This window comes from Primulina huaijiensis, chromosome 11 (assembly GCF_012295235.1).
Source record: "Primulina huaijiensis isolate GDHJ02 chromosome 11, ASM1229523v2, whole genome shotgun sequence".
Classification (NCBI taxonomy): Eukaryota; Viridiplantae; Streptophyta; class Magnoliopsida; order Lamiales; family Gesneriaceae; genus Primulina; species Primulina huaijiensis.
In genome coordinates, this window is record NC_133316.1 from 12,767,374 (window position 1) to 12,839,462 (window position 72,089).

General features: G+C 36.5%; 3 protein-coding genes and 1 long non-coding RNA gene across 7 annotated transcripts; 1 reads left to right on the forward strand and 3 right to left on the reverse strand.

Moving 5' to 3' along the window:
• Positions 1-1,350: 1,350 nt before the first annotated feature.
• LOC140988895 (uncharacterized) lies at positions 1,351-2,628 on the reverse strand. Of its 2 annotated transcripts, none has more exons than XR_012177384.1 (2): positions 1,704-2,628; positions 1,351-1,568 (listed from the first exon to the last, which is right to left on the reverse strand). It is a non-coding gene; the product is annotated as an uncharacterized lncRNA (long non-coding RNA). The 2 variants fall into 2 exon arrangements; XR_012177383.1 differs by having other exon boundaries at positions 1,351-1,571.
• Positions 2,629-7,442: 4,814 nt separating this feature from the next.
• Positions 7,443-11,945, reverse strand: LOC140988053 (polyamine oxidase 2-like). Of its 2 annotated transcripts, none has more exons than XM_073456909.1 (10): positions 11,466-11,945; positions 10,292-10,407; positions 10,126-10,214; positions 9,911-10,024; positions 9,674-9,761; positions 9,421-9,506; positions 9,234-9,336; positions 8,977-9,074; positions 8,467-8,896; positions 7,443-7,957 (listed from the first exon to the last, which is right to left on the reverse strand). In XM_073456909.1, exons 1-10 carry the CDS (start codon positions 11,503-11,505, stop codon positions 7,649-7,651), a joined length of 1,473 nt encoding a protein of 490 aa, XP_073313010.1. In that variant the 5' UTR covers positions 11,506-11,945; the 3' UTR covers positions 7,443-7,648. The 2 variants fall into 2 exon arrangements, with proteins under 2 accessions (XP_073313010.1, XP_073313009.1); XM_073456908.1 differs by having other exon boundaries at positions 9,421-9,502; positions 9,670-9,761.
• Positions 11,946-13,636: 1,691 nt separating this feature from the next.
• LOC140988032 (polyamine oxidase 2-like) lies at positions 13,637-18,140 on the reverse strand. Of its 2 annotated transcripts, none has more exons than XM_073456880.1 (10): positions 17,660-18,140; positions 16,486-16,601; positions 16,320-16,408; positions 16,105-16,218; positions 15,868-15,955; positions 15,615-15,700; positions 15,428-15,530; positions 15,171-15,268; positions 14,661-15,090; positions 13,637-14,151 (listed from the first exon to the last, which is right to left on the reverse strand). In XM_073456880.1, exons 1-10 carry the CDS (start codon positions 17,697-17,699, stop codon positions 13,843-13,845), a joined length of 1,473 nt encoding a protein of 490 aa, XP_073312981.1. In that variant the 5' UTR covers positions 17,700-18,140; the 3' UTR covers positions 13,637-13,842. The 2 variants fall into 2 exon arrangements, with proteins under 2 accessions (XP_073312981.1, XP_073312980.1); XM_073456879.1 differs by having other exon boundaries at positions 15,615-15,696; positions 15,864-15,955.
• A 53,015-nt stretch (positions 18,141-71,155) lies between these two features.
• LOC140988394 (uncharacterized) lies at positions 71,156-71,818 on the forward strand. The gene has a single exon (XM_073457412.1). The coding sequence runs from the start codon at positions 71,156-71,158 to the stop codon at positions 71,816-71,818; it is 663 nt and encodes a 220-aa protein (XP_073313513.1).
• Positions 71,819-72,089: the final 271 nt, after the last annotated feature.

Below are 72,089 nucleotides of genomic sequence, written 5' to 3' on the forward strand. Positions count from 1 at the left end.
ATACCAGAATTTGAATAAACATAAGGCATGTACACAAATTAGCACTAACTCGGAATTCCAGACCAGTTTTAGTAAAAATTACATATCTCTCTCATTTCTTCATGGAATTGAGTGATTCAAGAACCAAATCGAAGCTAACTTCATGATCTACAAGTTTGATGAAGACCATAACATCAAAATCCAACTATAACCATCCCATATACCCGAAATACCGTAGGCATAAAAACTGATCTTCCACAAAAACAAGAAACCATGCTCATATCCATTTTAAATTCAAACCAACTTAATTTCAACATCTTCAACATCTTAATATCTCAAATATCAACTCAAATATTAATTCTAAACTTCAATTTATTTCCAAACTTGAACAAAAATGGGAAATACTTACATCACCTTGAAGATCTTGAAGAGATGATAACAAATCTATCCTTATTTCATAATTTCCTTGAGAAAATCTCCCTTATTGAAGAAGAAATGTAAAGATGGAAGGAGATGGATGAGGATTTTCGTGGAGGAGAAAGGAAATGATTGAGAATGAGTGGTGGAAGTCAAAATGAGCTTAAAAAATCAATTTTCGCAACTGTTAGCGCCGCAGCGCCACTTTCTAGCGCCTCAGCGCCAAAATCCCGAACTTTTAGCGCCTAGGCGCCACTATGCTAGCGCCGCAGCGCTTGAATAGTGCCGATGAACAGTAAATTTTTTTTTTTCAAAATTTTTTTTTAATTCGGGTATTACATGAGGGATGTAAATTGAGTGTGACAAAGGATAAAGGATATGTGGGGGATCCGTTTTAAGAAGGAACAGTGAATTTACAATTTTATGAGAATGTCGTGAAGGAGAAGGTCCCAAAGGAAGCCCGTTTACGGGAAAAGGCCCAGAGGGAGCCCGACGATTGTATTACCATGAAAGTGCCTATTGCCCGTCCCCATGCACATGTGGAGCTAAAGACTGATCAGTCGACCAGAGGATAAAAAGCTAGTCACTTTAGAGGATCAAACTTCACACAAAATGATAAAAGATTGAAAGTTTTACGATTAAATGATTTACGATTTATGATTTATTTATGCTTAAAAGTTATTTTTAATAAAAGTATGATTTTTAATACTTGTGATTGTATATGCATTATTTGCTACTCATTTTAAAACGTGCTGAGTGTGAGGGCCCGCGCTCCTGATTAATTATTAATTGTCAAACAACCAGGATTTTATTAGCGTACACAGCGAAAACGATTAAAAATTTTCCATTTTGGACCTACAGAAACTTCGGCATAACCTCTCCGTAAATAGGACATACCAAAAATTTCAAAACAACACAACAAAACATTTATACTCGAAAATAGAGTCCAATAAAAACAAACAGAATACCAATTGCACACAGAGCCAACCAGGCTCGATCACACCAAATAATATCCAACGCTCAATAATACAACCATACAAATACACGAGGCATCTCCTCGGCAAATGACTCAATATATATAATATAAATATCTGGGGACTCGCAACTCAAACTGACTCACTGGGCTCCACTGGCAGACGCTCCGCCAGCTGCATCAGAACCACATGTATAACCTGCTATGGTATCACAAAACAAACCACAGCAGCCCCGAGGGACAGGGGTAAAACCCCAGTACGAAGATCAAATAAATTACAGCATAAATAAATGACATGTAATGAAATCAATGCAATGCAATGCATGTAGAGTACCAATAATCTCGGGTATCAATCTGGATCCAAAGAAACGATAGCAACAACTGTGGCCACGTGTGCCAAGGGTGTGACGTGTCAAATACGCCCTCGGCCCTGCACATCTGCGTCAGGGGTGTCAGTCTGCAGAACTACTTTGCCCTTCCGCTAGTCATCAGAGGTGTGACGCTTAATCGCCCTCGGCTCTGATGTCTAAATAACTCATCCAAGAGTAACAGAAATCTCGGGAACAACGGAGTCATGGCTCGATATGAATGCGTGCTCAACAATGCATATAAATCCACAGATTATTCTAATATATTTAAAAACTCACATTTATTTTAAAAATGAGGAATAATCTTAAAATACACCCAAACAGCACAAAGAGAACATAAACACATAATTCTCATAAAATCACATCAATTTAATTACACGTCGTCATAGACGCTGTAAAGAATTGATCAATCCGTACCTTAACCTTCCAATTAAATTACCACAATAGTTTATGAACTCCTCGGTGCTTCCTGGCTACTAAAACCTGTGGCAAATAATTTATTTCCATCAAATAAATATTCAACTCTTAGCCAAAAACAAGTTACTAATTCTAGCTTGTACCTAAGTTCGGTTTTAAGGTCATAACTCAACCAAAACTTAACCAAAACACACTTATCATACATGGCTTGACTCCTAACTCAAAATCCCATATTTCATCAGAAGACATCAGAAAGGAATTCAATCATCTCAACACTGAAAAACGCCCAAAACCAGAAACCATGAGATGCAAGGTCTGTGACAGATTTAGGTTCTACACTTACGAGTATAAAATTCATATCTAACTCATCATTGACTCAAATTGATATCCTAAAATTGGAGATGAAAGACAACTCAAATATCTAAGTTTTTCCAGAAGAAACCGTTTCCAGAATCTTAATAGATAAATCCCAGAATTATCCAGAATACGCCACTATCAATGCAATTCGCGGACAGCATTCTGTAAGTGAGCAGTTTCAGCAAAATGAGCATAACTGCCTCAATTCTTAATGGAATGTAACGAATCTTATATCAATACGAAGAAAACACATAGCTCTAAAACTCTTATTTGAATCATAATTCCAGAATCCAAGCGCATAAATGTCATAAACTCGTATTATAGTAGCTAATCTGCCCAGATCCAACACAGAATTCCATTTCGACACATTTGGGTAGAAAAATCATATCAAATCCGTTTTTAATTGGAATTCCGTTTCGTCAGCGGCTATAGAAAGCTAACACATAGATCTATAAGTTCTGTTTGAACCGCAATTCAATATGCTTAGTGCAATACACACAGAAACCCGAAAATCAGAAGACAAAACTTGCAGCTCGAAACAGAACTCAACATCTTTTACCATGAACAAAAATTAAAAACCTAGGCTTAGAGATTACGTTCAAAAGCTTTCTTTTAACTGAAATAAAGTTAGAATCGACCTCTTCACACTCTAAAGAACCAATAAAAATAGAATTCAAGAAGCTGGAAAGGAAACACTGAAACTTGGAAGAAACATGGTAACAAGAAACAAGCACCTTGATGTTGATTATGGCAAGGAGAGCTGAGGGACCTCTTGGGCTATCTTGGGTGAGCTATGGAGACCCGCTTCCTAGCAGCAAGAGGCGACGAGAAGCTGCTCACGATGGAGAAGAAATAGGATGCAAGAGAAGAGGCGAGAAGAAACGAGAAGATGGAGGAGGAAAGAATTTGGGCTTGGGGAAAAATGGGCTTCTAATTAACACACGCATATATATAAATGAATCCAAATATTAGCCCAAATGCAGGAATGTGACCCGATCCAAATATCTACAACCCCCTTGCGCTATAAAACTCCGATATATATTTTAATATCGTCTATAATTCTGATATTTTCTAATACATATTTTTAACACACAAGTATAATTATTTGGCTTAATTATTTTAATTTAGCACTTTAAAATAATTATTTCTAATTCTTGCCAAATACTGAATAATTAAATTCGGGTTCTCACACTGAGTCATTAGATTCACTAGGTTTGAATGTTGCAGGATTTGATGATGTGAGGGATGCTTGAGTGGATCGAGTCCGGCATTACACTCTCGAGGGACATTTATTTTCGGCATTAGCTTGATAGATAAAAGATTTAATAGATTATTGTTAAAGAATTTATTAGAGATTTTTATGCTTTATTTTGCTGTTAGTTGATCTTTTTAAATGTCGACGTAGGATTTTTTATTAGTTGGCGATTTAGGGATTTTTATGCACTTGAGATTTTAAATATTAAATTATTATGAATTATGGAAATGTTAAGTTATTTTAATTCGTACTTTTTCGAGTTTATGATATAAAAAAAATTAGTAGAGGACATTTCACTACAACAAGTTGATAAGAGCACTTTCTCTGATCGAAATATAGGTTGTTTATAGGACTATACTTTGTAATGGTCTGTACTGCAAAAACCTATCCTTCAGGCTAATGAGAAACCACTGCTTGTCAAAAGGAGAGTTTCGAGTACATAGATCTATACTTGGAGCAGGGGATTCAGATACCTCTAGCACAATTGCTAAGTAGGGATCATCATTATACGAGTCGGCCGGAGCAAAATAGAAGCTCCAGATCCTTATTTCATGCCTTCAAATCAGCCCTTCACCTCGGAGACTGAAGATGGATAGATCAACCTTAGACCTCAAATAGGCAAGGGAAAATATAAGGTTGATACTTATGAGTTTGTAGTTTATTCATTTTAGATATATATAAATAACTGAGAGTCTTTAAAAACTAAAATAGAAATTAACCAAGCTACAACTTCGATTGACATAGTAGGAAATTTTCCAAGTATATGGATTAAACCCAATGTCTATCCTAAGGAAGTTAAGACATGCTATGGGTTTGGGCCTCTGGCCTTAGTTTATACCACAACACTCATTTTTCCATAAATATTTGCACTGACAAAATGGATTCAGAAAGTTGTTCATGAAACATGTTCAAATACGATTATTTGTTCAAAGGAGACATTCTGGAGCTATGCTTCTTTTGTGCAGCACCAGAATCGTCTGAGAAAGACTCACACGAGTTTTTCATTTCATCAAGCTTAGAAGACAAGATATGAATATCCAAAAATTCATCAAAGATCATCCCGTAAATGAAACACCCATTGTGTCTTCACTTACTGAATATGACATATCTTCCAAAAGATCATGATGGATATTTGTTTGTCTCGTGGAGATAGAAAGTCAAGTTTTTATTTAGGTTTTCTAAAAATTCATTTAACGGATCTTTCCTGTTAAATATAATGACAGAAAAAACTACAAGATTTGCATAAGAAATATTTGAAAATAAAATAAAAAAATTTCTGTCGAACAGCAAGCTGGCAAGAAGTAAAAAAACCTACCATAAATTCTGCAATATGGCTCACGTTGGAAGATGTTCAGAAAAAATCTACCCGAAATGCTCCAACCAAAAAGAATCGGAATTCGATAAAGATTTTTAGCCAAGATTTGATCGAAAGCATAATTCAGAGTCAAGTCCAAGTGGTGAAGTCGGAGACCACTAACAAGTGAAAAATTCCCCAACAAAGTTAAACGAAGAAATGTGACACACCGCCCAAAAACAAAAAAAAAACGCCCACAAATTAATGGAATAAAGGATCACTAACTAGTGGAAAACCGATCCACCATTACAAGACGTTGTCGGTTCCAAGTTGCAATAAATAATGTATAAAGTTATCTAAAAGTATGAAGTCTAAAAACGTTTTTATAAATAATAAGTCAGAAGGAAATTGAAGATTCAATTTTCTCTCGAATAAATATTGTAATATTTTATGTGTATTATACTTCCAACTACTATAGGTAGGGGTGGGTGTTTGTTTTCGGGTATCGGGCACCCGATCCGACCCGATCGGGTAAAACCAAATCGGGTCGGGTATTTTTTAAAAAAAACGGGTTCGTCGGGTACCCGATACCCGAAAATAATTTTCTGGTTCGGATTCGGGTATTTTACCGATACGGGTACCCGAAATTTTTTTTAAAAAAATTATGAGTCTATCGGTCTATTCATTTAAAAATACATGTATTTTTTTGTGGCTAGACATAACCCGATATAATGACAAATCATAAAATGATATAATGACATGATATTTTGTGAAATGTGAAAAATACATGTTTTTTTTTAATTTACTACTCATAATATGATATAATGACTAGCAATAACTCGATATAATAACGTAATTTTTTGTGAAATGTGAAAACTACATGTGTTTTTTTAATTTACTACTCATAATATGATATAATGACTAGATATAACTCTATATAATTACGTAATTTTTAGTAAAATATGAAAAATATATATATTTTTTCAAAAAAAATAAAAAAAAGTTAAATTTTTTTTCCCGGGTACATGACTGTCGGGTACTTGAAAATACCCGATCATTTCGGGTACCCGACATGATCGGGTTGGTGTCAGGTAGTAAAATTTACTACCCAACTTGTCGGGTACCCGAAATTTCGGTTACCTGAAACTGCAAACCCGACCCGCGCCCACCCCTAACTATAAGTAGCTAAAAAATCCTTTACATGAGGTTACTATAGTAATAATATTTAGTATATCTGAATAAAATCACCAATTAAGTTTATTACTGTATATCTTGAGGTAAGAAACAGAATAAGGTTCTACTAAATGTTGCTGAAGGAATCTGTGTGTTGCTGAAGGAATCTGAGTCAGGAACCATAAGTTGCAACTGTGTTATTGAGCTGTGAGGAACAATTTGTAAAACCGGATAAACACAGCCCGATGATATTTTGGACAAAAATATATAAGATTTATTTTATATTACGAAAGCACGATGAGACATAAAGATTTATAATATAAGCTCAAAATCTTACGTAGCCTTATATATCTGGGCAAACATGATAGGTATAACAACGCTACCTACTAAGATCTAAAAAAATAAAATAAAAAAGTAAATAAAAAAATGGGTAAAATGAGAAATTGGACAAAATTGGGTTAAATGCATAAACGAAAGAGACTAAATTAAGACATTTTAAAAAAAAACTAAATTGAAAATTGCCTAATCATTAAAGATCAAATCGAGAATTACTCCAACATACATACATATAGAGAGAGAATAAATTGTCAATATCTACATATGTTTCCTTCAAGTACACATGCAGTGTACGAGTTTCTTTTTTAATGTACGTTTATAATTACTATTATATAGTAATAAAAAATTTCATAATAAAAAAATGAAATTCGTTTAGAATCCTCGAGTAGTGCGACAAGGCATTAAAAATTATTCGTTGAAGTCACTCCCAACGATTTTCACTAAAGATCAATGGTCTGTTTAAAATTATTCGTCGAAGTCACTCCCAACGATTTTCACAAAGGGTCAATGGTTTGTAATAGACGTGCATGGGAGTCTATAAATTTTATCATATTCAGTTCGATTTATCTCTAAACTTTTGTGGATAAGTAGAACAATTTGGCAGAACTTATTTCAAGGACGAGAGACTCAAACAAGCAAAATATTTGGGTGAAACTGAATTTATCTCAACAATACATATACTTATAAATCACAACCAAGAAACACTATTCCATATAAATTCTTCAAAAACACTAAAGTACAAGTGGGATATTTCAAGATATAAATCATCAGCATAAAGGAAATGCCTTCAACCGAAGAACACTTGGGCAAAGAGACATTCCAATATTCATCAAACCTTAGCAAGTGCAGTCCATCATTAATGTCTTTGCAAACATAGATAAGCACATATTGATTCTCTTATAGGAATATACGGACGTTCGTCATAATAAAACATTTAAGTACTTGTCAAATAACATGTATTTTACATTGTCTTCTAAACATGCAAATTAATGAAGCCGGGCACATGACCTGATGTCTAATGATTTATTGTGAGACATTTCGATTCTCACAACCTCTCTCATGGAGCATTGTGGTGAAATTTACATACGAGAGATCAAGAGTGGGACTGAAATGGGAACGTCCTCACCCATGACTGGCTGGAACAGGTCCAACTCTCCATATCGCTCCAAGACGCGCATTCTGCAGTCCTGAGCAGCCATTAAGCCAGTGGAGTATGCACCATGGACAGATCCAGGATAATCCATACTCGTAGCTTCCCCTGCAAAAAACAAGTTGTCGACAGGGATCCGTAGCATCTCATACAGTTCATGGGGTTTCCCGACTTTATCAAAGCTGTAGGATCCTAATGAATTTATGTCTGTGCCCCAGTGTGACACAAGGTACTGGATCTGCAAAGTTCACGGAAAACTGATTGAGTGCAACGAAATTTTTTATGCTTTATACATCTTTTCATGTCTAGCACTACAAACTTTCATTAATTATTCTATGCTTACAGTCTACTATTCTGCACCAATAATTTATGGAGCTCCAGATCAATAGATTAAAATACCCACCAAATTATATTGAAGAAAAGGAGTTCATGGTACTGTCAGCTCGAATAATAAAGCATACATCCACACTGGGTGGATATTCTAATATGGGGTATAATAGAATTATAGTTGTCACGTAGTCCAGTAATACTGCCGAACACCAACACCCCACACACCACCCAACAGATGAATCGCTCTTGGGAAGTTGGCTAGGAGGTTGTGTGCATTTGACTCTAGGATTTTGCTCGTACCAACTCCAGACCTGTCCTAACTCGTGTCTTATTCATATGTATATATTATCTATTATCATATAAATAACAGGGTAGCTCATAGCAGCATTAATAAAGAAATAGATATGGTGACATTACCGGCTCCGTAGCATTTGGAAGGATTCTTTTGAGTTGCATGAAAGCAAAATTAGCTGCTGACTCATCAGACATTTTCCCAATGTCATGGGCAAGTTGCCCTGCAGGCATATACACAAGAACTGAATGACCAGTAGCCTTGTGCAAATTAAGAAAATAGCTGCAGCTATATGAGGTCTCGGAAACAACTCCCAAAAACTCTACGTTTGGCCAAAAGACCTGCCCAAAATGCAAAGCTATCTTGTTCTCAATCCCAACTCCAAGTTCATTAATCGCTGCCTCCTTCCACTCGGGTAATCTTGGCTCAAATTTGATGCAATTTGATTTTAGAACACCAAGAGGAATAGCAACAACAGCAGCATCTGCTACAAATGTTCTTCCATTTTCTACAGTAACTTTCACTCCGCTATGTCGTCGAACTATTTTGGTCACTCTAAAAGTCATCAGGCAAGTAAGTTTAAACATGAGTTTTCATCAAAGAGGGCTAAATGAAAAGAATAATCATTCGCTTACCTGTGGCCCAAGCGGATGTCAAGATCTCTGGCAAGCGAATTAATCACAGGAAGATAACCCCGGACCATTAGCCCATGCCCACCAGGAAGCAACTCTTCCTACAAAGCAAAACATTACAGCATTTGAAATTCTGGAGCACTAGTAAAGTATTTGAATTGCCATATTCTTCAACTACAGGTTGTGACTATGACATGACAGGAAATTTTATTTTAATGTATAACCCGAAACACCGTTACTGAGATAAACGAGTGAATAACCTTGTCCCATCCTTTAACTGATATTGTATCAATATCAGCAGCAAACCAGCCTTCCATTCTGCATAGGTACCATTGCAACACCTTGTGACCAAGCCCCTCCAACCTGTAATATGGATCAACTCTTTAATGATTTTAGTGGGATAGAGGTAAAAGATGAATTTACGGAGAATTTTTACAAATGTAGTACCTTAAATCTGGTCTCCTATTGAAAACCATTGAGATGGCACGTTTCATAGATATATCCTTGCTGCATTCTCGCCTTACTAGATCTGTCTGCTAACAGTAAAAAAAGAAGATAAGAAATTTAACCAGTTAAACGAAGCTCAGAGAAAAGTCTATCTGAAACTGACCGTAAAATGATCAACATATTGAAGATCCACAAAAAAAAGTACGAATTTTCTGAGACTTTTGAAGTATGAGAAGGAGGAGAATATACATGCCTCTTTCAGAATGCTATCAAATATTTGGCCAACATTTGATACTAATTCTTGAGGTACTTGATTTCCGTCCATATCAAAAAGAGCATAACTGAAAATAGAAAGTCATTAGATACCAAGTTTATGATTTATTTTAATTTTAAAAAGTTTACATCATTTAGAACATCTTCCTTCTTTTTAACTAAAATAAGCGAAGGATCATCGTTGTTTCTTTCAAAGCACAAGAAGTCAAAGAAAAACCTTTCCAAATCATGGTCATACAAAACTGAGTTCTCCCCACTTGTACGGTAGAGTGGTAGTCCCAGTCTAGCAATAACAGATGCCAATGGGTTCTCTTTGCAAACACCATGTAACCTGAAAATGAAAATACAGAAGTTAAAAGGAGAATTGCGAGGAGCATCTAAATTGTTCAACAAAAAAGATAAGATGCGTCTCTCCAAAAGGAACTAAATTACCATGATGCACCCAAGTCAACAGGGAAACCAAATGAATAATCAGTGTGCACCCGACCACCAATTCTATCACGCGATTCCAGCAAGGTAACCTGGAAGCATAGTTTCATCAAGATCAAAATCCTGAATAATGTTTGTCGCACTTAAAATAGAAATATCTAGTAAAAACCTGAAATGAGGCATCATGAAGAGCTCGTGCAGCTGCAATGCCAGCAAAACCAGCACCTATGACGATAACAGATGGCGAGTTTGTAGTCCTCTTCTCGAAGGTTGAATAGCAAAGAGCTACAATCGTTTAATAGCTTAATCATATTCATACTCCAATTCAAAAAGGCTATACGGGTTTCTCATTTCAACAAAATACAAAAGACAGAATTGCAGAACAAGGCAAGGTGATCCCTGTGATATCATCCACCCAATCTTACCCCCTACTTCACAAATGAAATATAAGTCGCTACAACTCCCCTTTTCACTTCAATTTGACAAATTTCATGATTATCTCACGTATAGCGTTCTCACAAATATACGCCAACTTGTCTTCTACATTCCATGAAAAATTTCAAACACGTGAATTTCTCATAATATCTGATTCATTTTTGTTCTTTTTATGCAGTGAATGTGGAAATATGAAAACGAAAGTAATTTGTCTCTTTGAATGGCTTAAAGTTTACACCCCTGTGAACCATTTTAAAAGGTGAAAATGTGGCGACTTTCCGGGAACAGAGATGACATTTATTACCATGGAGTATATTAGAGGCAATCAATCAACTACAATTTTTCTGGAACAACTGTTTAAAAACTTTAAAATAATAGCAAAAACCGTCCTTAATTTGTTACACGTCTCATTTTATACGCACACATATCTTGTATAAAAATACATGCAATCAGTTCCAAAGTAAAACGTATTTAATGTACTGTAGCAGGTCAAGTCAAGAATTCAATTATCCATTAGATGCTGATTCTCTAATTCAAGTGGTCCTTTACAAAATACTCATACAATCTTATTGTTTGATTCTGACTTCCAAGAACACCTGATTCAATAATCTCAGGTTCAAAACAACAGAATAATTTAACATTTTATTTTTCCTTTTTTGCTATTATTGTTCTTATTTCCAACAGGCATCAACTATAACACAATTATAAGATGATGATGATCATAATAATAAAAACAATAATATACAAGAAATTCTCGTCCATAAGAGAATAATTAGATAGAAAAATAGAACTTGATGGCAGTAATCCAGCTCAAAGGAGAAGAAAACTCAAAAACCCCCGAATGAATCTATTAACACTAAAAGAGAATTAAAAAAATTACTTAACAGAAGTAAAGAAAAAAATATCACCTCTGTTCAACTGGCCAATACTCTGTTTCCGTGACTCCATGACTTAAACGAAGATCAGCGACGATCAGTTCAATAACGCAATCAATTGCTCAAATTAAACCCAATAAATCTCGATAACCGATTCGATAATAATCTTAATATCAGAATGAATAATAAAAAGGAATCGATTTTAACGTGACAGATAATGAAGATAGTGAAATTGTTGGAATTTGAAAAAACACCCAGCTTCAGCAACCCGCTCATACGTCTTCTGAACCCAAGCCAATTGATCGATCAACAACGAAAATATGATCGAAAAACTAAATTACGAAACCCAAATCGAAAGGATTTCAGGAATGCAGAAAGAACAATCACTGTTCTGAAGAAAAGAATAGTGGGCAGCGATCAGAATGGCAAACAAATAAAATTACCAAAGAGAGGGAGAGATCTTCCAGGTCTCTTTGGTTAGATATTGGAGCACTTTAGGTATTATTTATAGAGATAGAAAGACGGAAAATTGAAATTGGGGTTTAATATTTTTTATTCATTATTATTATTTTAATTATAATAATAATTTTTAAGAGGAAAACATTCAAAAGCACCGACGCTTTAGATTTTGAACACGTGCCTGAAATGTTGACAGGAGAATCGGGGTGTGTGTATATATATATATATATATATATATTTGGTTCAAGTACTTCTAACTACTAATATAAATAGTCCTATCATATCACTTGTTTTGTATAAGTATNAACGTGATTTTTTGTGAAATGTGAAAAATATATATATTTTTTCAAAAAAAATAAAAAAAAGTTAAATTTTTTTTCCCGGGTACATGACTGTCGGGTACTTGAAAATACCCGATCATTTCGGGTACCCGACATGATCGGGTTGGTGTCAGGTAGTAAAATTTACTACCCAACTTGTCGGGTACCCGAAATTTCGGTTACCTGAAACTGCAAACCCGACCCGCGCCCACCCCTAACTATAAGTAGCTAAAAAATCCTTTACATGAGGTTACTATAGTAATAATATTTAGTATATCTGAATAAAATCACCAATTAAGTTTATTACTGTATATCTTGAGGTAAGAAACAGAATAAGGTTCTACTAAATGTTGCTGAAGGAATCTGTGTGTTGCTGAAGGAATCTGAGTCAGGAACCATAAGTTGCAACTGTGTTATTGAGCTGTGAGGAACAATTTGTAAAACCGGATAAACACAGCCCGATGATATTTTGGACAAAAATATATAAGATTTATTTTATATTACGAAAGCACGATGAGACATAAAGATTTATAATATAAGCTCAAAATCTTACGTAGCCTTATATATCTGGGCAAACATGATAGGTATAACAACGCTACCTACTAAGATCTAAAAAAATAAAATAAAAAAGTAAATAAAAAAATGGGTAAAATGAGAAATTGGACAAAATTGGGTTAAATGCATAAACGAAAGAGACTAAATTAAGACATTTTAAAAAAAAACTAAATTGAAAATTGCCTAATCATTAAAGATCAAATCGAGAATTACTCCAACATACATACATATAGAGAGAGAATAAATTGTCAATATCTACATATGTTTCCTTCAAGTACACATGCAGTGTACGAGTTTCTTTTTTAATGTACGTTTATAATTACTATTATATAGTAATAAAAAATTTCATAATAAAAAAATGAAATTCGTTTAGAATCCTCGAGTAGTGCGACAAGGCATTAAAAATTATTCGTTGAAGTCACTCCCAACGATTTTCACTAAAGATCAATGGTCTGTTTAAAATTATTCGTCGAAGTCACTCCCAACGATTTTCACAAAGGGTCAATGGTTTGTAATAGACGTGCATGGGAGTCTATAAATTTTATCATATTCAGTTCGATTTATCTCTAAACTTTTGTGGATAAGTAGAACAATTTGGCAGAACTTATTTCAAGGACGAGAGACTCAAACAAGCAAAATATTTGGGTGAAACTGAATTTATCTCAACAATACATATACTTATAAATCACAACCAAGAAACACTATTCCATATAAATTCTTCAAAAACACTAAAGTACAAGTGGGATATTTCAAGATATAAATCATCAGCATAAAGGAAATGCCTTCAACCGAAGAACACTTGGGCAAAGAGACATTCCAATATTCATCAAACCTTAGCAAGTGCAGTCCATCATTAATGTCTTTGCAAACATAGATAAGCACATATTGATTCTCTTATAGGAATATACGGACGTTCGTCATAATAAAACATTTAAGTACTTGTCAAATAACATGTATTTTACATTGTCTTCTAAACATGCAAATTAATGAAGCCGGGCACATGACCTGATGTCTAATGATTTATTGTGAGACATTTCGATTCTCACAACCTCTCTCATGGAGCATTGTGGTGAAATTTACATACGAGAGATCAAGAGTGGGACTGAAATGGGAACGTCCTCACCCATGACTGGCTGGAACAGGTCCAACTCTCCATATCGCTCCAAGACGCGCATTCTGCAGTCCTGAGCAGCCATTAAGCCAGTGGAGTATGCACCATGGACAGATCCAGGATAATCCATACTCGTAGCTTCCCCTGCAAAAAACAAGTTGTCGACAGGGATCCGTAGCATCTCATACAGTTCATGGGGTTTCCCGACTTTATCAAAGCTGTAGGATCCTAATGAATTTATGTCTGTGCCCCAGTGTGACACAAGGTACTGGATCTGCAAAGTTCACGGAAAACTGATTGAGTGCAACGAAATTTTTTATGCTTTATACATCTTTTCATGTCTAGCACTACAAACTTTCATTAATTATTCTATGCTTACAGTCTACTATTCTGCACCAATAATTTATGGAGCTCCAGATCAATAGATTAAAATACCCACCAAATTATATTGAAGAAAAGGAGTTCATGGTACTGTCAGCTCGAATAATAAAGCATACATCCACACTGGGTGGATATTCTAATATGGGGTATAATAGAATTATAGTTGTCACGTAGTCCAGTAATACTGCCGAACACCAACACCCCACACACCACCCAACAGATGAATCGCTCTTGGGAAGTTGGCTAGGAGGTTGTGTGCATTTGACTCTAGGATTTTGCTCGTACCAACTCCAGACCTGTCCTAACTCGTGTCTTATTCATATGTATATATTATCTATTATCATATAAATAACAGGGTAGCTCATAGCAGCATTAATAAAGAAATAGATATGGTGACATTACCGGCTCCGTAGCATTTGGAAGGATTCTTTTGAGTTGCATGAAAGCAAAATTAGCTGCTGACTCATCAGACATTTTCCCAATGTCATGGGCAAGTTGCCCTGCAGGCATATACACAAGAACTGAATGACCAGTAGCCTTGTGCAAATTAAGAAAATAGCTGCAGCTATATGAGGTCTCGGAAACAACTCCCAAAAACTCTACGTTTGGCCAAAAGACCTGCCCAAAATGCAAAGCTATCTTGTTCTCAATCCCAACTCCAAGTTCATTAATCGCTGCCTCCTTCCACTCGGGTAATCTTGGCTCAAATTTGATGCAATTTGATTTTAGAACACCAAGAGGAATAGCAACAACAGCAGCATCTGCTACAAATGTTCTTCCATTTTCTACAGTAACTTTCACTCCGCTATGTCGTCGAACTATTTTGGTCACTCTAAAAGTCATCAGGCAAGTAAGTTTAAACATGAGTTTTCATCAAAGAGGGCTAAATGAAAAGAATAATCATTCGCTTACCTGTGGCCCAAGCGGATGTCAAGATCTCTGGCAAGCGAATTAATCACAGGAAGATAACCCCGGACCATTAGCCCATGCCCACCAGGAAGCAACTCTTCCTACAAAGCAAAACATTACAGCATTTGAAATTCTGGAGCACTAGTAAAGTATTTGAATTGCCATATTCTTCAACTACAGGTTGTGACTATGACATGACAGGAAATTTTATTTTAATGTATAACCCGAAACACCGTTACTGAGATAAACGAGTGAATAACCTTGTCCCATCCTTTAACTGATATTGTATCAATATCAGCAGCAAACCAGCCTTCCATTCTGCATAGGTACCATTGCAACACCTTGTGACCAAGCCCCTCCAACCTGTAATATGGATCAACTCTTTAATGATTTTAGTGGGATAGAGGTAAAAGATGAATTTACGGAGAATTTTTACAAATGTAGTACCTTAAATCTGGTCTCCTATTGAAAACCATTGAGATGGCACGTTTCATAGATATATCCTTGCTGCATTCTCGCCTTACTAGATCTGTCTGCTAACAGTAAAAAAAGAAGATAAGAAATTTAACCAGTTAAACGAAGCTCAGAGAAAAGTCTATCTGAAACTGACCGTAAAATGATCAACATATTGAAGATCCACAAAAAAAAGTACGAATTTTCTGAGACTTTTGAAGTATGAGAAGGAGGAGAATATACATGCCTCTTTCAGAATGCTATCAAATATTTGGCCAACATTTGATACTAATTCTTGAGGTACTTGATTTCCGTCCATATCAAAAAGAGCATAACTGAAAATAGAAAGTCATTAGATACCAAGTTTATGATTTATTTTAATTTTAAAAAGTTTACATCATTTAGAACATCTTCCTTCTTTTTAACTAAAATAAGCGAAGGATCATCGTTGTTTCTTTCAAAGCACAAGAAGTCAAAGAAAAACCTTTCCAAATCATGGTCATACAAAACTGAGTTCTCCCCACTTGTACGGTAGAGTGGTAGTCCCAGTCTAGCAATAACAGATGCCAATGGGTTCTCTTTGCAAACACCATGTAACCTGAAAATGAAAATACAGAAGTTAAAAGGAGAATTGCGAGGAGCATCTAAATTGTTCAACAAAAAAGATAAGATGCGTCTCTCCAAAAGGAACTAAATTACCATGATGCACCCAAGTCAACAGGGAAACCAAATGAATAATCAGTGTGCACCCGACCACCAATTCTATCACGCGATTCCAGCAAGGTAACCTGGAAGCATAGTTTCATCAAGATCAAAATCCTGAATAATGTTTGTCGCACTTAAAATAGAAATATCTAGTAAAAACCTGAAATGAGGCATCATGAAGAGCTCGTGCAGCTGCAATGCCAGCAAAACCAGCACCTATGACGATAACAGATGGCGAGTTTGTAGTCCTCTTCTCGAAGGTTGAATAGCAAAGAGCTACAATCGTTTAATAGCTTAATCATATTCATACTCCAATTCAAAAAGGCTATACGGGTTTCTCATTTCAACAAAATACAAAAGACAGAATTGCAGAACAAGGCAAGGTGATCCCTGTGATATCATCCACCCAATCTTACCCCCTACTTCACAAATGAAATATAAGTCGCTACAACTCCCCTTTTCACTTCAATTTGACAAATTTCATGATTATCTCACGTATAGCGTTCTCACAAATATACGCCAACTTGTCTTCTACATTCCATGAAAAATTTCAAACACGTGAATTTCTCATAATATCTGATTCATTTTTGTTCTTTTTATGCAGTGAATGTGGAAATATGAAAACGAAAGTAATTTGTCTCTTTGAATGGCTTAAAGTTTACACCCCTGTGAACCATTTTAAAAGGTGAAAATGTGGCGACTTTCCGGGAACAGAGATGACATTTATTACCATGGAGTATATTAGAGGCAATCAATCAACTACAATTTTTCTGGAACAACTGTTTAAAAACTTTAAAATAATAGCAAAAACCGTCCTTAATTTGTTACACGTCTCATTTTATACGCACACATATCTTGTATAAAAATACATGCAATCAGTTCCAAAGTAAAACGTATTTAATGTACTGTAGCAGGTCAAGTCAAGAATTCAATTATCCATTAGATGCTGATTCTCTAATTCAAGTGGTCCTTTACAAATTACTCATACAATCTTATTGTTTGATTCTGACTTCCAAGAACACCTGATTCAATAATCTCAGGTTCAAAACAACAGAATAATTTAACATTTTATTTTTCCTTTTTTGCTATTATTGTTCTTATTTCCAACAGGCATCAACTATAACACAATTATAAGATGATGATGATCATAATAATAAAAACAATAATATACAAGAAATTCTCGTCCATAAGAGAATAATTAGATAGAAAAATAGAACTTGATGGCAGTAATCCAGCTCAAAGGAGAAGAAAACTCAAAAACCCCCGAATGAATCTATTAACACTAAAAGAGAATTAAAAAAATTACTTAACAGAAGTAAAGAAAAAAATATCACCTCTGTTCAACTGGCCAATACTCTGTTTCCGTGACTCCATGACTTAAACGAAGATCAGCGACGATCAGTTCAATAACGCAATCAATTGCTCAAATTAAACCCAATAAATCTCGATAACCGATTCGATAATAATCTTAATATCAGAATGAATAATAAAAAGGAATCGATTTTAACGTGACAGATAATGAAGATAGTGAAATTGTTGGAATTTGAAAAAACACCCAGCTTCAGCAACCCGCTCATACGTCTTCTGAACCCAAGCCAATTGATCGATCAACAACGAAAATATGATCGAAAAACTAAATTACGAAACCCAAATCGAAAGGATTTCAGGAATGCAGAAAGAACAATCACTGTTCTGAAGAAAAGAATAGTGGGCAGCGATCAGAATGGCAAACAAATAAAATTACCAAAGAGAGGGAGAGATCTTCCAGGTCTCTTTGGTTAGATATTGGAGCACTTTAGGTATTATTTATAGAGATAGAAAGACGGAAAATTGAAATTGGGGTTTAATATTTTTTATTCATTATTATTATTTTAATTATAATAATAATTTTTAAGAGGAAAACATTCAAAAGCACCGACGCTTTAGATTTTGAACACGTGCCTGAAATGTTGACAGGAGAATCGGGGTGTGTGTATATATATATATATATATATATATTTGGTTCAAGTACTTCTAACTACTAATATAAATAGTCCTATCATATCACTTGTTTTGTATAAGTATTATTTATCTCGATCAATCAAATTATTAATTATTTATTTCACATCAATCAAATTCGTAATAATTTATCTCACATCAATCAAATCAATAATATAAAATTACGATATTACCCTTAATAAATAATATTATTAATATTCTATTAATATTTTCAACAAGGACAAAATGGTAATATCATATTATCTCAAATTTAATCAATCAAATCAATTAAATCAAACACTATAGTAACTATCATTTTCTATTTATTTTATTATTTATCCTCATACTATATATCTCATACCATGAACCAAACGGTATCATAGTGTCTATATTGTCATGCGTTTCAATCCAAAATTTTATAAATCCAAAATTTACCACTGATTTCTATTTTTATTTTCTATTTCCTTTTTCTTTTTTCTTCTATTTCATTATGTAAGGTCTAGATATTCGAATAACGTAACTTGACTGCATGCAAATATGAGGTTTTATTAAAATGTTTATTTAATTGTTCGAAATGCACCAACTACCTGATTATGGCATGATTATATGTTTTTATTTCATGACTTACTAGATTTCATTTATTTGGGCTTTTAGCAATATTTTACGCTCGAATGAGGAACGGAAACCGGGGACAGTTAAGAAAAATGCTTTATTAAATAATTGTTTTTATTTATTTAAAATATGATGTATTTAATATGAATTTTCGAAAATGAGCATTTTTCAGATATTTTTACGCGTAGAGCCATATTTTAAACTGGTAGATGCTTTTTAGCAAAGTATATGACTTTTTGAGAGTTCGAGTAATATTTTAAAAAATGTACCTAAACGAAATATTTTACGTACGTATCATTAGGCCTAATGGGTTTGTTTTAATGGGCTTTTGGACCTAGATCACTACACCTTAATATTTTAAAACATATGCCCAATAGTTACACATTTTAGTATTTTAAAAACACTCCAAACCCTAGCCCCTTCTCATACCCTCTCGGCCGCATCCCTGTCAAGAACAGCAGCAGCTTTTGTGCATTTTGCAAGGAAATTTCGGTAGGAGCTTTGTCTCGTCCCTCTGGTATTCGTCCATCGCTCCGTTAATTGAAATTTTCAAACATTTCAACACCAAGGCATACCCTATACCTCCTCTTTCTCATCGATCACATCATGCAATGTATATTGAACGGTTTTCATGATAATTAATAGATCTACCATTATGCATAGGATTTATATGGTTTTTACATGAAAAATACATTGTTCTTTGCCTTACTTCTCACGTTCTTGACATGGTTTAAGGGGCTGCCACGTTTCGGTGTATAAGGGACAATTTACAGAAGGTTTAGAGGAGTTCAAAGTGTGATACCATAGCTGGATCGAGGATGTGTAGGGGCTGATTGTGTTCTCTTGTTTTGGTGCTTATGATGGCTCGATCGGATGAAGGCTGTGGGCAGCGTGCATGGACTCGGTCTGGGCCATAGTTTATGAAACGTCTGCTCATTTTAAAATTTTACTGAACATTTTTTTTAAATGCTAACGCGGAAAATACACAAGCTCAACAATATTTAAATAAGTTGAACAAGCTTTTAAAAGGTAATCCAACCTCTGAATAAAAATAACCGCACTTAGTTAAATCGTAAAATGAAATCAACAACGTAAACCAAGATTCAAAACATTTAACCATATTTTTTAAAACCATGTCTTGTAAACATAATATGCGGAAGAACGCAAGGTCCTCGGGTTATCCAGTGCACCCCCAGCTCACCTACTCAACCTTCGACACCTCCAGTCTCCTCATGGATATGATCACCTGCATCATCCACATCTTGTGAGTCTAAAGACTCAACACACCTGTAACGTTAATAGCAAATACATATATATAGCACAGAGCGGTGAAAAATACTGTAATCAACATACCTTGCTTGAACTTAAAAGTATAACGTAAACGTGTCATATAAAATCATAACGTGTCAAAACATGTCTCAAAATATCATCATATACGTATACATTTTCTTTTAATTGAATTCAGTTCATTAGTTGTGACTTTTGTAACAGCTCTATCATATCAGTTCTATTCGATGGATCCATCTATAAACCGCGGTACCCGGCAGCGGGGACATCAGCGACAACATTACCCGTCCACTGAGCCTTGATCTCAGCTCATAATATTTCATATAATCGTGTTAGTCACAACCAACTCTCATCCTTCAAAACGTGTCATCATGTTCACCACTTAATAAAAATATGCATATACGTAATTTTTCCTTGAAACCAAGCATGCACTGTATTTTTCTTATTTACATAAAAATCATAATCATGATGCATAAACATTTAAAAGCATGATAAATTTGTGCTTGGGGCACTGCCAGGACTAAAATCTCACCCTGGGTACAAAATGACCATTTTGCCCTTGGAAACTCAAAATGATCATTTTACCCTTGGACCTCAAAATTTCTAACCAAATCTTACCAAACTCCTTAAAACATCCAAAAACATAATTAAAAGTATTTATTAGACGTAAATTCGACCCCGTTTCAAAACTTAATCGATTCGTTTTAAAACTTGGACCGGAGTCCCGGTGTTAACCCGAATCGAACCGAAACTTAACAAAATTTTTCCTAACTCGAACCATGACTCAAACCTCCATGCCCAGCCTCTAACCAACTTATTTCAGACCACTTAGAACCTAGAAACAAGAGCCAAAGGTTGCTGGAATTCTCCAGCATATGCACACAAATTTTCACAGCTTGAGCGACTTTACGATAAAAATCATATCTCCCTCGTTTCTTATCAGAAAATTTGCTATCGAATCAAAGATAACAGAGAGTGCTAAAATTCATATGTTGAACACATTTCCAGAAAACCTACTTATAAGTCGCATAATTTGAAATAACGGAGGGTGACAGGTTTTGTGACATGGAAATTTCACCCAAAGACTCAAGATATCGATCGGCCCTCTCCTAAAACCCACAAAGCTTCGACTCCAGCCTTTTGACACCATCATTTTCAAAGTGAACAGCCCCTTGATAACAAAACTCGGTAGCCCCCTTGCACAAAATCAAGAAACGTGAGTTTGTAACAAAAGGAAGCACTTTTCATGTCAAAACTTTGCACAAATGAAACTACATAATAGATTAAGGGATTCCTCAAGCAAGTACATATATATCAGAATATAATTGGTGTAAATGACGAGAAAAAGAGATACATGGCGTGTCTTGATGATTATATGCTCACAAACTAGAAGAAATACGCGTCGGGGAGGCATCAGAGGAGCGGGGAATTATATTTTCTTGAAGCTAAGGGGAAAACCGAGACTTGGATGCTGAAATGCTTTGAAAAGATGCTGCAAGGAGGGGGAGGGGATGGCTGCTGATGGTTAGGGGTGTTTAGGGTTTGTAAAACTAGGTTTAGGTTAATATAATAACACCTTAATGGGCCCTAATTAAAAATTAAGTGGTTTAAAAGAGTTTTGAGCCCATTAGGCATTAAAATCAATCCATCAAGCCCAAAAACACTACCGAAAATTATTTTGTTTTGGTAATTTTTTGAAAATATCACCCGAGCCCTCAAAAAGTTCACCGACTCGCTAAAATTCTCGTACCAGTTAAAAATATAACCCGACGAGTAAAAATACCCAACCAAGGCCCATAATCAAAAATCATACTTAAAAAACCTCATATTAAATAATTAAAAATAATTATTCAATAAAAATATTTTTCCTGAATATCACCGGTCTCCGTTCTTCGTTCGAGCGCGAAATGCAACTTAAAATCCTAATGCATGAAACTTTAAATAAACCATGAATTAAAGCACAAAATCATGAAATAAACATGAATTTAATGCATTAAAACAATTTAATAAAATACAAAAGAAATTTAATAACTTGCATGCATGTGATTTATGTGGACCTTCAAATTTTCGTGACGTTACAATCTATCCCCCTTAAATTGAATTTCGTCCCCGAAATTCGCTTATCCTCGATAACCAAAAGTTTAGAATCTTAATTCTAGTATCCCAATAGTCCACGCTTCTATTGCGATACTCTGATAAAATAAGTGTTAAGCTGTTCTTATGTCTCATCAATCCTAACTAAATTTCTTACCAAAATTCCTCTTCTGTGAATCGTAACTTAAAACGACTTAGGATGACTTAGTTCTATTCTGCTATGACCTCGAATTTCGAATTTTCTCACAATTCTCAATCCTAGTAATGGCAGTCCAAACTTCTCGCACTTTATTTTTCTTATACTATACCTAAGCTGTTCACAAACCTATTACATTATCATGTATGCATTTCGACTTAAGAGATCTTAGCACCAAATATTACTAATCGACTTCCATCCTCGGTAATACACTTAAAAGTTAAACTTTATCTCGACCCCATAATAATATTAGCCTATAATCCTTGAATCGAATCTTTACGGCACCAAATTAACGTAACTTAGCAATTTACAAGTTCATCTAAAATATCAAATTGTTTCAAATCTTAAATTCGAGTAGTGTTAATCCATAGAACCCAAAATATACAATATCGATTTTCTACCTATATTATTACACAATTATAGCACCAATTACATGCTTAAATTATTTTATTCCCAATTAAAGTATAGTTGAGGCTTAGGACCCTTGAACTTTCTTCCTTGAAACAAATATCGCATTCTTACGTATTCTTAATTTTAATTAATTCTAGCGTATAAAACTTAATAAGTTCTCCCCTGTTAATGATGGACTAACTCTAATAAATAAACTTCACTTATAACCCATAGAGTTCTAGAATCCCCATATCAAGATTTTAGCTTTCTTATTGATTAAAAATCTTAATATTCGTTCAATGGTAACCTATGTTGAATACAACTAACTCTTTTTTATTTTTATTTCACCCAAAATTTCCGTATAAACATTTATCTCATAAATTTGAAATTGAAGGTTGCTCAACCCAAGTAGTAATAGATAGTATAACTCCAACACACAAATCCGTTTAGTCTCAAGTTTCTTGATTACTTTCAAAAATTCCTCAAAATAAGGTTTCTACCTCAATTTTTACGTGCGTCTATCAAGGAACCTAACCATCAGTCATACCCAACCTTCTAGAAAAATTTTAACCCTAGCAAAGACACAATTTCAACTTTTAGGATCATGATTAAAACTTATGCTACATCAAACCTTAATCTCCCAAAAATAAGTTAACTTACTGTGTAATCTTATAACTTAACTAATTGATCAACTTTATCTTAAATTGTTATCACTCTAAATTCTTAATTTGCCACAGCATTATCTCACTAATACTTAAATTTTCAAGTCCAATATTGATTCATCCTACAATGCCCTTGATTATCATTCTTTATAACATTATAACTCAGATGTTTTGTAAGGTTCAAAATTAAGAAGACGTAATCCAACTGCATGCGAATCTAGGAAACATGAAAATGACCAATTAATTGATTTTAATTGCTAATCGATTATGTGACATACATGCTTATATGTTAAATAAGATTTTATTATCATCATGCATAAAACTGTATTTTAAGGATTATTCAAGTGACGATCGAGGAACGGGGACCGAGGGCTGAAAAACGTAAAATATTTTTATTAAATAATTGTTTTTAATTATTTAAAATATGAGTGTTGATTTTTCATATTTTTTAAAACATGGGGTTCTGCGGTGATTTTATACGTTAGAATGAAAATTTTATCGGTGTTGGTTTTTCAACAAAAATGCGAACCTTTTAGTAACCTGGCTATTAAATATTAAATTCGCAAACTTATTTTCTCAAAACCATTTTTATGATTTAATTAAATCCTAATTAAGACTAATGGGGCTAATTTGTTTGGCTTAATAGGCTTAAGCCTAGTTAGTAAGTTAATTAGTATTTATTTGTTAAAAAACCCTACACCATTCAACACTAACTCACGGCCACACACTCCACACTTTATCAAACTCTCCCCACCACCCCCTTACACGATACAACTTGCACACCACAAGTAGAAGGATTTTTGAGAGGCTCAAGGGGGTTCAAAGCCATGGTTCTTGCCCGTTCTTCGTCGTCAATGTTAATTCGTGCGTATAAAACGCAAAGGCACGCCATAATTCTTCATTTTCTCGTCTTTCACACCATAGTAAATATTTAAAATTGTTTTGCATGAATAAACAAGGAGCACTTGATCATATTTCGTTTTTCATGCATGTGTGATGTTAAAATATGATTTATGAGTCAAATAATTTGGTTAAGGGGCTGCCATGATGTAAGTTAAGATCAAGAGTGGTTCATACCTGTTTTAGAGCCACACACTCACGCCTAAACCACCTCAAAAACCGAAGGAAATAAGCTTTCTGGAATCAGTTTTTGTCAAGGGGTTAAGGGTTCGGGTTTCATGAATAAGGGGGAGGGCTGGCCTTGGCTTGGGTTCAGGGGTGGCTAGGGGCTTGGTTGAGTCTAGAGTAGAGTCCTAGCCAAGCTAGGTGTAACGTACTGTACTTTTTACTACTTAAAATTTGCGGAAAAATTAAAAATTTTCTTAATTAAATAATGAACCTTCAAAATTTGATAAAATAAACTGTACATCTCAAAATAATGTCTGCCAAAAGAATTTGTTTGAACCTCAAAATCGTAACATAAAACCAGAGTATTTCAACGTTTCAAATATCATTAAAACTTAGGCGGTCCTCGGGTCTAGCCTCCTGCTCAGTCCAAGCCTGCTCCTTGGTCCCCACCCCTAGTCCCCTCGAAAGCATCCTCACCTGCACCGCTCAAGTCTAGTGAGTCTAAAGATTCAACACGTATAAATTGGGAGTAACGAATAACACGTAATGAAACCACATGCAACTTCAAAATAGCGCATACATACTTGAAACTTGAACTTGTAATAAACTTGAACATACATACATAACATAGACGTGCCATAACATGAAATCTGTTCATAAACATGCTTGCATACTTGTACATACATAACTTCATCATTTTGCGTAGAGGCGTGGTTCAAAGCAAGTGACTCATACATAAATTTGCCTGATCAGACTAAACCACAGTACTGGGCTGACAGGGAAGATCCACTGCCATATACATGAGATCCCCGTTCATGCTTTACCGGGTGGATTGGTCCCCGTTCATGCTTTAACGCTTTCCAATCCTAATCTAAACCCGTTCATGATTTAACGGGGTGGATTGGTCTTTGGTCATACTTTACCGCTTTCCAATCCCATACATAAATTGGTCACAAGACATTTAGCATACCTCAAAAACTTAAAAATATTTTCTTTGTATGTCAACATACTTACTTGGCGTTGAGGGATTCGTTGGATCTCGCTTGGGGCCACTGCTGCGACATACTAACGTGAATTTCAACACTTAACTTGCATAACTTAGACATAGGTACTCGAGCTCACCACCGAAGTGCATAAATAGCTTATGACATTCTAGATCACTCGGGACTTGACCTCGTTTAATTGTACTAACCATGACATCAAACCCCAAAACAAAATCTAAGATGCCGTGTGAACATTTCCCAACCATAAAAGACATGAACTCACTATTTGAACTTGAAAAGAAGGGGAAGCCAAATATTCCGATAGAAGGAGTGGCGCTCGGGCGGTAAGAAATTACCGCTCGGGCGCCGAGTGTACTGAAACTCGCGATTTGCCTCTTAATACCCTTAACCAAAAATACGATTCATGAACCAATCCATCGAAACTCATCCTAGGACACTATGAAACTGACTCGACTCTATAAAATGTCCCAAACGATCCAAAAGAAACGAGCACCACACGCAACGCAATAAAACCTATAAACTCAAACTTTGACACCAAAATAGTTTTCACGACTACTCGTTCTCCCAAGTGCCTAACGACGCGAAACAAAACGTCAATGACCTTCCAAACATCATTAACCACATACCTAAGTGCAGCAGCGATCACCCGTCAATCCCCAATGAAGCCTGCAACCATAAAACTTCAAGAACACATCACTATCATATATTTTCAGAAAATGCAGTTTGAGCAGTCTCACGAAGAACGTCATAACTCACTCAATTTTTATCCAAATATTTTGAATTTGCTGTCAAATCGAAGGTATCAAAAAGTTCTAAAATTTTTATGTTGAAAGTTTTCTCAAAAGCACAACCGAAAAATCGCAGTTTTTGAAAAGGCAGTAAAAACGTGATTTATGATCCAAAAACCGTTTCAAAATTGATCCAAACATCGTTGCTCAAACTTCTACACATCACACATGTATTTTTATGCATAAATAACAACACAACACATAATATGACGAGATCGATGCATAAAAGAAAGAATATACGTGCCTTTGAATCTATAACGTTACCGAAACGACGACACCGAAGCGGAGATGGCGCGAGGATTGATCCGGGACGAACGTGGCACTATTTCCTTGAAGAAAAATGGACGAAAATCTGCTGGAAAAGTTCAGAGGGAGGGGCGGTTGCTGATGGCTTAAGAACCCTAAGCTTTTCTCTAAAAATAAAAATGAAAGTGCAAGGGAGATGGTGACTGTGTGTAGGCATGAATATGTGTGTGTGTTAGTGGGTGTGTGCTGAGTTTAGTTAGGAAATAAGGGAAAATTTTGCTTAATTACCTCATTAACAAAATAATTAAAGTATTATCTCCCTACTAACCTCTAATAAAAAATCTCTTGATTAAAATAACAATGTACAAGTGGAAACCTTTAAGAATTTCAAAAGAATCATAAATCCCCCTAATAATTAAATTAGGCTTTTAAAATACTAAAACTTAGCAAATCATTTAAAATGCCCCAATCTTGACTTAAAAATAAAATACTATGCTTAAAAATTGCCAATATCGTCACCAGTCTCTATTCCTCGATCCCGCCTCGAATAATCGCCTGAAGCATGAAACTCGAAAAACATTTTAACGTGCATCACATAAACATAAATAATTTAAAATAATGCATTTGAATAAATCATGCATCGCTAAAACTCATTTTAAACTTAAATAAATGATTTAACAATTAAATAAATTCATGGGTTATACGTTACTGATTTTGGGCTCTACACTAGGACTCGGGTTTGAGGGCTGGGAGGAGTCCTGATACACAAGGACTCCTACCCGAGATTCTCTCGCAGAATCGTGCAGGGGTGCGCGCTTGTGTAGAGGAATGTGGCTCTGTCTAGGGCTCACGGGCTGGGCTAGGGTGTCTCACTAGGGTCCTAAGATGGTTCACAACATGTTGGTTCAGGGGCTGGGGCACCGGCTAGGTTCACAAGTCCACAAACTAGAGTCCACACTATTGGTACCTCTCGGCCACTGCATGGTTCTAGTTAGGGGGTCACGTTTTGGGTTTTGGTGTGGGTTTTTAAGTGATCTAAGTGTTCAATAGGGTGCTCTAGTGTGTTGGTCAGGTTTTGGATCAACATGGTTTGGGGATGACTCGAGAAAATCGAAAGATGGCTCGGGGTCGAAGTTTATGTGTCATAATACGGTTTCTAAACTAAAATAAATTGAAAAAGGCTCACGGAGGTTGAGTCTTGGTTCATAAGGGCTAAAATAATATAAAAAGACTAAATTTTGAATTTAGGAATTTTATATCAAAGTTTGGGATTTTTCGGGATTAAAACACCGTCAAAACAATTGATTAAAGATAAATGAAAAATTTTAATATTTAAGCTAAATAAAATTATAGGAAAATTAATTTAGGCTTAAATAATTATTGGGACATGTTAGAGTCAATGAATTCAAGAAAAAGTCCAAACCGAGGAATTTTACGTCTAGGGATAAAACGGTCTTTTTACACTTAAAATTTAGTAAATGTCCTGGCAGTTCTCTAAATGTTGTTTTTATGATATTATGATTATTTTTAAATGTTTATGAAGTTTTCATGATTAAATTATGATTTTTAAATGTCTATTTGATTTTTACGGTTTAAGGAAGACATTTAAAAGACATGTTGCATGCTTGGTTTAAAAAAAAAAAATTATATGCATGATTTTTATAAAGTGATGAGAATGTAAACGTTGACGGAAGTGAAGTAATTGTGACTAATTCGATAATGTTGGAGATATCGTGAGGGTGACGGTCCCAGTGGGAGCCAAACGATCGTATTTTCATTATTACGAATATGAGGATATGAGGTAACGGTATGAGGTAATGGTAAGAATGAATATCGTGAGGGGAAAAGGCCCCAGAGGGTGCCCATTTATGAGAAAAGGCCCCAGAGAGACCCCCGACGATCGTATTTCTATTCGATGAGGATAGAGCAGGGCCCAGTTGACTGGTGAGAGTGTTTCTGGTGACCCCCGCCACCCAGTACTGCGGTTTCATGTAGATGGATCCATTGGCTTTTTGAGATTTGAGGAAAGTCATAATTAACGATCTGAATTCAACAAAAGAAAAGGAAAAGGAAAAAGGAAAAGGAAAAAATGTTATGATCATGATAAAAGGTTTTATTTTATGTTTTGAGGAAAAGAAAAATGTTAAAGTTTAAGTTATGCATGTCATGAAAATGTTTATGAAAATGTTCATGTTTAAAGTTTATGCATCTTCATGAAAATGTTATTTTTTACGTAAAAGTATTTTTCACTGTTACATGTGGTTTTATACGTATTATTTGATATCAAGATGATGGTGTGTTGAGTCTTTAGACTCACTCGGTGTGATGGATGCAGATAATGATGATGTTAATATTACTGGGGGTCTTGATGGTTGATTTTGCTGGATTGTCGGTGCACACAACCCGAGGACCAACGCTTCTACTTTTCCGCATTTACGATTTATGATTCATGATTTACGTTAAAAGATTTTAAGTGATTTATTTATGTTTTTGACAGGTTTAGTATGAGATATACATTTCAAACTTATTGCTTTTTAGGTTTGGTAAAACATTCGACGATTTCATTTTTATGGCTAGTTCACTTGATTTTTAAAATACTAGTTGGTTGATGTTTATTTAAAGGGGAAAATATTTTATAAAAATATTTTCATGTGGTATAAGTATAAGGCTAAAAATTGAGTGTACAAAAAATAAAAAATTCTAGTACCTTTTACGCAATAAAAAGGGCAGACGTTTCATTTCAAGGTTCTAAATATCCCTTCAAGCCTAAATCATCGAAAATTCCTATCCTTTAAACCATTCGATTCTCACTTACTGCTAAACTAGTTTCTCCAAATTTCTTAAAAATTAGAAAATTAATTCTTAATTTCTTCGAAAATTATCCATTTTGTCCTTAATTTCTAAAATTTCACAATTACCCATAAGTTCCTGGCGTTTCTAATTCCATTTTATAGGCTTCTCGTAACATAAAGTTCAATAATTTTAACCTTATCAGACCCAAAATCAATTCTCATAACATCGAAAAATTACTGATTGAACCCAAGTGTTCCTCAAAAGTTCGAAATTAATCCTCAAAAATTTTAGAATTTGCAATTTGGCCTTTAAAGTTCTTGAAAATTACATTTTTGGCCCTACAACTCTTTGAAATTTGCATTTTTGTCCCCATAAAATTTTCGATTTTAGCCTCATTAAACCTTAAAATTCTCGAAATCTAGAATTTAATCCTAAAAATTTGGTAAATTTGAAAATAGTCCCTTAGAATTTTATTTTTGCACTTAAGTCCTCAAATTAGTGGTTATTACAATTAGGTCCTTAAAATTCTCAATTCATGCAATTCAATCCTTAAATCCAACAAGATAGAGCATGCAACTAAAATAAATTATATATTTTTATACTTCCAAAGATCGTCGTAGTCTTCGAATCATTATTCCTTACATGGAATCCTAAAAAATTAATTAACTGTTCCATCAGTAATTTCTTAGAAAATCTACATGTTCCAAAAGCATTCATAATTTTCAAAATTAATTTGTTACCCCAAAAAGTAGAATATCAGTACTACTAACCTAAAAATCAATATAGTCAAATCAATTCTACCCTTTCCTAATGCTCAATAGCCGAATTCTTAATTATTTCCAATTCCACCACAAAGCCAGCATGCATGAAAATCATATAATTTCTCATTTCATGTCGTAACATGCATAAAAATCTTGAAGTATCTAATCTCGAAACATAACGACAGACAAACCTGTACTGTAAAATGTGTATCATGTAAACATGTAGGTGATATCATTAAAAACTTTTAAAACATTAAAACTTACAGACTTGAGGCTTGAAGACTGAGCTGCAGAAGCTGGCGGTGGCACAACCCTATACAGGAACCTTGCACTGATATCAACAGAAACGTCTGCCCATATTACAATTCTACTGAATTTTTTTTTTTAAATGCTAAGGCGGAAAATACAAACACTCAAAAATATTTAAATAAGTTGAACAAGCTTTTAAAAGCTCATCCAACCTCTTAATAAAAATAACTGCACTTTAACCATATTTCTTAAAACCATGTCTTGTAAACATAATATGCGGAAGAACGCAAGGTCCTCGGGTTATCCAGAACATCTCCAGCTCAACCTACTCAATCTTCGACGCCTCCAGTCTCCTCATCGATATGCTCACCTACATCATTCACACTTAGTGAGTCTAAAGACTCAACACACCTGTAACGTTAATAGCAAATACATATACATAGCACACAGTGGTGAAAAATACTGTAATCAACATACATTGCATGAACTTAAAAGCATAATGTAAACGTGTCGTATAAAATCATAACGTGTCAAAACATGTCTCGACATATCATCATATACGTATACATTTTCTTTTAATTGAATTCAATTCATTAGTTGTGACTTTCGTATCAGCTCTATCATATCAGTTCTATTCGATAGATCCATCTATAAACCGCGGTACCCGGCGGCGATGACATCAGTGACAACATTACCCGTCTACTGAGCCTTGGCCTTAGCTCATAATATCTCATATAATCGTGTTAGTTACTACCAACTCCCATCCTTCAAAACATGTCATCATGTTCACCACTTAATAAAAACATGCATATACGTAAATTTTCTTGAAACCAAGCATGCACCGTATTTTTCTTATTTACATAAAAATCATAATCATGATGCATAAAGATTTAAAAGCATGATAAATTTGTGCTCGGGGAGCTGCCAGGATTAAAATCTCACCCTGGGTACAAAATGACCATTTTGCCATTTGAAACCCGAAATGACCATTTTACCCATGTACCTCTAAATTTCCGCCCGAAGCTTACCAAACTCCTTAAAACGTCCCAAAACATAATTAAAAGTATTTATTAGACGTAAACTCGAGCCTGTTTAAACACTATCGATTCGTTGTAAAACTTAGACGGAGTCCCGGTTTTAACCCGAATCGAATCGAAACTTAACCAAGTTTTCCCTAACTCGAACCATGAATCAAACCCTCATGACCAGCCTCTAACCCACTTATCTCAGACCACTTAGGACCTAGAAACAAGCCACAAAGTTTGGTGGAATTCTCCAGCATATGCACACCAATTTTTACAGCTTGAGATACTTTACGATCAAAATCATATCTCCCTCGTTTCTTATCAAAAAATTACTAATTTGCCATCGAATCTAAGATAACAAAGAGTGCTACAAATCATATGTTGAACACATTTCAAGAAAACCAACCTATAAGTCGCATAATTTGAAATAACAGAGGGTGACGGGTTTTGTGACACTGAAATTTCACAGCTTGTGCAGGTTTACGATAAAAATCATATCTCCCTCGTTTCTTATCATACAATTACGAATTTGCTCTCGAATCAAAGATAACAGAGTGTTCTACAAATCATATGTTGAACACATTTCAAGAAAACCAACTTATAAGTCGCATAATTTGAAATAACGGACGGTGACGGGTTTTCTGACACAGAAATTTCACCCGAAGACTCAAGATATCGATTGGCCCTCTCCTAAAACCCACAAAGCTTAGACTCCAGCCTTATGACACCATCATTTTCAATGTGAACAGCCCTTGACAACAAAACTCGGTAGCCCCCTCACACCAAATCAAGAAACGTGAGTTTGTAACAAAAGGAATCACTTTTCATGTCAAAACTTTGCACAAATGAAACCACATGATAGATTAAGGGATTCCTCAAGCAAGTACATATATATCAACATTTAATTTGTGTAAATGACGAGAAAAGAGAAACATGGCGTGCCTTGATGATTATATGCTCACAAACTAGAAGAAATGTGCCTCGGGGAGAGCAGAGAATGATCTTTTCTTGAAGCTAAGGGGAAAAACGAGACTTGGCTGCTGAAATGCTTTGAAAATCTGCTGCAAGGAGGGGGAGGGGACGACTGCTGATGGTTAGGGGTGTTTAGGGTTTATAAAACAAGGTTTAGGTTAATATAATAACACCTTAATGGGTCCTAATTAAAACGTAAGTGTTTTAAAAGAGTTTTGAGCCCATTAGACATTAAAAACAATCCATCAAGCCCAAAAACACTCCCGCAAATTAATTTTTTTGGTACGTTTTTGAAAATATCACCCGAGCCCTCAAAAATTCCTTCGACTTGCTAAAATTCGTGTACTGGTTAAAAATATAACCCGACGAGTAAAAATACCCAACCAAGGCCCATAATCAAAAATCATACATAAAACACTTCATATTAAATAATTAAAAATAATTATTCAATAAAAATATTTTTCTTGAATATCCCCGGTCTCCGTTCCTCGTTCGAGCACGAAATGCAACTTAAAATCATAATGCATGAAACTTTATATAAACCATGAATTAAAACACAAATTCATGAAATAAAACGTGTATTTAATGCATTTAAACAATTTAATAAAATACAAAAGAAATTTAATAACTTGCATGCATGTGATTTACGTGGACTTTCAAATTTTCGAGAAGTTACAGTTTAGATCCTGGTGGGTCTGAGTCGAGGCTTGAGATGGTCCATGGGTCGCTGGTCGTAGGGATTGGCATCGATCGAGTTGTTGGGTTGAGATATGCCACGGGTGAGCGAGTTGGAAGGTCCGGCGTGCACGGGCTGTAGTCGTGGGTTAGGTCAGTCCAAGAGGGGGCTCTGGGTTCAGTCTTGGTCCCAGGATAGTCGGTTAGAGGATGCTCCGTTGGGTCTTGAGCTAGGATCGGATACTTGAAGCCAAAGGTGCACTAGGGTTTGATTATTCTTGTGTAGAATTTTAGAGCAGCTGGTCAGGGGCTTTCGAGGGTCTTAGGTGGTCTGAATTTGCTTTTTTAAGGGCTGGTCATGTGGGGTTAAGTCATGATTTAAGTTTAGGAAAGTTAGGTTGAGTTTCGGGTTAACTCGGATTAAAACCGGGACCTCGTTCAATGTTTTAAAACGAATTATAGAATTTAGTGCATGTGCTCTAGTTTACGTCTAAGAAATGACTAAAAATATGTTTTAAGGTGTTTTGATAAGTTTGGTAGGATTCAGATAGAAATTTTAAGATCGAGGGGTAAAATTGTCAATTAGAGTTTTTAGAGGCAAAATGGTCATTTTGGACCATTTTGCACACAAGTTATGTTAGCAGTCCTGACAGTGCCCTAATAACTAAAAATGTATATTTAAAATGTTTATGTTGGTTATGAATATGAACTTTTATGAATATGCTGAAAAATATATTTCATGCTTGGTTTTAAGAAAATGTATGCATATGCATGAATTTTACAAGTGATGAATACAATGACATTTTTTGAAGGAGGTGAGTTGGTTGTGAATAATACGAACACGGACACGAACATGTAAGGCCAAGGCTCAGTGGACGGGTAAAACTGTCGTTGATGTCCCCGTCGCCGGGTACCGCAGTTATACGTAGATGTATCCATCAACCTAGAGCTGATACGAAAGTTACAACTAAGGATCTGAATTCAACCTAGAGCTGATATTAAAGTTACAACTATACGATGACATGATGTGACATGATTTGACATGAATATGTTTATGTTTCTGTTCATGTTTTTGAATATCACGACACTTATTTTAATTACAGTACTTTTCACGTTGTATGATATGTATATGTACTTGTTATAACGGTTCAAGTGTGTTGAGTTTTTAGACTCACTAGGTGTGATTGATGCAGGTGATCATGTGGATGAGGAGATTGGGGGGCGCTGAAGACTGAGTAGGCTGGGCAAAAAGTGCACGTGGAAACCCGAGAACCTTGCGTTTCTTCCGCATAATATGATTTTTGAGACATGGGTTAATCAATATTTTAAAATGTTTATGAGTTCTTATTATCTGGCTGGTTTGACAGATTTTTGTAGTATGGTTAAGTTTCTTTTAAAAGAGTAGACTCATAGATTTATTGCGTGTGTAAGATTTGATAACTGAAATTATTTTATACAATCATTGGAGGGTTTTTACACAGGGTGAGTTTCGAATTTCCCATGCTTTCACTTGGTTATGGTTTAGGCATTCTTTTTTAAAAAAAAATATAATTTCAATAGTATTTTAATAGTAAATGTTTCAGTTGATATCAGAGCAAGAGTTCTTGTAGAGGGTCGTGCCACCGCCAGCTTCATAAGCTCAGTCGTCATGCCTCAAGTCTGTAAGTTTAAATGCTTTAAATGTTTTGAATGTTTTTAATGCTATCAGCTGTATGTTTACATGATTTATGTCTTACAGTACATGTCGATCTGCTTACACGTTTCGAGGTTAAATGTTTTAAAAGCTAGACCGAACTGCATGTTGGTTACGTTTAGAATTTGGACTGTATTCAGATATGTCTCCCAGAAGAGCTCCTAGCACAAACAGGCAGGATGGTTGTAAGATCTAGAAAATTCGAACTATGTAACCTGACAGCATGCAATCTAGGGTTTTTCTAAAATATGTGTTTAATTATTTTTAATGCATTAAATGCATGATCATGATATGAATATGTGTTTTATTTCATGGATCTTTATATTTCATGTTATAGGACTTTTAGCAGTATTTCAAACTCGAACGAGGAACATAGACCGGGGAAAGTTAAGGAAAAGTATTTTTATTAAATAATTATTTTTATTTATTTAATATATGATGTAATTAAGGGTGATTTTCGAAAATGGGCCTTTGTATGATATGCTTGCTCATCGTGTTGTATTTTAAACCCGTATGCAATTTTTAGCAAGTCGGAGGACTTTTTGAGGGTTCGGGAAAAATTATCACAAACGTACCTGAAAGAAATATTTTACGGGAGTGTTTTTGGGCTTAATGGGACTATTTTAATACATAATGGGCCTAAAATCATACTTAACATCATTATTTTTAATTAAAAGACTATTATACTAATTATATTATAATTTAACCTACCTCCAAAAACCCTAAACACCACTCCAACAATTAGGCCGCCCGTCCTCTCCATTTCCAGTAGAATTTTCAAAATTCCAGCGGCCACTCTCCTTGGTTTTCCTCAAGGTTTTTCTAAGGAACTCTTTCCCGTCTCTCCAATGCCCATTCTACGCGAGTATATCGAAGTTTTCAAACGTAAATACGCAAAGGCACGCCCTAAACCTTTGTTTTTCTCGTCAATCACATCATAATAGGTATTTTGATGTTATTTGCATGATATGATATAGACATATCTGTAAGAATGATTTATACTTGGATTTTACATGATTTTACATGAATATACTGAATTTTCATCCTTTATAACTCGCGTTTTTGACATGTTGCATAAGGGGTTGCCAGTATCGAGAGTCGTAGTACTCAAGTCGGGGCTAGTAGGTGGTCTTAGAAGGTTAAGATCATACCGGGACTTGTTTGGGTGATGGTGCGATTAGGTTTTTCCTTGTTCTAAGGCATGTGATGGTTCGGTCAAGTGTTGTAGGAGGTGCAGTAGTGCAAGGTCTGTTCCGAGCTGTGGTTCAGGCCCTGGTGAGTCTGAGACATGGCCTGGAGTGGCTCAAGCACGACTGGTTGTGGGCTAAGGGTAGATCAAAAGGGGTATACATGGTTAGGGCTCGGTTTTCTGGCATAAGGGTAAAAAATTCTCAATAGCATGGCTGGGGCTAGGGTCCTTGGCTATGTCCATCCAAGAGGAACCCAAGGTGGGCTAGGAGAGGTTGGTCCGAGTCTGGTCTGAGATGGTTGGGAGTAGGGTAGATTTTGGCTTCGAAAGTAGACTTTGTGATTTTCCCGCAGGGTTGGCGCAGCGGCGCTGCCACTGTGGCGTCGCAGCGCTGACACTTTGGCACTTGTAGAGCCGCGGCGTTGGTACAAGGCACCTAGGCACTTACCCTGTGCCACAGCACTACACCGCCAGCGCATAGGCGCTAGTCCAATATATGAGGTGTATTAGTTTTAGCGCTATTGTCTTATTTGAGTATTGATATGACGTTATGACCGAGATTAGTGATGGTTAAATTGATTCATATGGGGTTTGATTAGGAGTCTTTGAACTATGGTTTAAGTTTGGATATGTTCGGGTTAAAACCGGGACTTCGGTCCAAGTTTTTAAAACGAATTATAGAAGTTCGTTCATGGGCTCGAGTTACGTCTTGGAAAGGATTATAAATATGTTTTGAGGTGTTTTAATGAGTTCGGTTGGCCACGGGTCGAAATTTTGAGGTCCGGGTGTAAAATGGTCAATTATGGTTTCCAGGGGCAAAATGTTCATTTTACACACGGCTCGAGTTAGCAGGCTTGGCAGTGCCCTGATAACCAAAATTGCATGTTAAAAATGTATATGTTTAACATGAATATGAATTTTTAAGAAAATACGTTGCATGCTTGGTTTTTAAGAAAATGTACGTATATGCATGAATTTTTATAAGTGATGAATACGATGACATATTTTTGAAGGAGGTAAATTGGTTGTGACTAATACGAACACGAATACAAACACGAACATGTAAGGCCAAGGCTCAGTGGATGGGTAAAATTGTCGCTGATATCCCCGCCGCCGGGTACCGCGGTTATATGTAGATGGATCCATCGACTTAGAGCTGATATGTCAAACTATTGATCTGAATTCAATAAAAGAAAATGAACACATATATGCTGATATCATGAGATATGTTATGGATACATTTATGTTTTGTCATGTTATGCTTAAGTTCATGCTTATAAGATCATGAAATATATTTTAAGTACCGTACTTTTCACTGTTGCATGTTATGTATATATACTTGTTATAACGGTTTAGGTGTGTTGAGTCTTTAGACTCACTATGTGTGAATGATGTAGGTAAGTACGATGAGGTAGAGACTGGAGGTATCCGAAGATTGAGTAGGCGGAGCTGAGAGTGCGCACATTAACTCGAGGACCTCGCGTTTTTCAGCACTTCATGTGTATGAGTCAGGAGTGATACATTATGTTCTTTTTACGTTTTGCATATTTTCTGTTGGAAACTTAATTTCGGAATTTGAAAAACTGAGCGTGAGAATATTGAACAACTGATCATGAAAACTAAAAGTAACTGAACTGAAGTTTCGTAACTTATAGTTGCCCGGACTGAATATTAATGTGTATATAGTCAAAGGCAACTGAACTGATATAAGCTAATTGAAGCTGTTCAGTCAACTGGACGATTAGTTGAGAACTGATTAGTTACACAACCATCAGTTTATCCTATCAGCTAAAAAGAGCAAACTGACTTATATGCTTTACACGTCATCAGTTAAGGAACATATCTATCAACCAACAATTGTACAAGAGCAGACTGCAACATGTAGTGAGTACGCCGCATTTCAGAAAAGCTACAGTGTACGATTGTCAGAAGAATGTTGACGTGGTTATCAAAGGATATAAAGATTCAAAATACATTCATTGTTACCATTGGAAGCAAAGCTTATAAATAGCCGAGAAGATCAGCTAAAGAGAGGTTACCGAATCAGTCACTGTCACGCCCCGTGTCCGAAGCATCGATGACATCCGGCATTGTTTAACAATTATATTGAAAACAATAAAGCCTCGTATCAAATCAAACCAGTCATTTTCATAAATAAAGTATTGTCTTACAATGACAATGAAATAAATACATCGGAGTTGCGATATGCGGAAAACTAAACAAAAGGGATAACTTGACTCTTGCTCTTGATCATCGATCACCAACTCCAGAAAGCTTCCTGCTCCTCCTCATTTATTTGCTCTCATTTTTATCTGAACTTGTAAGGGGGTGAGTGTTTTGGTAAACACTCAGCAAGTGGAGGTCGATCGATTCCAAAGATACATATAGAACTTAGTTTTTCTTAAAACGTCCTTTTAATAGGCTTTCAAAACATAATATTCTTAACTTATCATGACAGAAGCGAATCGAATAAATGACAGAATTTATGAGATGATACATAGCAATTCAGAAACAGATCAAATCAATTCAGAACAGAACAGAACAGATCGGACAGAACACTGTTACTCATCTAATTTCCATGTCAAATTTTCCCCAATATGTTAGTCCTCTAAGGGGTGAGGCCAGAACATGTTTTTACACCCTAAAATGGGGGCCAGAACAGAACATGGTTTTATACCCACCAATGGGGGCCAGACAGAACTACAATTCTCGTCCCATTTCAAATTTGAATCGTAACAGCGCAACAGAATTCAGAAGCCACAGACAGAACTTTTCAGATGTTCAGATTTCAGAGTTTTCATACAGACACAGCGGAACCAAGAAATTCGAAGCACAGAAGAGAACACATAATCGATCGAAATTTTAAAATAAAACACATTTCGAAAAAGGGACACACCAACATGCATGTCATGTTATTTATATCAAAATTTAAGATAGAAACGAAGTACATAACAAAAGCCCACTTACACTTGCAGATTTTTGTACGAAGCTTTCTTTCCAAAAATTCGGGCAGCACTTCGGCTTAACTTTGATAAGTGAGGTCTTCGATCCTGCAGCACTTTGACGCAGACTTCTAGCAATCGACTTCACGAAAATTTCTTCCTTCTTCCTTGCTAGCCTTGGCCGAAAATTGGGAGAGTTTGATGAAGGGGAGTGGGCCGAAATTTTGGTGTTTTGAGGGGAACTTTTGGTGTAATTTTTGAATTCTAGCATGTAGTATTTATAGGCAAGAAAAACCCTTCCACCTAGCCCCATCATGGCCGAAATCTTGGTCAACAAGAAAGGCTTGATTGCTCATTATTTTGGTTCAAAGATTCATGTATTCCTCAAGCTCTAGGATGATTACTCAAACTCCCATGCATTCTTCAAGTTCTAGGATGATTATCCAAACTCCCATGCAAATTAAGTTTGTCTTAACCCCTAGCTCCTTCATTGATTATTTCTTGCATATTTAATTTGTCCAAACCTTAGCTCAACTTATAGCTCCCTTTTTGGTATTTTTAGGACAAACTTGGTTGAGCTGCTTTGAGCTGAAAGATCGAGTCCTTGAGCTGGGGTTTTACTCCTCCCGTGACAATACTTTGATGGATGCGATTACTTCTAGTTTGGTCTCTTGTTGAGCTCATTCTCGAGCTTTGAAGTTACTTCCTCGAGTTAAATTTAATGAAAATCTAAGTTAATATCTAGTTATTTAGTTGGAACAAACATTTTTGAGCTTAGTTTGAGTAAAATTTCAAGTTCGTATTACTTACTTGATTTGCTTCGGATCGTAAAATCTCGGGTTCTCACATCCCTCCCTCCTTATTGAAAGTTTCGTCCTCAAAACTTGCATTAGCTTGATCATTCGAATAGGTGAGGGTATTGTGATCGCATCTTCTCCTCGAGTTCCCAAGTTGCCTCTCTTTCAGTATGATTTGACCATTGTACCTTGACATAAGGTATTGTCTGATTTCTCAACACTTGGTCTTTTGAGTCCACTACTCGGGTAAGGACTTCTTCGTATTTGAGTTCTTCGTTGAGGTTCCCTTCAATCATCAGTGGTGTAACTTTGTGTATGTGACTAGGGTCTGAGACATACTTCCTCAACTGTGTGATGTGGAAAACATTATGTATTCTGGACATATCAGGCGGTAAAGCTAGACGGTAGGCTAAGGTTCCCACCTTCTCCAGTATCTCGCACATATCTTGGGTTCAACTATCCGGACTTACTGAACCGAACTACTCCTTTCATAGGAGAGACTTTGACGTATGCTTTTTCACCAACTTCTAATTCCAACGGTCTCCTCTTCAAATCTGCCCAGCTCTTCTGTCTATCCTGGGCTGCCTTGAGTCTTTCTTTGATTATAGCGACCTTGTCAATGGTCATTTGAACAAGTTCTGGTCCAGTAACAGACTTTTCTCCGACCTCGTCCCAACATAGGGGCGACCTACACTTTCTTCCATACAAAGCTTCATACAGAGCCATCTCGATGCTACTGTGATAGCTGTTGTTGTAGGCGAATTCGATCAGGGGTAACTGGTCACTCCAATTTCCAGAAAAATCCAGCGCACATGCCCTCAGCATATCCTCTAGGGTTTGAATTGTCCTTTCGGTTTGGCCATCAGTCTGAGGATGATAGGCCGTGCTGAGAGTAACCTTGGTTCTCATCGCCTTTTGAAAACTTTTCCAGAACTTTGATACAAATCTCGGATCTCTGTCAGATAATATACTTGTTGGAATCCCATGTAGTCTTACTATATTGTCCATATACAAAGTAGCTAGCTTATCCATGTTGTAAGTCATTCGTACCGGCAAGAAATGTGCAGACTTGGTCAATCTATCAATGATTACCCAGATTCCATCGTGCCCTTGCCTTGATTTCGGTAGCCCTACTACGAAATCCATGGAGATGTCATCCCACTTCCATTTTGGTATTTCCAATGGTTGTAGAAGTCCTCCAGGTCGTTGATGTTCTGCCTTGACTTGTTGACAGGTTAGGCATTTGGAAACAAAGACAGCCACGTCTTTCTTCATTCCATTCCACCAGTAGTTGTTCTTCAGGTCCCTGTACATTTTGGTGCTTCCTGGATGTACTGAAAATCTTGATTTATGTGCCTCGGTCATTACTTCTTCTCGAATTCCACCGACATCGGGCACATACAATCGCCCTCTCATCCAAAGGATACCATTCTCATCAATTTGAAATTCTGGAAGTTTTCCTCCTTGGATCTGTTCTTTAATTTTAAGGATGGATGTGTCTTGACTCTGCTTCAATTTGATGGTTTCCCGGAGTCCTGATTGTGCTGATAGTGTAGATAAGCTTACTTTTCCAAAGTTTCTTCGGCTTAAAGCATCTGCCACCTTATTTGCCTTACCCGGATGATAATTGATTACCAAATCATAATCTTTTAGAAGTTCCATCCATCTTCTTTGCCTCATATTTAACTTTTTTTGAGTGAAAATGTACTTGAGGCTCTGGTGATCAGTAAATACTTCACATTTTACTCCATAAAGATAGTGTCTCCAGATTTTGAGTGCAAACACAACCGCAGCTAATTCCAAGTCGTGAGTTGGGTAATTTTTCTCATACGACTTTAATTGCCGTGAGGCATAAGCAATTACCTGACCTTCTTGCATTAGTACACACCCTAGCCCTCCTTTTGAAGCGTCACTATATACTGTGAAGTCCTTGCCATCTTCAGGGAGGATTAATACTAGTAGTTGCGAGTTTTGTTTTCAGGGTTTCAAAACTCTTTTCACATGCTTCATTCCAAATGAACTTTGAGTTCTTCTGAGTAAGTTTAGTAAGAGGAATGGCAATTGACGAAAATCCTTCCACGAACTTCCTATAATAACCAGCTAAACCAAGAAAACTCCTTACTTCAGTTACTGTCTTTGGTTGTGGCCAATCCTTGATTGCCTCTACCTTCTTTGGGTCCACTGACACTCCAAGTTCAGAAATTATATGGCCTAGGAATGCCACTCTCTTTAACCAAAACTCACACTTTTTGAATTTGGCATATAGTTCTTTCTCTCGCAATGTCTGCAACGTGAGACGCAAATGTTCTCGATGTTCTTCTTCACTTGGTGAGTATACCAAGATATCATCTATAAAAACAACCACAAATCTGTCGAGGTATGGTTTGAATACTCGATTCATCAGATCCATGAATGCTGCAGGAGCATTTGTCAGACCAAAGGGCAGTACTGTGAATTCGTAATGTCCATATCTTGTTCTAAAAGAAGTTTTAGGGATATCCTCTGCTTTGACCTTTAACTAATGATATCTTGATCTTAAATCAAGCTTTGAGAAAACTTTGGCTCCTTTTAGCTGATCGAAAAGATAATCTATTCTCAGGAGTGGGTACTTATTCTTTATGGTTATCTTGTTCAACTCCCGATAATCAATACATAGCCTCATGCTCCCGTCCTTTTTCTTTACGAATAGCACTGGAGATCCCCACGGGATACACTTGGGCGAATCTGCTTCTTGTCTAATAATTCTTGGAGTTGCTCTTTTAACTCCTTTAATTCTGCTGTAGCCATTTGGTATGGTGCCTTTGAGATTGGTGCAGCACCAGGGACCACATTGATTTCAAATTCTACTTCCCTATCATGTATCTTCCCTGGTAATTCCTCAGGGAAGACATCTGGAAAATCCTGAACAATTGGAATATCTTCCAACTTTGGGACTTCTTCTCCCTTGATCTCTGTGATTATTGCCAGATAAATCTCTTCTCCTCATTTTATGGCCTTCCAGGCTTGTGAGGCAGATAGCAGAGATTTCCTTTCCTTGGATTTTCCGTGGTATATGACTTCTTCTTTAGTCGAAGTCTGAAGTCTAATTTCTTTCTTTTGACAGTCTACCATGGCATGGTTTTTCGCTAACCAATCCATTCCAATAATGATGTCAAACTCAACCATATTGAGTTGAATCAATTCCACTTCGAAAGTTTGTTTACTAATGCCAATTTTACAGTTTCGATACACTTTGCATGTCTCAATTATTTTATTTGCCGGTGTTGCCACTCTTAATGGTTCACTAAGAGTATCATGTTTAAGTTTAAGCTTTTTAACAATTCTTCTAGACACAAATGAATGTGTGGCACCACAATCAAATAAAGCATATGCAGGCATTTTATTGAGTAAAATGGTACCTGCCACCACTTCATTGGTGTTATCAGCTTCCTCTTGGGTGATTGCATAAACCCGAGCATTAGTCTTGTTTTCATGTTGTTTGCTGGACCCCGCCCCTTTTTCCTTGTTGTCTGGACAATCCTTAATTCTATGACCCACCTTTCCGCACTTAAAACAAGCACCTGTCTTCCGATAGCATTCTCCAACATGTTTCTGTCGACATGTATCGCACCACTTTCCTTTGGTGTGGCCAGCACTGTTAAAATTTCCTCTTGGAGGTCCACTTGAATGATTAGGCTTCTTGAACTTGGGACCATTTTGGGTAGTTTGATTGGTCATCGGTCTTTTGTTCTTGTTTTCTTCCTCACGGCGTTTGATATCTGTTTCTGCGCTCATTGCAGCGCCCATCAAATCCGCAAAGCTGTTTGGCTTGAATACTGCCAATGCCGACTGAATTCGACTGTTGAGTCCCTTCTTGAAACGATGCATTTTTAACGTTTCATCCGACATGATCGTTGGGACATAGGTTCCCAGATCGTTGAATCGTGAAGTGTACTCCATTACTGACATGTCTGGAGCCTGTTTGAAGCTTTCAAATTCACCCAACTTCTGTAGTCTAAATTCAGCTGGATAGTATTGTTTCAAAAACTCTCTTTTAAAAATCTGTCATGTGATCTCTTCCACTTCTGTCAAAGATGGCGACACAGTTTCCCACAATTTCCTAGCTCGGTCTTCAAAAAACGGTGTTACAACCTCCACTCTCAGTTCTTCAGGTATCTCCAGTAAATGCAATTGTGTTTCGACGTTCTTGAGCCAGTTGTGACTGACTTCCGGGTCTGGGTTTCCATCGAAAGTTGGAACTCGATTCCTTCTTAGAGATTCATAATGGTATTTAATTCCACGCGGTTGTGGTTCTTGAGGTGGTTGGATGGCGTTAGCTAATGGGTTCACGAATCCTTGCAACGTCGCAGCTACGATAGTGGCTATTGCCATCATATCTTCTTGGCTGAGGTTTACTCTCTGAGGTGGTGGTGGATTTTCATTTTGGTTGGCGCCACGAGGGTTACGGTTGTTTCGGGGTGGTCTGCCTGCCATATCCTATAAACATGTATTTTATTAATTTGTTTGCCACAATATTTAATCAAATAAATCATTTCATTAAATTGTAAAAAAAATTTCATACAATCAATCTTTTCAGAATAAATGTTTAATCAAATAGCTCTAGGTACAAGTGGTGCCTATTCTAGAGTTCTTTCCCTACTCATCTATAACTTCACCGTCTCCTTCTGCTTCATTAATTTNATATTAATTTTTTTTTTTGAATTCATACAAGCAAAAGTTTCGAAACAAATAGTAAATCAAATAATTCTTAATAAAATCAATGCCTAGTCTAGACTTCTCTCTCTACTCGTCTATAACCTCTCCATCGCCTACTGCCTCGTTAATTTCTTCTTCCATTGGGTTTTCTTCTAATTGCTCTACGAGTTCTTCCATGTTGACCACTTCATTTTGCAGGTGCTCAATGTAATTCTGCAGTTGTGAAGATCAAGGTTGTTTCCTTGATCTTGTAGCTCCTGTATTGTTGATTGGCTTACTTTCTCATTGATTTCTTGATCTGCGATCTGTTCTTCCAGACGGCGTTGTGTTTTGAGCAGGCTATCGTCCCGGATTTTGAGGGTAAAAATCCTATCCTGAGCTTTGTTTAACTCTTGCTTGGTAATTTCGTGTCGACGTTCCGACTCTAGATGATAAGCGGCATAACGTCTTACGTCCTCGCGTAGTTTCTTCTCTTCCTCTCTGGCCTCCCGAAGATCCTCCATCATGCATACGCACATGCCCTCAGCATATCCTCTAGGGTTTGAATTGTCCTTTCGGTTTGGCCATCAGTCTGAGGATGATAGGCCGTGCTGAGAGTAACCTTGGTTCTCATCGCCTTTTGAAAACTTTTCCAGAACTTTGATACAAATCTCGGATCTCTGTCAGATAATATACTTGTTGGAATCCCATGTAGTCTTACTATATTGTCCATATACAAAGTAGCTAGCTTATCCATGTTGTAAGTCATTCGTACCGGCAAGAAATGTGCAGACTTGGTCAATCTATCAATGATTACCCAGATTCCATCGTGCCCTTGCCTTGATTTTGGTAGCCCTACTACGAAATCCATGGAGATGTCATCCCACTTCCATTTTGGTATTTCCAATGGTTGTACAAGTCCTCCAGGTCGTTGATGTTCTGCCTTGACTTGTTGACAGGTTAGGCATTTGGAAACAAAGACAGCCACGTCTTTCTTCATTCCATTCCACCAGTAGTTGTTCTTAAGGTCCCTGTACATTTTGGTGCTTCCTGGATGTACTGAAAATCTTGATTTATGTGCCTCGGTAATTACTTCTTCTCGAATTCCACCGACATCGGGCACATACAATCGCCCTCTCATCCAAAGGATACAATTCTCATCAATTTGAAATTCTGGAAGTTTTCCTCCTTGGATCTGTTCTTTAATTTTAAGGATGGATGTGTCTTGACTCTGCTTCAATTTGATGGTTTCCCGGAGTCCTGATTGTGCTGATAGTGTAGATAAGCTTACTTTTCCAAAGTTTCTTCGGCTTAAAGCATCTGCCACCTTATTTGCCTTACCCGGATGATAATTGATTAACAAATCATAATCTTTTAGAAGTTCCATCCATCTTCTTTGCCTCATATTTAACTTTTTTTGAGTGAAAATGTACTTGAGGCTCTGGTGATCAGTAAATACTTCACATTTTACTCCATAAAGATAGTGTCTCCAGATTTTGAGTGCAAACACAACCGCAGCTAATTCCAAGTCGTGAGTTGGGTAATTTTTCTCATACGACTTTAATTGCCGTGAGGCATAAGCAATTACCTGACCTTCTTGCATTAGTACACACCCTAGCCCTCCTTTTGAAGCGTCACTATATACTGTGAATTCCTTGCCATCTTCAGGGAGGATTAATACTAGTAGTTGCGAGTTTCGTTTTCAGGGTTTCAAAACTCTTTTCACATGCTTCATTCCAAATGAACTTTGAGTTCTTCTGAGTAAGTTTAGTAAGAGGAATGGCAATTGACGAAAATCCTTCCACGAACTTCCTATAATAACCAGCTAAACCAAGAAAACTCCTTACTTCAGTTACTGTCTTTGGTTGTGGCCAATCCTTGATTGCCTCTACCTTCTTTGGGTCCACTGACACTCCAAGTTCAGAAATTATATGGCCTAGGAATGCCACACTCTTTAACCAAAACTCACACTTTTTGAATTTGGCATATAGTTCTTTCTCTCGCAATGTCTGCAACGTGAGACGCAAATGTTCTCGATGTTCTTCTTCACTTGGTGAGTATACCAAGATATCATCTATAAAAACAACCACAAATCTGTCGAGGTATGGTTTGAATACTCGATTCATCAGATCCATGAATGCTGCAGGAGCATTTGTCAGACCAAAGGGCAGTACTGTGAATTCGTAATGTCCATATCTTGTTCTAAAAGAAGTTTTAGGGATATCCTCTGCTTTGACCTTTAACTAATGATATCTTGATCTTAAATCAAGCTTTGAGAAAACTTTGGCTCCTTTTAGCTGATCGAAAAGATAATCTATTCTCAGGAGTGGGTACTTATTCTTTATGGTTATCTTGTTCAACTCCCGATAATCAATACATAGCCTCATGCTCCCGTCCTTTTTCTTTACGAATAGCACTGGAGCTCCCCACGGGATACACTTGGGCGAATCTGCTTCTTGTCTAATAATTCTTGGAGTTGCTCTTTTAACTCCTTTAATTCTGCTGTAGCCATTTGGTATGGTGCCTTTGAGATTGGTGCAGCACCAGGGACCACATTGATTTCAAATTCTACTTCCCTATCATGTATCTTCCCTGGTAATTCCTCAGGGAAGACATCTGGAAAATCCTGAACAATTGGAATATCTTCCAACTTTGGGACTTCTTCTCCCTTGATCTCTGTGATTATTGCCAGATAAATCTCTTCTCCTCATTTTATGGCCTTCCAGGCTTGTGAGGCAGATAGCAGAGATTTCCTTTCCTTGGATTTTCCGTGGTATATGACTTCTTCTTTAGTCGAAGTCTGAAGTCTAATTTCTTTCTTTTGACAGTCTACCATGGCATGGTTTTTCGCTAACCAATCCATTCCAATAATGATGTCAAACTCAACCATATTGAGTTGAATCAATTCCACTTCGAAAGTTTGTTTACTAATGCCAATTTTACAGTTTCGATACACTTTGCATGTCTCAATTATTTTATTTGCCGGTGTTGCCACTCTTAATGGTTCACTAAGAGTATCATGTTTAAGTTTAAGCTTTTTAACAATTCTTCTAGACACAAATGAATGTGTGGCACCACAATCAAATAAAGCATATGCAGGCATTTTATTGAGTAAAATGGTACCTGCCACCACTTCATTGGTGTTATCAGCTTCCTCTTGGGTGATTGCATAAACCCGAGCATTAGTCTTGTTTTCATGTTGTTTGCTGGACCCCGCCCCTTTTTCCTTGTTGTCTGGACAATCCTTAATTCTATGACCCACCTTTCCGCACTTAAAACAAGCACCTGTCTTCCGATAGCATTCTCCAACATGTTTCTGTCGACATGTATCGCACCACTTTCCTTTGGTGTGGCCAGCACTGTTAAAATTTCCTCTTGGAGGTCCACTTGAATGATTAGGCTTCTTGAACTTGGGACCATTTTGGGTAGTTTGATTGGTCATCGGTCTTTTGTTCTTGTTTTCTTCCTCACGGCGTTTGATATCTGTTTCTGCGCTCATTGCAGCGCCCATCAAATCCGCAAAGCTGTTTGGCTTGAATACTGCCAATGCCGACTGAATTCGACTGTTGAGTCCCTTCTTGAAACGATGCATTTTTAACGTTTCATCCGACATGATCGTTGGGACATAGGTTCCCAGATCGTTGAATCGTGAAGTGTACTCCATTACTGACATGTCTGGAGCCTGTTTGAAGCTTTCAAATTCACCCAACTTCTGTAGTCTAAATTCAGCTGGATAGTATTGTTTCAAAAACTCTCTTTTAAAAATCTGTCATGTGATCTCTTCCACTTCTGTCAAAGATGGCGACACAGTTTCCCACAATTTCCTAGCTCGGTCTTCAAAAAACGGTGTTACAACCTCCACTCTCAGTTCTTCAGGTATCTCCAGTAAATGCAATTGTGTTTCGACGTTCTTGAGCCAGTTGTGACTGACTTCCGGGTCTGGGTTTCCATCGAAAGTTGGAACTCGATTCCTTCTTAGAGATTCATAATGGTATTTAATTCCACGCGGTTGTGGTTCTTGAGGTGGTTGGATGGCGTTAGCTAATGGGTTCACGAATCCTTGCAACGTCGCAGCTACGATAGTGGCTATTGCCATCATATCTTCTTGGCTGAGGTTTACTCTCTGAGGTGGTGGTGGATTTTCATTTTGGTTGGCGCCACGAGGGTTACGGTTGTTTCGGGGTGGTCTGCCTGCCATATCCTATAAACATGTATTTTATTAATTTGTTTGCCACAATATTTAATCAAATAAATCATTTCATTAAATTGTAAAAAAAATTTCATACAATCAATCTTTTCAGAATAAATGTTTAATCAAATAGCTCTAGGTACAAGTGGTGCCTATTCTAGAGTTCTTTCCCTACTCATCTATAACTTCACCGTCTCCTTCTGCTTCATTAATTTCTTCCTCTACGGGGTTTTCTTCTAGTTGTTCCATGAGTTCTTCCATGTTGATCATTTCGNGTTATTCCCATACAGCTGGTAGTTATCTCGCTCGAGTTTTTCACTTTTTTCTTTCAGTGTTTTAATTTCTGACTCCTTTTCCTGAAGTTGATTTTGAAGTTCATTTATAATGCGTTGAAGATCCATGTTGTTTTCCTATAAAAACAATTTTATACATAAGATACTCATCAAATTCTGAAATATGCAATAGAAAGTTTTAAAATAATTTGGTACACATAGTATTTTCTTAGTCAAAAATTTTATTACAATCCAGATATTATAATGCTAATCTAATCGAACATCTCTCCGCCATCGCGGTCACCGGCGCTGTCATCTCCGGCCACCTCCATCGGTGCTACCTCATCTTCCTCCATGTTCTCTATCACCACATGCAGGTAATTATTCTGATCTTGAAGTCTGTCCATAGTGCCATGGAGCTTCGAAATGTACCGATCCTGTCTGGCGTTGTACTCCTCCTTGCGCTGACGGGCCTGAGCAGCACGTCCTCGCTCTATCTCCACTCTATCCAATAAATCCCTGTTAAGAGCAGCTAAACGAGTGATGCGAGCGGAATCGGTCGGTATCTCCAGCAGCTGGCTCTCCGCCAAGTCCAGATGATGAGTCAATCGTTGTACATCGGCCTCCAGTATGAGTCTACTCTCAATAATCTCCTATTTCTCCCACTTTTCTCTAGACAGTTGTGCCTTCAGGGTTGCAATTTCTCTAGTCTGATTGTCAATCGTGAGCTGGCGCATGCGAAGGGCAGCCTGAGCAAGGGTACGTGGAGCAGCCATTTCCTAGGATAAAATCGAAGGCAAAGCATCAGAATCGTATAAAGGATAGAAAGGCACAAATAATAGAAACAAAGTGGTCGCAAAAAAAATTTTGATACTAAGAATTGCGAAGCGATTGAAGGGATAGATTTCTGAAGTCTATTCGAAATTTAAGAATCAGATGAAAGTTGGATTTCAAGAACATATGAAACTTGGACTCAAATTGGGATGCACTAGGCGTTTGCCAAAATTTGACTTCGCCAAATTTTGTCTATCAAAGTCCCAGCGGGATTATGAACCTGGCTGCTCTGATACCAATTAAATGTCACGCCCCGTGTCCGAAGCATCAGTGAAATCCGGCATTGTTTAACAATTATATTGAAAACAATAACGCATCGTATCAAATCAAACTAGTCTTTTTCATAAATAAAGTATTGTCTTACAATGACAATGAAATAAATACATCGGAGTTGCGAAATGCGGAAAACTAAACAAAAAGGATAACTTGACTCTCGCTCTTGATCATCGATCACCAACCCCAGAAAGCTTCCTGCTCTTCCTCATTTATTTGCTCTTCATTTTTATCTGAAATTGTAAGGGGGTGAGTGTTTTGGTAAACACTCAGCAAGTGGGGGTCGATCGATTCCAAAGATACATATAGAACTTAGTTTTTCTTAAAACGTCCTTTAAATAGGCTTTCAAATTTTAATATTCTTAACTTATCATGACAGAAGCGAATCGAATAAATGACAGAATTTATAAGATGATACATAGCAATTCAGAAACAGATCAAATCAATTCAGAACAGAACAGAACAGATCGGAACGAACACTGTTACTCATCTCATTTACATTGTCAAATTGTCCCCAATATGTTAGTCCTCTAAGGGGTGAGGCCAGAACATGGTTATATACCCACCAATGGGGGCCAGAACAGAACATGGTTTTATACCCACCAATGAGGGCCAGACAGAAATACAATTCTCGTCCCATTTCAAATTTGAATCGTAACAGCGCAACAGAATTCAGAAGCCACAGACGGAACTTTTCAGATGTTCAGATTTCAGAGTTTTCATACAGACACAGCGGAACCAAGAAATTCGAAGCACAGAAGAGAACACATAATCGATCGAAATTTTAAAATAGAACACACTGATATTTTCGAAAAAGGGACACACCAACATGCATGTCACGTTATTTATATCAAAGTTAAAGATAGAAACGAAGTACATAACAAAAGCCCACTTACACTTGCAGATTTTTGTACGAAGCTTTCTTTCCAAAAATTCGGGCAGCATTTCGGCTTAACTTTGATAACTGAGGTCTTCGATCCAGCAGCACTTTGACGCAGAATTCTAGAAATCGACTTCACGAAAATTTTTTCCTTCTTCCTTGCTAGCCTTGGCCGAAAATTGGGAGAGTTTGATGAAGGGGAGTGGGCGGAAATTTTGGTGTTTTGAGGGGAACTTTTGGTGTAATTTTTGAAGTCTATCATGTAGTATTTATAGGCAAGAAAAACCCTTCCACCTAGCCCCATCATGGCCTAAATCTTGGTCAACAAGAAAGGCTTGATTTCTCATTATTTTGGTTCAAATATTCATGTATTCCTCAAGCTCTAGGATGATTACTCAAACTCCCATGCATTCTTCAAGTTCTAGGATCCTTATCCAAACTCCCATGCAAATTAAGTTTGTCTTAACCCCTAGCTGCTTCATTGATTATTTCTTGTATATTTAATTTGTCCAAACCTTAGCTCAACTTATAGCTCCCTTTTTGGCCTTTTTAGGACAAACTTGGTTGAGCTGCTTTGAGCTGAAAGATCGAGTCCTTGAGCTGGGGTTTTACTCCTCCCGTGACAATACTTTGATGGATGCGGTTACTTCTAGTTTGGCTTCTTGTTGAGCTCATTCTCGAGCTTTGAAGTTACTTCCTCGAGTTAAATTAAATGAAAATCTAAGTTAATATCTTGTTATTTAGTTGGAACAAACATTTTTGAGCTTAGTTTGAGTAAAATTTCAAGTTCGTATTACTTACTTGATTTGCTTCTGATCGTAAAATCTCGGGTTCTCACAGTCACCAAGTTATCCATCTATTGAAACCTCATTACAAGCTTAGAAAAACTCTGCACATATTCTTTCAAGCTTACTTATGAAAAGCTCACACTTATTATACACATCAATAGCTTTCAGGCTATACATTGAGCTAAAAGCACAAAACACTTACTGTTGTATTATTCGATCTTGTAGAAATCAGTTGTGCTAAGAAATTTCATATCAGTTGAGTACTGATAAATTGTATTGATGCTAAGAGTTTCAGTCTTGGTAGTGTTAAGTCCAAACTAAAGTGGGTTTGTACAAATCTTTGTACAGATCAAAGTCTTTTAGTGTATATCCTATCTTTGATATAGAAGGGGTGACGATGGAGTATTTGAAATCTCCGAACATCCACAAAATCTAGTGTTCTTTCTTACCAGTTATATTTTATCTGTCTTTCGGTTATTTCTGCACGTTTCTTAAGTTAACTGATTGACATTGACAACAAGATTCGTGAACTCGATTTATCACTAAACTGATTCAATTATCGAAGAAGTTGTGAAAATTGTCAAGTGTTTATTCAACCCCCCTTCTATTTTTCACACCTAACCGATCCTAACAAGTGGTATCAGAGCAGTTGAATCTTGTTTCTGAATATTTATTATCTTCAAAATTTGATTACCATGTCTTCCTTCAACAAAATTCCAATGTTCTCAAGAGAAGAGTTTGATGACTGGAAGATTAGAATACAGGCTCATCTAGCTACACAAGATGATGACATGTGGTACGTTATCACTGAGAGACCCATGAAAATAATGAAAGCAAATACTGTGGTGGCAATATCTGATGGTGCACTCCATCGTATTGAAAAGCCCAAAGAAGAGTGGACTGCAGAAGATAAGAGGAAAGCCAACCTAGACAATGTGGCTAAAGATATTTTGTATAAAACCTTTGATAAGGTGACATTCAGTAAGATCAAGCTCTGCAAGACAGCAGAGGAAATTTGGGAGAAATAAATCCAGCTGTATGAGGGCAATGAACAGACTAAAGAAAACAAACTCTCTATTGCTGTTCAGAAGTTTGATAACATCAAAATGAAGACTGTAGAGTCTATGCACGAATATGATGAGAGAATCGACAGGATCATAAACGAAATGAATGCACTTGAAAGAGTGTATTCAAACAAATGAATAGCGCTGAAGGTGGTCTGAGGTCTTGCCAAGGAGTGAGATGTTAAGACCATGACTATTAGAAAATCAAAGGATCTAAATACGGTTGAACTAAATGATTTGTTTGCTGATCTAAAGGCATTCGAGTTTGAGTTGCAAACAAGAGAAGGAGAGCCTTCTACTCCAGCAGTCACAACCGCACTTACTGCTCACAAACTAGAACCAATTGGTTTAGTTGAGAAGACTTTTGATCAGCTAAGTAATGATGCAATGTCATTATTCGTAAGAAAATTTGAAAAATTCATGAGGAGTAACCAAGGTTCTTACCAAAGAAACTATCAGAAGAGCAATTCTAAGGAAGAACCGAAATCTTGCTTCAACTGTGGGAAGCAAAGTCATTTTATTGCTGACTATACAAAACCAAAGAAGGACAACATACATTCAACTGATAAAGGAAAGAAATCAGTTGAATACCAGAGAAGAGACATGAATGATAAGAGATCATTCAAGAAGAAGCATGAAGTTCTGCTTGCTGAGGAGAGCAAATCTAAATGGGCAGAAACTGATAGTGAAAGGCCAGATTCTGAAAGCTCAGTCAGCTCTAGTGATGATGAAGAAGAAGTTAAATGCTTGATGGCAAATGAGGCAGAACTGGAGTTAACAAGCGAACATGTATTTGACTTCAGCTCTACTGACTTTACTCGAGAAGAACTCATTGATACCTTGCATGACATGATAATAGAGAATCACAAACTTTCTCGCTCATGTGAAAAAGCCAAATCTGACAAAACTGATCCCATAGACAACAAAACTAAAACTGACGAGTCAGTTGAATTGTTGAGTCTAAGAAGGGAGATTGCCAAGCAAAAAGCTGAAATGAACGAGAGCCAATCTTTGATTCGTCAGTTAAAAACTGAAATTTCTAAACAAACTGATTTGATTCAAGCTTGGAATAAGTCATCAGTCACGCTGACTGAAATGCAGAGTCTACGAAAATCAGTTACTGATAGAACTAGTTTAGGCTTCAATTGCATTGAAGAAAACTCTATAAGTGATACAATGCCCAAGTTGAATGAACATAAAGGTAAATTCATTAACTTTGTGAAATCAACAGTGGTACAAAAATTATTTAAACCAAGTAAACCAAATTTCCAACCGATTGAACCTAAGAACAAAGCAAAATGGTTTGGAATTGGGTATAGCCCGAAGAGTTCAACTGATTCAAGAAGCTGGACACCTAAAAAGTTCAGTTACAAAAATCAAAACTCTAAGGATGGCTATTACAATTACTATAATTGTAAGCAATTTCAAAGGAGATATCGGGTGAACAAACAGTTGAAAAAGGTTCACAATCATTCTGTCTCATCCGCATACCACACACCTAACACACACAAATAGGGAAAATTTATTTGGAACACAGCAACTAAAAAGTCAGTTAGACTGATCTAAGTCTGGGTTCCTAAAGGACTAATCAGTTTATGACCCAAATAGATGTGGGTACCAAGATTATATATTGTGTGTGATTGCAGGTGGCAGGTACAACAAAAGAATCAATATGGTATTTGGACAGTGGATGCTCGCATCAAATGACAAGGGATGCAAATTTGCTATCCCTACTGATCAAATACACTGGTCCAAACATCAGTTTTTGAGACAACTCGAAAGGTAGAATTGTGGGTAAGGGTAAGCTTATCCATGGTAACATTATTATTAAAGATGTCTTACTGGTTGATAATTTGACGTATAACTTGATTAGCATCAGTTAGTTATATGGCAATAATTTCTCAATTCATTTCAACAAACACACGTGCACAGTTAAAAGCTCAACTGATGAAACAATCATAACTGGTGATCGTTGTGGAAATACTTATAAAGTCAGTTAGACTAATTAACCTTATGCACCAGTATGTTTTGTAGCCTCAAAATCTTCTAAAAATTGGTTGTGGCATAAAAGGTTGAACCACTTAAACTTTAAGTCTATTGCTCATCTGAGTAACCATGATCTTGTAACTGGTCGGCCTAAAATAGATTTTCCAAAAGAGAAAATTTGTTCAACATGTCAGTTTGGTAAATAAGTAAGATCTTTATTCAAGAACAAGGGTAGTAAATCTTTTCCAGATGCTTAGAACTGTTGCATATGTATCTCTTTGGTGCAATACCAGTCATGAGTTTAGAGGGAATGAAATACACCTTGGTAATCGTTGATAATTTTTCAAGATTTACTTGGGTCTTTTTTCTCAAATCAAAAGACCAAACTGCTGCACAATTGATTAAGCTTTTCAAAAGATTATTAAATGAAAAATCAGTTTGAATTGACAAGATAAGGTATGATCGAGGGACTGAATTTGTCAATCAAAATCTTTCTCAGTTTTTAGAAAATACCGGAATTATGCACGGGCTCTCAGCAGCAAGAACACCTCAGCAAAATGGTGTAGCTGAGGGAAGAAATCGAACTCTCAAAGAATCTGCTAGAACAATGGTTGCTGATTCTGGTAGTTCTCCAAGATTTTGGACAGAAGCAGTAAACAATGCATGTTACACTCAGAACAGATCAATGATTAATAAAAATCATTTGAAAACGCCATATGAGATCTGGCATGGACATAAAAGTGTGGTGTCCTATTTCAGAATATTCGGCTGCAGATGTTTTATTCACGATAATGGCAAAAATTACTTAAAAGCATTTGATGGAAAATCTGCAGAAGGAATATTTTTGGGTTATTCATCAGTTAGTAAAGCTTATGGAGTCTTTAATAAATGCTCTTTGAATGTAGAAGAATAGATTCATGTGGTATTCGATGAAAGGGCACTAACTGATAAGCCAACTGATCCAGTAGAGGTAGTTGATCGCTTTACAGATATAAGTTTGGAGGATGACAGTGAAGAAGAAGTTCATATCAACAGAAATCATCTTCAAACACCTAAAACAGAAGTGCTGGATCAATAAGTTGTACAAGAAATTGTTCCTGATAATTAGTTGGTAGAGCAAAATGATGATATTCAAATACCAATTGAAGAAGCAGAAACTGAAACAGAAGAAAACATTCAGTTACCAACTGAAACAGCTGCTGAAATCGACACAACCAATGCTAAATACAGATGGAAGAAATAACACCTAAGAGAACTGGTGATAGGTAATCCATCTGATCCAATAAGAACCCGAAATCAACTGTTTAATTTATTTATTCATTCAGCCTTTGTTTCCCAACTGGAACCAAAGAAAACTGATGAAGCTCTTGCTGATCTTATAAATCAGTTTACCCATAACAATGTCTGGAATTTATTTCCAAGACCAGTTTCAAAAACCATTATAGGTACTAAGTGGGTCTAAAGAAATAAACTGAAAGAATATGGTTCAGTTGTGCTCAATAAAGCGAGGCTTGTGGCACAATGATATAGACAAGAAGAAGGAATTGATTGCGATGAAACATATGCACCAGTTGCAAGACTGGAAGCAATCAGAATGTTTCTTGCCTATGCCTCATACAAAGACTTCAAAGTCTATTAAATGGATGTCAAGATTGCATTCTTAAATTGTAAATGGAAGGAAGAAGTATATGTTGAACAACCACCAGGTTTTGTTAATCACTCTCTTCCTGATCATGTTTATTATTTAAACAAAGCTTTGTATGTCTGAAACAGGCTGCCAGAGCTTGGTATGAGACTTTATCAAAATACCTAGCTGATTATGATTTCACTGTTGGAACAGTGGATAAAACTCTATTCAAATTTACTAAAAATGATCATATTTTACTTGTGCAAATCTACGTTGATGATATTATTTTTGGGTCAACTAACCCCAAGTTGTGTGAGAAATTTGCCAAGTTGATGCAGGAAAAGTTTGAGATGAGTATGATGGGTGAACTGACATTCTTTCTTGGACTGAAAGTAAAGCAATTGGAGGCTGGTACGTTTATCAGTCAGACAAAATACACGAAAGAACTGATTAAGAAATTTGGCATGGAGACATGTTCAGCTGCAAATACTCCAATGAGCTCATCGATTAAATTAGATAAAGATGAGGGGGAATATAAGTTGAGACGGCACTCTACGGAGTTTTAATAGGCTCTTTATTATACCTAACTGCTATTCGTCCTGATATTGTATTCGCTGTTTGCATGTGTGCTATATTTCAAGCTGATCCTAAGCAATCGCATTATTTAGCTGCCAAACGCATATTGAAATATCTTAAAGGCACACAAAATGTGGGCTTATGGTATGCTAAGGACTCCTCTTTCAATTTAGTTGGATATTCAGATGCATATTATGCAGGGCGTAAGCTTGATCGTAAAAGCACCAGTGGATCATGTCAGTTTCTAGGAGACATACTGATTTCATGGTTCAGCAAGAAGCAAACATCCATAGAAACTTCCACAACTGAAGCAGAGTATTTAGCTGCTGGAAGCTGCTGTGCTCAATTGCTCTGGATTCAACAACAACTGAAGGATTATGGAGTCATTGCAGGAGAATCACCAATCTTCTGTGATAATACAAGCACAATTGCGATCACATACAATCCAGTTCTTCATTCCAGAACCAAACACATTGATGTCAGACATCACTTCATCAGAGATCATGCTCTTAAGAAGGAAATCAGGCTGGAATACATTTCAACTGAACAACAAGATGCTGACATCTTTACTAAGCCACTTCCCGAGAATAAGTTTTCTTACTTTCGAAATATTCTTAGCTTAATAGATTTGTCTTAATATTATTCGTTTTATTATTTATTCTTGTTTATTATTCAGTCATTACCAGTTTATATGCAAAATATAATGAAGCAGTAAAAGAAAGACAGCAGAAACATAATAAATATTTATTTATTGAAACGAGCTCGTACATTGGTTATTTCTTTTTTTTTTTTTACTACAGAACTCCAGGAAGACAACCAACCGGTTAATCCCCCAATGGAGGTCCTTAGGAAGTCTTCTGAGAAGGATATCATTCTCAGAATCTTCTGCTCCTTGCGAAGCATCAAAAGGTAGACACCTTCATCAGTAAGATGTCTGTATTATCGGCGACGATACTTATTTAGTGTTGCCACTCTTTTGGGAGTAGCAACAAGTTTTCCCTTGTAGAAGGACTGGAGGTCTTGGATTTTCATCCAGAACGACAGTGTCTGTTCAAAGACACTGTCCTCCATAGCAAGCTTCCTCGCAGCCATAGCGGACTGCATGAAATCTTAGGTTAAATCTGGCTTGAAACGTCCACTACTCGTTCTCTTAAATAATACTAGAAATTTTTTTATTTTTTTTAAAAAAAAACTTCAAATAATTTCGACCAAACACCACAGAAAAATATATAAAATATTTTTGACACCATTTAAAAATAAAACAACCAACTAACATTTGAAAATCAAAGGAAGCAGTCAAAACATTAAATCATCCAACATTTTACCAAACCTAAAAAGCAATAATTTGAAAAGTGTAGTCCATACTATCAACCTCTCAAAAACCTCTCAAAGAAAAATTAAATAGTCATAAAATCTTTAACTTAAACTTAAAACATAAGTGCGGAAAAATAGAAGTGCTGGGCCTCGAGATATGGGCACCGTCAATCCTGCAAAGTCAATCATCAAGACCTCCAACATCATTATTATCCAACTCACCTGTATCAATCACACCTACTGAGTCTAAAGACTCAACACACCATAATCTTGATAACAACATAATACATATACAGATCACATAAAACAGTAAAAAATACTTGTAATTAAAATAACATTTCATGAAGATGCATAAACTTTAACACAAACATTTTCATATCATCATCATGTCCATACTCATATTATCATCAACATATTCATAAACTTATTATCATCAACATATACATAATCCTTTTTCCATTCGTTGAATTCAAATCGTTAATTGTTGCTTTCGTATTTGTCTACGTATTGGGCGATGGATCCATCTACATGTAACCACAGTACTGGGCGGCGGAGACATCAGCGACAATCTCACCCGTCAACTGAGCCTTTTGCCAACATATTAACATATCATCGTATTAATATAAATGGAAATACGATCGTCGGGCTCTCACTGGGACCTTCTCCCTCACAATATCTCCAACATATCATCGTATTAGTCACAATTACTTCACTTCCTTCAACGTTTCGTATTCTCACCACTTTATAAAAGTTAAACATGCATATAACGTTTTTCTTTTAAACAAACCATGCAACATGTCTTTTAATTTATCGTTTCATCATAAAATTCCATAAACATTTAAAATAAACGTTTTAACATATTAAATCATAAAAATCCATAAACATTTGAAATAAATGTTTTAACATGTAAAAATCCTTAAACATTTAAAATAATCATATTAACATAATAAATCATAAAAATCCATAAACATTTAAAATAATCATATTAGCATATAAAACAGCATTCAGGACACTGCCATGACGTTTTACTAATTTTCGAGTGTAAAATTACCGTTTTGCCCCAAGACGTAAAATTTCACGTTTTTGACATTTTCTTAATTTCATCGACTCTAGACCGTCCCAAATAAATATTTAAGCTTACATTAATTTTCTCGTATTTTGATTTGGCTTAATCAAGGACTTTTAAATCAATCTTTAAATATAACATATTAATGCGTTTTAATCCCGAATTAAACCAAACTTTAATATAAAATTCTCATATTAAAAACTTAGACTTTTAATAATTATTTGGCCCTCGTGAACCATGACTCGACCCCCGAGAGCCATGTTTCGAATTATTTGTTCATAGAAAACCCTAACTTGCATGACCCCTATGTGTTAACCTCGAGCCAACTCCATTTTTTATTGAGCCATGCTTGGACCATCTCGAACCGACCACTGCCCAGCCCTTTTAGGAACCCTCCTGGACCCTTAGAACCTTAGGACTTAACCCCAAGTTGAAAACCGAAGCCATACATCAGCACACATGCCATGGCCGAGACTCCTTAGTGCAATGGACTCTATGTTTTCTTGCCTAGCCGCTTAACCAACAAGCCAGCCCTTGAACCAGCCCCTCATGCACCCTCCTAGGACCCTAACGACCTAACCTAGCCCAGCCCAGCCCAAAGCCCCCTAGCTGAGCGACTTCCTCCCTGCACACTTCTGCACACAAGCGCGCAACATGTCACTTCTCGGGTAGGAGTCCTAGCTTACTAGTACTCCTTCTCAGCCTTGGTGCTCGAGCCTAGCGTGGCTAGGTGAAACGTCTGCTTATTCGTTTTGCTTAAAAAGTAATAGAAAATTTTTTTTAAACTCTCATAAATTCGGCCCACTACATATACATATACATAAAATACTTTTGCACCATTTTAAAATAAAACCTGCAACTAGTATTTGAAAATCCAAAAGAAATATTCAAAACATGAAATCGTTAAACGTTTTACCAAACCTAAAAAGCAATAAATTAATAGTCGTAAAATATTTAAAGTAAATCATAAACTTTTAAATGCGGAATAATAGAAGCGCTGATCCTCAGGTTATGTGCACCGACAGTCCAGCAAAGTCACCCATCAAGACCTCCAACATCATAATTATCAATATCACCTGCATCAATCACACCTACTGAGTCTAAAGACTCAACACATCATATCCTTGATAACAAGTAATACATATACAGATCACATACAATAGTTAAAAAGTACTTAAATAACATTTTCATAATAATGCATAACTTTAAACATAAACATTTTCGTAAACATTTTCATATCAACGTATTCATATTCATATTCGTGTTTGTTGAATTCAAATCGTGATTGTGACTCGTATTCATACTTGTATTGGGCGATTGATCTATCTATAAAAACCACAGTACTGGGCTACGGGGACACCAGCAACACTCTCACCGGTCAACTGTGCCTTGGCCAACGTATTAACATATTAACACATTCGTATCCGTATTCAAGAAAACATGATCGTCGGGCTCCCACTAGGACCATAACACTCACGATAATCTCCAACATATCATCTTATTAGTCACAATCCCTTCACGTCCTTCAACATTTTGTATTTCCATCACTTAATAAAAACTTGCATATAATATCGTTTTTCTTTTAAACCAAGCATGCAACATATCTTTTAAATGTCAATGCAAAATCATGAAAATTCAAAAACATTTAAAAATCATAATTTAACATATAAAAATTAATAAACATTAGAAATAATCATATTAGCATATAAAACAGTCTTCGGGACATTGCCATGACGTTTACTAATTTTTAAGTGTAAAAAGACCGTTTTACCTCTGGACGTAAATTTTCACGTTTTTGACTTTTTCTTAATTTCATTGACTCTAACATGCCCCAAATAATTATTTAAGCCTAAATTAAAATTCTCATAATTTTATTTAGCTTAAATACTAGGCTTTTTAATTAATTCGTAATTAATCGTTTTAAAGTCGTTTTAATCCCGAAAAAATTCCAAACTTTAATATAAAACTCCTAAATTCAAAACTTAGACTTTTTATATTATTTTATCCCTCGTGAACCATGACTCGACCCCCGTGAGCCGTGTTTCGAATTATTAACCATTAGAATCCCTAACTTGACCCAAACTAGGAACCACCGAGCCATTTTCGATTTCTCTCGAGCCACCCTCGAGCCATGTTGGATCAGACGCTGACCAACCCCCTAAGGCACCCTACTGGACCCTTGGAACCCACGGACAGGACCCCTAGGCTCGAACCGAAGCTCCCCAACCAAGCCATCAGCTGGCCGAGAACCCCTAAGTGCATGGACTCTATGTTTTGGTGCCGAGAACTCTAGCCGACCACGCCACCCTTGAACCAGACTATTATGCACTCACCTAGGCCCCTGAGGACGCAGCCTAGTCCAGCCCCTGAACCACAGACGGAGCTCCTAGAAGTTTGCGCAAGTTCTGCGCATGGTTGAAGACTCTCGGGTAGGAGTCGTTGTCGGTTAGGACTCCTGCCAGCCCACTTAACTCTAGTCCTAGAATGGCTAGGACCCTACCCTTGACTCACCCACGGCCTTGGCTAACCCTGGCCGAAGCCAAGACCAAACCAAGCCAACATGATCAAAACTGATCCCCCTTGTTCTCCTAGTGCAGAAAGTGGTTCCAACTCGTGTTCGGTTTGGTGTGCGACGTTGTGGGGTGTTCTTAGGACTCTATACCTGAGTAAAACCGTGTTTGTACATGTCCTAGTCATGGAATCCTCCTCAACACAATTAAAACATGAATTTTGAATCAAATACCCAAGTTTATAACACATGTGCATGTAGTTTCGAAAATTCAGTTTGTGTGGCATGTTTTTCGTAAAAAAATATACTTAAACAATTATTATGGTCTGATGATGTTTGAAGGAAAGAAATATGTGTGCCTTTGCGTTTTAAACACACGATTATTTGTTGACGATTGTGAGGAATGGCAACAAGACCCTAGGCTGAATTCCCCCTTGAACTCTCGGCTATCCTCTTGAGAATTAAGGTGTGTGCGTGCCGTGAATATGGTGGGGCAATTTCTGAACAGTGGCGTGAAACATACGGGGTTTGGGGTGGGGTTTAACATATTTTATACTAATTAATTCACTAATCAAGGCTTAGGCCCATTAATCACACCACTTAGGCCCATTAGCCTTTAATTAAAATACTAAAAATAGTTTTGTTTAAATAAGTTTGTGAATTTAATAGCCGGGTTGCCAAAAAGTTCGTATTTTTGTTGAAAAACCAACACCGATAAAATTTAAGTCCCGGCGTATAAAATCACCTCAAAACTCCCTATTTTCAAAAATACTAAAAAGCATCAACCTTATTTTTTAAATAATTAAAAACAATTATTTAATAAAAACATTTTATGTTTTTTAGCCCTCGGTCTCCGTTCCTCGATTGCAACTCGAATAGTCCTTAAAAATACAGTTTTATGCATAATGACAATAAAATCATATTTAACATATAAACATCCATGTCACATAATCAATTAAGCAATTAAAATCATTAAATTAGTCCTTTTTCATATTTCTTAGATTTTCATGCAGTTGGATTACGTCGTCTTAATTTTAGACCTCACAATTCCTCCCCCCTCAAATAAACTTTCGTCATCGAAATTAAAACTTACCGAATAGCTCTGGATAGCGACTCTTCAAGTCCCTCTCGGTTTCCCTAGTAGCTTTTTCTTCTGAGTGATTCAGCCACTTGACCTTGACCATTGGAATGACTTTGTTTCGGAGTCTTCTTTCCTGCCTTGCCAAGATTTGGATAGGTCTTTCTTCATATGTCATGTTTGGAGTTAATCGTAGAGGTTCATAATTTAGCACATGTGATGGGTTCGACATGTACTTCCGCAGAACACATTGTGAACTCCAGAAAGCATTGGTGGCAATGCCACTCTATAAGCTAGTGTCCCAATCCTCTCCAAAATCTCAAATGGACCAATAAATCTAGGACTAAGCTTGCCCTTCTTGCCAAAGTGCATAAAACCTTTCATAGGTGCTATTTTCAAGAATATATGATCTCCCACTACAAACTCTAAGTCTCTTCGTCTTTTGTCAGCATAACTCTTTTGTCAGATTCGTGCAGTCTTCATTCTCTCACGAATTTTGACTACAAGCTCGGTAGTCTTTTCAACTAAATCTGGACAAATATCTCTTCGTTCCCCAACCTCGTCCCAATGAATAAGAGATCTATCACGCCCCGAGATCGAAGCGTCAGTGACATCCGGCATTGTTAATCAAATAACAATAAGCCTCGTAGCAAATAGACAAATAACCAGTCTTTTTCATAAGTAAAACATTGTCTTTACATTGACAATAGAATAAAAATTACATCAGAGTTTTGCGGAAGTTAAACAAAAGGAAAGGTAAATAATCCTTGAATTCCTGATCTTGCCATTCGATCACTATCCCCAGAAGGCTTCTTGCTCCTCTTCATTCATTTGCTTTTCATTTTTATCTGAACTTTTGTAAGGGGTGAGTGTTTTGAGAAACACTCAGCAAGTGGGGTCGATCGATTTCCACAGATACATATAGAACTTAATCTTTAAAACATTTATTTAACAAAATTTCAAAACTTATTACTTTTAACTTATCATAACAGAAACTAATCAAATATGAGACATATGTTATAAGAGGATTCAAAGCATTTCAGGAACAAATCAGATCATTTCAGAGCAGACAAAACACTGTTACTCATCTCATTTCCATGGTCAAATTGTCCCCAATATGTTAGTCCTCTAAGGAGTGAGGCCGGAACATGGTTTTATACCCACCGATGGGGGCCAGACAGAACATGATTTTATACCAACCAATAGGGGCCAGACAGAACATGATTTTATACCCACCAGTGGGGGCCAGACTGAATTACAATTCTCGTCCTATTTCAAATTCGAATCGTAACAGTGCAACACATAATTCAGAGTTTACAAGACAGAACGTATCAGAATTTTCAGATATCAGAGTTTCAAACGGATTCAGCGGAATCAAAGAATTTCGAAACATAGAAGAAAACGTATAATCGATCGAAATTTTAAACAGAACAGACTGGAATTTTTGAAAAAGGGACACACATACATGCATGCCATAACTTATATATTCAAGTTTTAAAAATACAAATGAATATACATGTCAAAAACCCACTTACAGTACTCTCGAAGTTACGGTTCAAAATGTGCAGAACTTGGGCGAACGAAACTTATTGAATTTTGGCCAAGTGATGACCAAACCTGGAGAGGATCTTCACAACAATGTGGACAACAAATCACAGCATTGAAAAGCCGGAACAACTCATCCTTCTTTCTTCTTGCAAGCGAGAGCCTAGAGGTGGTTTTGGAGGGGAAGGAGCCGATTTTTCTTGCTGAATTTTGGGTGTGGTTTCTTCAACACCTTTAGTGGTATTTATAGGTGCCAAAATGTCTTTTCAACACCCCATGGCCGAAATATTGTGCTCCAAGAAATGAAATAAATGTAGTCAAGGCCATCTAAAGCACCAAGAGTCATTTCCTGCACCATAAATGTTTCCTCGTCCCTTAGCTCCTTCATAGGTTTTCTCAATGGTCATTTCTTGCACATTAAATTTGTCCAATCTTTTAGCTCTTCTTCTAGCTCCATTTTGGTTGTTTTAGGACAAGAAAGGATGAGCTTCTTTGAGCTAGGATATTGAATTCATGAGCTAGGGAATTCCTCCCCGACAATCAATGAGCTTCCTTGAGCTGAGGGTTTTAGCTTATGAGCTGAGGGTTTCTTTTCCAAGAATCTTGCAGCTTCCTTGAGCTGAGGGTTTTACCTTATGAGCTTAAGGTTTCTTTTCCAAGTGACGTACCCTCAATTCTCAAGGTTTTGCATTGCCTCGGCTTCTTTTTGAGCTACTTTCCGAGCTTTTTGAGGTGCTTTGCTTCGAAAAATCTGGGTTCTCACATCCCACCCTCCTTATTGGAATTTTCGTCCTCGAAACTTGAGTTAGCTAAATCTTTATAGAGGTGAGGATGCCGAGTGCGCATACGTTCTTCAAATTCCCAAGTTGCTTCTCGTTCCATATGATTTGACCATTGTATCTTGATATATGGAATTGTTCGGCATCTCAACACTTGGTATTTGGTGTCCATTACTCGAATAGGGACTTCTTCATATTTCATTTCCCCATTCACATTTCTTTTGATACTTGGATATGTGACATACTTCCTTAGCTGTGAGACGTGGAAGACGTTGTCAATCCTTAACATGCCTGGTGGTAAAACCCGCTGATAAGCCAGGTTTCCCATTTTTCTCAGTATTTCGAAGGGTCCGACATATCTTGGAGTTATCTTCCTAGATTTGCTGAATCGAGCCACTACTTTCATAGGGGAAACTTTAACATAAGCTTTCACATCATTTTCAAACCCCAACGGTCTTCACTTTAAATCAGCCCCGCTCTTTTATCGATCATGAGCTGCCTTGCGTTTTTCCTTGATAATAGCTACTTTATCAACAATTCAAGTATCATGATAGCTTTCTCTCTGACTTCAATTCTTCCATGATAATTATTGTTATCGGTAAATTCAATCAAAGGAAGGTGTTTATTTAATTCCTCCGAGATCCATGGCACACGCCCTAAAAATATCTTCAATAGTTCGATTAACCATCTTTGCCTCATGTTTAATTCCTTTTGTGTGAATGGTATTTGAGGCTTTGGTGATCAGTAAATATCTCACATATGACACCAAAGAATTTGATTCTATGGATCTTTTGCACAAATAAAATTGTGGCGAATTCAATATCATGTGTTGGATAATTTTGCTCACATGATTTTAATTTCATCGATGCATAGGCAATTGCTTGCCCTCTTGAATGAGAACACATCACAATCCTCTTTTGATGCATCATTGTAAATGGTGAAATTCCTGGTTTATTCGGGAAGTACTAATAATGGCGTAGAAGCGAGTTTCTTTTTCAAGATCTAAAACTCTTCTCACATTCTTCACTCTAATTGGATTTACGGTTGTTCTGAGTGAGCTTGGTGAGCGGAAGAAAATTTTTCAACACATTTTCTTAATAGCCAACTAATCCCAGAAAACTTCGAACTTCTATTCTAGTTTTCGGTCAAGAACATTCCATGATTGCCTCCACCTTCTTGTCACCCACTGATATGCCCATTTCAGAGATTATATGGCCCAAGAATGTGACTTTTTAGTCAAAATTCACATTTCTTAAATTTAGTATATAGTTATTTTTCTCTGAGCATCTATAGAGCAGGACGAAGATCTTCATTGCAGTCTTCCTCACTTTTTGAATATTCAAGAATGTCATCAATAAAGGCTACCACAAACTTGTCGAGGAATTTCTTGAACACTTTGTTCATGAGTTCTATGAATGTTGTTGGAGCATTCGTCAAAAGAAATTATTATGAACTCATAGTGTCCATGTCTTTTTTTTTTTTTTAAGTCTGTTTTAGGAATATTCTCTGCCTTGGCCTTCAATTGTGGTAGTCTGACATTAGATAAAGCTTTGAAAAGATCTTAGCTCCATTTAACTGATTGAAAAAGTCATCTATTCTTGAAAGATGACATTTGTTCTTGATATTATTGAGTTCTTTGTAGAATGACATACTATCTTGAACTTTCACCATTCTTCTGTACCAATAAGATTGAATCTCCCCAAGGAGAGGCACTTGGTCTCATTTGTTTTTGTCTAACAAATCTTGGAATTGAATTTTTAGCTCCTGGAGTTCAACTGAAGCCATTCGCTAGGGTTCCTTAGATTTTAGTGTAGCACGAGCTATCAAGTTACTTTCGAATTCTACTTCACAATCTGAGATAACTCAAAGTAACGTTTCCGGAGCTCCCGTACCACAGGAATATTTTATATCTTGAGCTCAATTCCTTTTTTTGCTTCTCTCATTATTGTTAGTTAGACTTCTTAACCATACTCCATGGCTTTCTAGGTCTGAGAAGTAGGAAGGAAGGATTTATGTTCCTTATCCTTGCCATAAAATATTATTTATTCTTGGATTGGAGTTTGGTATGCTTACCTCGACTATCTACCACTGCATGATTCTTTTCCAACCAACCAATTCTCAGAATGACGTTGAAATTTACCATAGTACACTAAATAAAATCGACAATGAATATATGCGTATCCATGCTTATTTTATTCTAAATTATCTTGATTACTATCTCCAAACTTAAAACCAATATAGAATCTTAGAACATAATTTCTTATCAGCCTATTGACTTAAGTCCCAATAGTTATAACATAGTTAAAATTTCTTTCAACCTTGTACGGAAGAAACTAATTCCTCAAACAATTCTTCTTTTACTAAATTTTTCTTTAATCAAGATTATGAGCCTAGCATGCTTTAACACAAACAAGTTTCTTTGGATGTTTTTCTCCTCAAATCTTCCCCCTATTTTTTTTACTATAAGAAGAGTCAGAACTTATTATACATGTTACACTTTCCTCGATGTCCACCAATATCTCATAACTCTCTTTATTTAACTCAGGTAATGACCTTAATTTCTTAAGTTATTGTTTCTTACCTTCATTAAATATTCCAAAATCCTACATATTTAAATTTATTGCTTATCATCCCAAATTAAGTCCATACCGTTAATTATTGACACAAAAATCAACTTCTATGTCTGAATATCAAAACTTATATAATTCTAAACTCATATTTTCATAAATAATTTATTATCCCCGAGTCAAACATTTCATCTTAAGTCGGAAGCTTATCTTCGATAGGTAAATTCCCAAAAAAGTAAGTTAACTTATATCAGATAGGTGTATTTTAAAAAATATAATTCAATTTATTTTTGTAAATTCCCAAAGAAATATTTCACTTCTTTCTTATCGTATCATATAATCATAATACCAGTTTAGCCTACCTTATCATCTGTCATCATTACTGTTCTTTTTACACTACATCCATAGGTGCTTCTTCTTCTTCCACGTTTTCCACGACAAGGTGCGCAGTCTATCCATTGCGTCATGAAGATTGGCGATGTAACGTTCTTGCTTGCTAGAAAGGTCTTCATGTTGATGACGAGAGTGGTTAGCAAGATTCTTCTCAGTTTCAATCCTTACTATCAACTTTTGATTAGGGGAAACTAGTCGTACCATGTGAGATGGGTGACGTAGGGTTAGGGCAAGCTGGCTCTTTGCTCGATCAAGGTGATGGTTGAGATGCTGTATATCAGTTTGAAGCAGATTCTTAATCTTCGTGAGTTCTTGTTTATCTTGTTTTCCTCGAGTAAGTTGACGCATGCGAAGTGCGGCTTGAGCACGAGTACAAGACCATAAATTGAGGTAAAATTTCAGAATGGTATCAAAGTAAAGGATAGAAAGGTACAAAATTTGGATTGAAACAAAGTTTTTGTGGAACTTTCTATACTAGAAATTTCAGGATCATTGAAGGAGATAGACTTTGAATTTCGAAGGAAATGACGTCGACATAAGACGTGAATGAATCCGATGTGTGAGTTTAATTCAGATAGGAATGCACTAGGCTTTTGCCAAAATTTGGTCAAATTTTGTCTGTCAAAATCCCAGCGGGATTATGAACCTGGCAGCTCTGATACCACTTAAATGTCACGTCCGAGATCGAAGCGTCGGTGACATCCGGCATTGTTAATCAAATAACAATAAGCCTCGTAGCAAATAGCCAAATAACCAGTCTTTTCATAAATAAAACATTGTCTTCACATTTACAATAGAATAAAAATTACATCAGAGTTTTGCGGAAGTTAAACAAAAGGAAAGGTAAATAATCATTAAATTCCTGATCTTGCCATTCGATCACCATCCCCAGAAGGCTTCTTGCTCCTCCTCATTCATTTGCTCTTCATTTTTATCTGAAATTTTGTAAGGGGTGAGTGTTTTGGGAAACACTCAGCAAGTGAGGGTCGATCGATTTCCAAAGATACATATAGAACTTAATCTTTAAAACATTTTTTTAACAAACTTTCAAAACTTATTACTTTTAACTTATCATAACAGAAACGAATCAAATATGAGACAAAGGTTATCAGAGGATTCAAAGCATTTCAGGAACAAATCAGATCATTTCAGAATAGACAAAACACTGTTACTCATCTCTTTTCCATGGTCAAATTGTCCCAATATGTTATTCCTTTAAGGGGTGAGGCCAGAACACGGTTTTATACCCCCCGATGGGGGCCAGACAGAACATGATTTTATACCCACCAATGGTGGCCAGACTGAATTATAATTCTCGTCCCATTTCAAATTCGAATCGTAACAGTGCAACACATAATTTAGAGTTTACTAGACATAACGTATCAGAATTTTCAGATATCAGAGTTTCAAACGGATTCAGCGGAATCAAAAAATTTCGAAACATAGAAGAAAACATATAATCGATCGAAATTTTAAACAGAACAGACTGTCATTTTTGAAAAAAAGACACACATACATGCATGCCATAACTTATAAATTCAAGTTTTAAAAATACAAATGAATATACATATAAAAAACCCACTTACTGTAACGTCCGAAAAACCAACCTACGTAAACCACATGCATGAAAAATTATTTTAATTACTCAATTGTTTTATTTAATTGATTTTAAATGCTAGCATGATATTTATAATATAATTAAATGTATGATTTGCATGATTAAATGATTATACGACATGATTTCATGAAATTAAAGATTTTACCCGAATATTTGATAATAGGCAGGGGAAAGGAGATCGGGCAATTTTTACTGTTTAAAATTCTATTTTTGGAAAGTTCTGCTATTTCATGATTTTTAAAGAAAAAGATAAATATTTTGAGGGATGTGAATTGACTGTGACAAAAGATATGATTTTGTGGGGATAACGTGAGGGGAAAAGACCTCAGAGGAAGCCCATTTACGGGAGAAGTCCCCAAAGGGAGCCCATACGTGAGAAAAAGCCCCAGAAGGAGTCCGTCCATGGGAGAAGGCCCCCGAGGGAGCCTCGACTAACGTATTTCCACGGTGGAGCCTAGTGCACACCCCCATGGTCCATGTGGAGCTGAAAACTGATCAGTCGACCAAAGGATAAAAGCTAGTCACTTTCAAGGATCAAACTTCACCCAAAAATGATATATGATTGAAAGCTTATGATAAAAATGATTTTTATTATATATGATTTATGATGAGGATTAAAGCTATTTTTAAAATGATTTATTTATGCCCAAAGCTTATTTTTAAGGATTTATTTATGCTTAAAAGTTATTTTAAAATGATTTTACGATTTATGATATTATTATGCTTAAATGATTTTTAAATGAATTTAAAACGATTTATTTATTTTCAAAAGCTATTTGTTATCTATGTTTAGAACATGATGAGTCATTTGACTCACTAGGTTTGTATGGTGCAGGATTTGATGATTTTCGGAGGCGGTGACGATAGAGTCGATCGAGTGCAGCAATACACCCGAGGACCTTTATGTTTCCGCTCTAGTTTATTAGATTTAAGATTTAAAGATTTATGTTAATTATTTTTATTAGAGAATTCTTATGCTTTATTTTTATTGTTCGTGATATTTTCAAAGGACAATTTAGGATGTTTTGGTTAGTTGATGCTTTAGGATTAATTTTATGCACTTGAGTTTTAAATTGTTAATTTATTAGGAATCATGATTATGTTAAATTATTTTATTTAGAAATTTAGAAGTTATGGTTTAGATATTAGGGGAAAAAAAATCGAGGTCGTTTCAGTTGGTATCAGAGCCAAGGATCTCCAAAGGGTTGTATATTGTCACTTCGAGAAGCTCAAGAAGTCACGCCTCAAATATGTGAGTTTTACTGCTTTATATCTTATATGCTAAAATTCTTTTAAATGCTTACATGATATATGATATAAATGATAGTTGCATGCTGCATGAAAAATTTTAAATGCATGTTGGTTACGTGGTTGGACGATGTGTACAGAGATACCTCCTAGAAGGATTTTGCGTAGGACTAATGAGGTTAAACAAGAGGGGACTGAAGATGTTAGGCAGGAGGGGAATATTCCACGGCCTTCACCTGTTCAGGATGCTAGTGCCCGTGTACTAGCCGGTATGGCCCGTTTCTTTGAGCAACATGTCGGGGATGGAGCAAGGGTTAGACCAGAGCCAGTTTATGAGAGATTTAGGAGGATGCACCCCGATGAGTTTCATGGCACTACTAATCCATTCGTTGCGGAGGGATGGATTCGATCTTTAGAGGTGATTTTTCATTACATGGACATGGCGGACGCTCATCGAGTTCGCTGTACAATTTATCTGTTGAAGGGCGATGCTTCCTTATGGTGGGAGGGAGCGGAGCGAGGAGTGAACATGGCGACATTGACTTGGGAGGAGTTCAAGAGGGTATTCTATGACGAGTACTTCACATCCGATGTTCGTTCTAGGCTTAAGATGGAGTTTATGGGTCTCCGTCTGGGAGATTGGTGTGTTGCCGAATTTGTGCAGAAGTTTGACAGGGGCTGTCACTTTGTACCCTTAATTGCCAATGATGCGGCGGAGAAATTACGACACTTTCTATATGGTTTGAGGCCGACTATCCGACGTGATGTGATGCTTGGCGATCCCACTGATTAAACTACTGCCGTTGCCAGAGTTTTTAGAGCCGAGAAATCACTCAAAGATATTGATTGGGAGATGCAAAGAAAGAGGAATCGTGCTCAGCAAGCCAATCAGAGCAATAAGAAGCCTCACACGGGACCACCAAAGCAACAAGAACCACCAAAACCACAAGGGCAACACCTAAAGGGAACATTCCGAAGGCTGATGAGAAACCACTTTGCAAGGAGGGCAATCGTCATCATCATGGCAAGTGCATGTGGGGCACTTACAAGTGCTTCAAATGCGG

Bases quoted from the DNA above. Each gene is read 5' to 3' on its own strand.
- LOC140988053 (XM_073456909.1), bottom strand. From the start codon at position 11,505: ATGGAGTCACGGAAACAGAGTATTGGCCAGTTGAACAGAG. The intron at 9,507-9,673 runs GCATGTATATTC...TACTGTTAGCAG, and splicing joins TTGATAGCATTCTGAAAGAG to ACAGATCTAGTAAGGCGAGA. The intron at 8,897-8,976 runs GTAAGCGAATGA...GATGACTTTTAG, and splicing joins GACATCCGCTTGGGCCACAG to AGTGACCAAAATAGTTCGAC.
- LOC140988032 (XM_073456880.1), bottom strand. From the start codon at position 17,699: ATGGAGTCACGGAAACAGAGTATTGGCCAGTTGAACAGAG. The intron at 16,219-16,319 runs GTAATTTAGTTC...TTTCATTTTCAG, and splicing joins GTTGACTTGGGTGCATCATG to GTTACATGGTGTTTGCAAAG. The intron at 15,701-15,867 runs GCATGTATATTC...TACTGTTAGCAG, and splicing joins TTGATAGCATTCTGAAAGAG to ACAGATCTAGTAAGGCGAGA.
- LOC140988394 (XM_073457412.1), top strand. From the start codon at position 71,156: ATGTGTACAGAGATACCTCCTAGAAGGATTTTGCGTAGGACTAATGAG.